This window comes from Dromaius novaehollandiae, chromosome 1, assembly GCF_036370855.1.
Source record: "Dromaius novaehollandiae isolate bDroNov1 chromosome 1, bDroNov1.hap1, whole genome shotgun sequence".
NCBI classification, from domain to species: domain Eukaryota; kingdom Metazoa; phylum Chordata; class Aves; order Casuariiformes; family Dromaiidae; genus Dromaius; species Dromaius novaehollandiae.
The window spans coordinates 90,760,058-90,821,513 of record NC_088098.1 but is presented as its reverse complement, the minus strand read 5'-3'; the positions used below and the strand labels follow the sequence as shown (position 1 = coordinate 90,821,513).

Here is a 61,456-nt window from a genome sequence, read left to right as displayed (position 1 = left end):
GAACTGCATTTAAACATAAGAAAAAACATTTTTACTGTGAGAGTGGTCAAACATTGGAACAGGTTGCCCAGGGAGGTTGTGGTGTCTCCATCCTTGGAGAGATACTCAGAAGCTGACTGGACATGGCCCTGAGCAACCTGCTCTAGTTGACCCTGCTCTGAGTGGGGAGGGTGGATTAGACGATCTCCAGAAGCCCTTCCAACCTCAACGATTGTCCTGGGATTCTGAGAGAGGTACGTTCTGGATACTCTAAAAATTAAAAAAATCTAATCTTATCTATCCAGTAGTGTTCATGAGCATAGCACTTTGCAAATTTCTAAATTACAACCCTACCATACAACTAGCTTGACTCATGCCAAACATTTCCTCTCGTCTTAGTGGTTTAAACAGATGATTGAAGATAAGCATGTAGCAGTATCTCAGACTTCCTTATCTTTCCAGCCTGCACCAGCTCTGAGGCCTTTTCTTAACGAACTGGGAGCGCGGCCTAAGGCTTCAGCAAATTTAGCTACTTATGCTAAGCAAATTCTGCCTAAGATAGAAGTTATCCAAATCTGCCTACTTCAAACATTCTTTCTGAGCTTCTCAGGGTTGTCTTGTAACATCAGCATCTGCCTCTGAGCCCATATTCACTGTGTTTCTTCTTTACCAATACTCTGTGCAACAGCTTGACCCAGTCAGGTACCAGTAGGCCCCACTGCTGGGTCTAACAGGTTTCTAAGCCACCTAGGTCTGGACAGGGCCTAGATGCTTCTTATCTCTGAGGTCTGTGTACACCCTCAGCTTAGATCTTGTAGCCATCATCTTTCTTTGGCATACTGCAAGAAGTCCCGCTGCCCTATACCATGAAACTAGTATTCAGGACTCCTCTAAATCTCCTCAGTCTTTTACTGGCCCCAATTTACACCTGCTGCTTCTGGACTCTACCTTGGCTCTGTCTACCCAGAAAATTTTCTTGAGCAGCTGCTGGGACAGCATAGTGGGAGAACAAGAAATATGAACTTAGCAGAAGAGTTTCTTGGTCACTTTGAGAGAACTCCAATTAAAGAAATTAAAGATCTAGGAAAAGAAATTAAATACCTTTGAAAAGATCCCCTTTTCCTTGCTGAAGCTCTTTTTCCTTAGTTTCCTCAGCCTTTCGGCCAAGGCAGCATCTCCTCCTTGTCCTCCTCCCACTCTGCATGGGTAAAAATCTTGCTTCTTACAGTGAGTTGCTCTCTCTCTTACAGTGAGTGGCCTGCATTAACTCCAACCTGTTACCTTTTGTCACATTTGCCCCACCTCTGAGCACCGGAGCAAGGAGGAAAAAAGTCCTGTTGTGATAATTCAGCAGTTGGGAGCCATTAGCACCCAGTGATGCTGAGAGACAGGCTTTCAGCAAGATGTCAAGCACTTTCCAGGGCAGGGCAACTGTCTGGAATGCAGCAGAGTACTCAGGCCTTGGGCAAGTTTAGACACATGTTGATGCATAATACAAGATGGAGTCTATCATTTGAAATAGGCCTTTTCCAGTCAGTCACGGGGTTGGGTAAGCATGTACACCATGCAATACAGGAGGAAATTCACCTACCAAATCAGAGGGATATGGAAACATTTCTTCTAATTCCTGATTGTGTTTCATTGTAAAGTTGTTCTACATTGTACAGAACTTGAGTAGAGGACAAGCACTACAAATAAAATCATGACATTATTTTGGAAAAGGGGAGTGAGGGGAAGTTGAAGGGGAAAAATTAAAGATGCAATCCACAGAAGCTGCAATAATACAATGCAGAAACTATGTGGTAGGAATAACTTCAGTAACTTCTGTATTTGTTCCTTTTGTAGACTGGATTGTTCTTCAGTAATTCAAAGCACAGGACTAGGAGGTAGGTGGTCTACATTTTCTTTATGCATTGTCAGCTGCTAGTTCATTGTATGACCTGAAGGCTTAACTATTTTTATAGGGTGAGACAACCCAAAGGTGAAATGGAGAAGGAGCAGCATTCAGAGACAGGAAAGGTGCCTTGCACGGCATGCAGAACTCTGCCTTTTTCCTCCCAAGCTGCCTAGAGCAAGTGGTGTAAAGAGTTAGGTGCCAAGGCAGATGGGAAGCCTGTTAGAGGCTTTGGGCAGACTAGACCATCCTCTCTGGGGGGCAAGAAGTCCTTCTTCATTGCAGACCTTTCATTGCTGGGGGGAAAGTGTGCTGCAGCTGCAGGCTACAGGTGGAGGAGGACACCAAGCAATCCCGAAGGCTAGATTTTGCTGTGCCTAGTGATACATTCACCCTTGGTGGAGAGAAACCTGGGAACATGGGCATCCTAGCTGGGAGACCTTGAAGAGACTAGTCTTCATCCTGGAGGGGAGTGTAACTGTAAGAACAGGTGAGTAGGGCAAGGCTGGGTGGAGGAAAATTGCTATGTGGGAAGGGCTCAACAGGTGGGGGGCTGGAGCAGGGAGGTGTCCAAGGGATGGGTCTCAGGAAGAGAGGCAGCAGCAGCAAGTGTGAGGGAGCCTGTCTAAAGGTTGAGACAGGGAGGCAAATTTGTAGTGAGAGGTTCAAAGGGTGAAGTCAAGTCTCTAGGGTGTGAGCAGTGGGTCCTGGCTCCCAGTCCCCATAAGAGGGTGTGAGCAGTGGGTCCTGGCTCCCAGTCCCCATAAGCCATGGCTGCAGCAAGGACTGGATGCCCACGAGGTGCGGTTCAGCCTTCGTGCAGGTGAGCTGAGCAACGGCGGGAGTGCAGGTGGGAGATGCTGGGGACCGGGTCTGGTGTGCGGATGGTTCGTGCAGGGGAGCTGAGCAACGGCGGGGGTGCAGGTGGGAGATGCTGGGGACCGGGTCTGGTGTGTGGATGGTAGGGCTGGGGTGCCAGAAGTGGCAGGTTATGGGGCCCGGGGCCCGGCCTCGCAAAGGGCAGTTGGGGTCGCAGAGGGGCTGTGCGGGGCTCTCGGGGGGGATCCCCGTGTGGGGAGCGCGGTGGCTGCTGCGGACGGCGGCTCCGCCGGGGCAGGGCGCGGGACGCCCGCCGCCGCCAGAGCCGCTGCGCGCCGGGGCTGGGGCTGGGGCTGGGGCCGGGGCGGCCGTAGCCGGGAGAGGGACGGGGGTGCGGGGCGGGGCGGTGCCGGGCACAGGAAGCGGAAAGCGGCGGCACCAGCGGCTGCGGTCGCCGCCGGGGGAAGGCGGTGGCGGCGGGTCGGTGCCGAGAGCGGCATGGGGCAGCTGCGGGAGGGAGGTAGGTCGGTCGGTCGGTCTGTCTCTCGCTCGGTGCGGGGTCCGGTCCGCAGCGGAGCGGGGGGCTGCGGCGCTGCCGTGCCTTCTGCCGCTGGGACCCGCCGCCGCCCTGCCGGGTTGGGGCTGCCGCTTCCCTGGGGAACCGTTCCCTGCCGGGGCCGCAGCGGGCTGCTCTCCCCGGCCGGCGGGAGCAGGGGAGGCTGCAGCCCGAAGTGGGGGAGGCGGCGAAGCTGCCTTCTCGGCCTTCCCGCATCGGAGGGAGGGGGTCCCCCGGGCCGACACCCATGTCCCGCCGGGCCCCTGCAGCCCCCGACCCCGGGGCGGCGGCGTGCGCGGGATGCGGCTGGGAGCCGGCCGGAGCTTCCTCTGTGGCCGCAGACTGCGAGCCGAGCGGCGCCGGGCGGGCGGAGCGGCCGCCTGCGCCCACGGCTGCCTGCTGGGAGCCCGGGGGCTGCGGCCGAAAGCCGGCGGGGCAGTGGTGCCGGCTGCGGCGAGGGCTCCCTCTGCCCGGAGTTTCCCGGAGGTGCCGGGGAGCCGATTCCCGTCCCTTGGCTGCGGCGGGAGCGGGGCAGGTCTGGGGGGCATCCGGGACGCCGCCCGCCCGGGCACTGGCGGCGGCGGGACTAGTCTCGGCCGTGGAGCCACGCGCGCCCTTCGCTGCGGGGAGCGAAGCTGCTTCGTCGTAGGGTCCTGGCTTTGATGCTTCTCGCGTTGCAACGAAGAAGAGTTAAAGTTCTTACGAACAAAGCCTTTTAATTCAGGAGAGAGCTGTAGGTTTAGTCCCTCACAGTGGGCAGCAGTTTCTTTTCCAAGCCTTGTGTTTGAAAGAAATGGTGCACAACTAACAAGCCAGCATGAGTGAAATCAGAGTGTTTTGAAGACTCTGCCAATGCATCGTTGGCCAAATCATATAAAACAAGCTGCTTTGTGTTTCAGCTCATCCATCTGGGCGGCTAGGGGCGTGATGGGGGGGATGGGGACACAACACAGAATTATGTTTCTCTGGTTAGAACCTGATTTGGTCAGTTGGAGTGACAGCCGAAATCATGGGCTTGCAGGACTGAGTGGTTGGTTCTGTTCCGCAAGTTACAGTATGTGGAACCTCACATGGCTGGAGATATGTCTGCTCCAAAAACACAGGCTGCAGCACAGTAGCTGTAAGGAGATCCTCCTTTCTGTATCTTAGAAATATTGGCCTGGGATGCACAGCTGAACATTTCTGAGTGTGCCCAATAGAGGGCAAAGCTATTGCATTAGCTGTTCAATTTCAGTAACGGCAAACTTTGGATGGCCACTGTGAAACAACATTTGTTTTCTTATTTAAAAGATTGCTGAGGGTGTAAGTTAACTTTCTTGTGCCAAAGGCTGAGTTCTTTGACTGCAGGGTCTGTGGAAGCTTAAATGACTTGATGACAGGTTTTTAGTCTATCGAGGCAGACTTAGCAGTTCTATGACTAGTTGGAGCATTGTTTCTTTGGACCCAGGTTTGTCGACAGTCTGTTGCCCACAAGGTCCTTGCAGCTATAAAGAGTTAAGAAGTTAAGTGATGCTGGCTGGAAGAGGAAATTAGGATGTTGCAGAGTGTGTTCCATGATATTGTTGCCTGTGAGCCCATCACTAGAGCATACTCACATTGAGGCAAAGAGAGAAACTCCCTTAAGTTGCTTCACCATTGCTGAAGCTGCGTAGTCTTTGAGGAACTTCATTTTGAATGTGCTTGGCTCTCTTTCCCCCTCTGGGGTTTGGCTATAAAGCTGGCTGTAACTCTGGGACTTGTATTGGCTTAGTCATCATTTTGCTTGTTAATTTTGAAAAATAAATGGTGAATAGAGTCTTACAGAAAGCCTCACTTAAAAAATGTTCCTTATGAGCTGAAATTTTGGAAGGATTTCCAGCCTGTGTCAAACCACCCAGGCGAGTAGCTAACGGCCTGTGGTCGTTGGCCAGCGGCTTTGAAAGGAAAGCGGATACTTGAGCTGTGCTTGGTGGTAGTTATTTTAATATAAAGCCCCTTGTAGCTGCTAGTGACGTGTTGCTTTTGGTTAGTATTGGCAGTATTCTTGGTAGACCTTGGTGTGTTACGAATATGTGCACCTAGGGAGGCTTTACCATAATGGAGAGAGTAGGATACTGTACTGCAGAAATGCTTCCAGCATGACTCTGCCAGTTCTAGCAAAACTGCATGTTGTGTTGTTGTGGTAACCTTCCTTTCCACCCACACCTCTGACAACCAAAGCTAAGAACAACATCAGAAATGTAGCTTTGTTGTTGCAGGGCCTGTTGCCATTGCTGTGTAGGGATAGGGACCTGAGAGACTGACCTGAGTAGAGAGCTGTGCTGTCCAGTTCTGCCAGTGGGAAACAGCATTTGTACAAGGCACAAGTAGCATCATGCTCCTCTGTATCTTGTACTATTGCTGGGGAATTTGGTGGAAGGAGAAAACAAGTATTCGTCAAAACTATTCAGTAATTTTTTTAAAACTTTCTTTTTAGTTTTTACTTCAGAAATACCATGCTGTTCAGGTCACCAAAAAAAAAAGTAGTTAGTTCCTCTGTGGTCAGCACTCCCACCCTTCCTCCTTGCAGAGTCAGAATGGCACTGGCTTTATAAAGGGTTGATCGCAAGGATGAGGTTAGAAGGAAGCTGTGTTGTGGAATCCAGCTCTGTTGTGTACTGGTGTTTGGTCAGGGCCTCTAGACCTGTGGGGGTTTTTTCTTTTGTTTTTAAAATCCAAATAGGGACTGTAGAAGACATGGAGTGCTCTAAAGGAGGGAGTACACAGTCAGTAGATAAACCCTCTGTAATTTATAGCCTTTAATGTTCTCTCAATATTTGACTGCTATGGCTACAACTAAACTTTGAAAATAAGATATGAGTACTGTTTGCTTGGACAAGCAGCGTTTGGAGGAACAGCTCCAAGACAGATCTTGCCTCAGTTTGTTTCTGTGGGGCTGCAGGGCTTTAAGTGTTGGTATTGACAGCTGTGTTAGTGTGTACTAGAGCACATGAGACTGCATCACAAAGATCAGAGGTATGCTCGAAGGTCCAACAACTCAGGAGATACACAGATGAGGAAGTACGAGTTTTCACTAGTCTACCAGATTGGTAATTAAGGTATAGTTTGCAAGACTGACGTGAATGCTGGGTAGGCTTTCCAAGATTTGGACGGTGTAGATGTGGTTCTTGGAATAGGCGAAGGACATCCACTGGGGAAGTAGTGGGTTGGTGGATCCTGTGCAGAGAACTTCCCAAGCCATGGGTCAGCTATGTAACAGAGGCAAGACGCTGGGACTTACTGCTGGGAAACACTATTCGCTTGAGTATTGATTTTGTTCAGGCCTTTTCTTTGTTGTCAAATAGCATAGCCTCACTACATTTTCAGAACAGTGTTATTGCATATTCTAATTAAGCATATGAGTGGATTGCTTCAACAAATACAGTGGCTTATCTTTTTGAAATATCCATGTCATGGACTTATGTTTTCCAGCCTGAGGGATGCAAATTCCTGGGAGTCCATGGGCTGTTTCTAAGAGACCTGTGAGAAGCAATACAGAAAAGAGAACCTCTTGCTATAGGGCTTGAATTTGCTGATTACTGAACATTTTTTTTTTTAGGATGAGGGGCTTGCAAATTAAAATCTATCATTAAAAAGTGAAAATTTTAGTTTATATATTTCAAGGCCAAAATATGCCTTATTTAATGATATGGAAAAATAAAAAGCTTTTGGAAAAAATGATTCCAAAAGCATGTTGGTAGTTGAAACTGAAGCCCTTGGCTCTGCAAGTAGATAAACATGGGTGAACTTAGGTGCCTACAGATCAGATTGTTAGATTGGGGCCTACTCAGGAAATTCAAAAGCGAAAAGTTCCTGCTGTATTGCTCATAGATCTTTCTATACAGTTGAATATAGTAGGTTATGTAACCTCTCATTTTTCTGAAGTGAATAATAGGAATATGCTACAGCTGTACCATGTAGCAGAGTTAATGCTACAGTTGAATATTTCTCAACTGCCTTACAGTTTCTCTTTCATATTATTTAGCCTTGAAGCCTAGTGCTGTCCCTTAGCATAGCTCTTGGGGTTCTGCATGTTTAATTTGCAAAGCTCTTCACCTCACTAAATGAAGAAAAATTCTTCAGCGTGATAGCTAATGGGCTTACATTATCCTATAGACAGCTGGTGCTGTTTAACAAGTGAAGCCAAGAGTGTACTGAACTAAATGTGTGCACATACTTGCAGACACTGGTGGCTGTTTGTGCTCCAGATGGCATTTTCAAATATATGTAATTTCATGAGCCAATTGGTAAATTAACTCTAATTCATTGCAAGTTCTAAATTGGGTAAGATTGAAACTATACTGATAAGGATTTCAAAGTTGAGCTGCTGTGGAGTTATTTGCCTCAACTTCACAAGGGAAAATCCATTGGGATATAGGGTGTTCTTGTTTACGTTTGCCTTCTTTGATTTAAAGATGTAACGTTCTTTCAAATTTCCCTTGGGCTAGGAGCCAAATTGTGCTCCCTTGAAGACTATCACAAAGCTGACTTCATTAGAAATGGGATTGGGCCGCAAGCATGGAAAATAGCAATTGAAAAGAACTTTTTTTTTTTTTTTTTTTTTTTTTTTTACATTTATGAATCTTTTTATGTGAAAAGAGGGAGTTGCAATGAGTTGCATAGCTGTGTAGAAACTGCAATTACTGCAATCACTACTGCACTCGGGGAGGGGCAACTACATTTTTTCACTGCCATGCAGGATGTAGCCACCCTTCTTGCCAGAACAGGGTCCCAAATCTTCCTTTTAGGCATCCTTAGCATTGTTCCCCATCTTGTAGTTCAAAGTAAGATGAAGTGTGCTTCTGTCATCTGTGAGCAAGGGAAAGGCAAAATGAGAGTCCCAGCCCTACTGGGAGCCCAGTGCTCAGTGTGTAGTTGCACAACAGGCTGGTTTGAATGGAGGAGGAATTCCTGTCTGCCCTCTAGCTGTTTGCTTGTGCTGCTATTCATCATGGCGTTGGTTGTGTTGTTTGGGGCTGTGCCGTGAACTAGGTCACGGAAAGGATCCAAGACAAAAGCACAGCAAGGGGGAGAATAGGGATTTTTTTCAGTGGTGCTGTTTGCTCTCTGAGAATTGCGTTGACACAACTGAGTGGTGAACCATGATGTGGAGGTGGAAGTTACTTACACTGGCTTTCCTGTCAAAGCCGAGGTATAGTGTAACTGTACCCTCAGGCCAGAGGAGCCGCCTTTCACAAAGGGCCAAAAGCTCTGCAAACAGACCATGTCTTCAGTGAGAGTCCTGTGAGATGTAATGATCCTTTGTGAAAGCATTTGAACTAATTAAATCAGACTCTCAATTGTTGCTTGTTTGTGAAGGGATGAGGCCCTAAATGATGGGCTGCTGCTTAGTGCAGAATAGTTGTCCTGATCCAGAGGGGGTAGAATAACGATGGTGATGACTAGTAATTCTGCAGTGGAGGGTTTAAAAATTGAACTTAGTTTGGATCTAGTTGTGCTAGGTAGGTTGCACTTGTCAACTTGCCTACTGTAGCTTTGTTCAGGCTCTAGGAGTGGGATCTACTGGGGTGGTGGCCTGTCCAAGATTGGTTTCTGTTTCTCACATCAAAAGGGCTCCAAATAAGAGACTGTCTGGGCTGTTGTTTTTCTTTTGGTCTCCTCCCTACCTCTTCCTCAGCGGTTCAGAAAAATTTTCTGGGGTAAGGCTAGTCTCCTTTCTGCCATAACATAGACAGGAGATAGTTAACCTACTTGGTTTGGCTATGAGAAGTGCATGGTTGGACCACTCTCTCTGCAGGCTGTGCTCCTCTCTCCTTGGTTTTCTCATTTCGTCTTGCTCAGGTTGAGAGTGGTGTTTAACTAGTTGCCCATGCTAAACTTTGCTGGTCAAATCTAGGAAGCCTTGAAGATCAGCCTTAGCTGAGCACCAGACAAAGCCAGTGGTCTTCTCCTTTTTCCAGTTCTTGTCAGGCAGATATATTTCTGTTCTCAGTGGGCCTGTAGCTGCCTCAGCAGGAAGCTCTGTATAACCATCAGTGTGCCCTGCAGCAGGGGCCAGGAGGTGTTGCAGAGTTTCTGTGTTCAATATATTGCTTTTTGACCACAATCCAGGAGCCTTAACGTTTTCTGGGGATTCTCTTGTTGACTTTTCAGAGCTGTGTCAAGGCTATTGATCTTGTTTACACAGAAAAGGAGAGTTGGCATGATCCAGCCTGCCCCCTGTTCTGGTGTTCGCCTTGCCATGAGCCTGACTTCTGTGCCTGGTACCCCTCACTGCCTTGCTTTACCCTGCCATAAAATGGGAACTGCTAACTTTGTGGTTCGTGTCTAGGAAGCTTGTGTATTTTCACAGCAGTTTCTACCTGCTGAAGTGTTCTCTGTCTCCAGAGAAATGTGACCCTGTGTTGCTGGAGATAGCAGGGGGCACGAGAAGCTCTTCTCCTAATCTGTGTCTCAACTCTGATTCTTCTGTCTGGGAGTTGAGAAGAAATTCTGTCCTGTAATTAAAGGAAAATGCTGGGAACTGACACTTTTCTCGTGGGTTCCCCCATAGCACTGCCATGTGATCCTGGGTGAGTAGTATGCCTCTGTGCCTTGGTTTCCCCATTCAGCCTCCCCTGGAGGTTGTGAGAATTGTGCATGAAGGCAAAGTCCTTTGAAATACTAGCTAGTGGGCCATCTATGCCAGCTTTCAGTATAAGAAGCCTAGGAAAAATTAGTAACCCTTACTGAGGTACACCAACAGCTCCCTTTGTTTTTGCTATTCCTGTAATCTGGTAGTATGTGTTTGTAAAGATAGTGTCTACCCTCAAAGAAGCAACTCTAAGAAGTTTTCAAAGAGCCAGTAGTTTAAGCCCATGACACTTGTTAACACCATTCATATAACTGAGAGTGTTCCTGGTTTGTTGTGCCTGACGTTTATGAGCTCTTGCATGGCCATGCCCAGTGTGAGTACCATAGTGCTTTATGGGAGTGGGGAGGAGAGGCTTAGCCCCATTTATCAGTGAAGGATGGGTGCAGAGGAAGGGGTTTATCCTAGGTTGCCTGGCAGGGCAGTAGCAGGGCAGAGAAAAATATCAGCTTTTCTGAGTACAAGTGTATTGCTGGAGCCATAAGCCACAGGCAGTGTGAACTTAGTGAGTTAATGAGTGTTTCATCAGGTGTACCAAGCTGGAGGATTTTTGTGCATGTTAGGTTAATGATGACATATTCCAAACTGTGCTGTGCCTTGGCTCTTTGTTTTGCTGTGCCTATACAGTTTAAATTCATCCTCACTTCCCCTTCCCCAAACCAGGCCTTATGGTTCCACCCTTGTTTGTGCTTCCCAGATTTTGCGCTGCCTTTAAGGAGCTCTTTTGAGGCATGATACGCCCTTACAGCCTTGGGATTCTTCGCCCTTACAACATGGGAATTCAGTACACAAAAGGTCCCATCCTCTACTACTTCTTTCAAAGAGCCTTGGCAAGCCCAAGTGCTGGGCAAATACCTGCAGCTCCTCATGCAAAGGGACCACTTCTCAATGTTGTTACAGATAGCACCATGAACGAGGCAATCCTGTGGTGAAGGGATATGATTCTTTGGCATGTTTTGTGTGTGGCAGAGGGCTGTACTCAACTTTCTGCTTGCTTACAGGCTTTTCTGAAGGTGTTAGAGGAGAAATCTTTGTGTTATGGCTAGAAAGAATAGTTGGCCAAGTATAAAGTCTGATTTCTCTTGTTGTTCCTTTCTGTGTTTAGGGAGGCAGAAGGCAGTGATTGACTGTTTTATTGCAAACAGCTTTGAAAGCTGCTGTGAGCAGAAAATAATGGAGGGATTTAGTTTAATTTCAAGTGGCCTTTTCCTTGCTCTAAAACTACCATCCATAGCTGCAACCCCTCTGTCTACACCCCTTTATAGTATGCGTTCATCCTCCAAGCTGGTGACTTAATCCCCTCCTCTCTGTTTCTATTATCACCTAATGCAGAATACGGGCTTGGGAGCAGTTGGTGTCTATTCTTCTCTCCCACAGGATTCGAAGTTTTTGAGATGTAACTATTAGGAATTGTTCTGATATCTCCCTGTTCCTGTCCCCAAAACTGCTTCTCTTTTGCCCTTTAAAGTTAGGACTGTAGCTGCTGTTCCAAATGGAGGCACTTTGTAAGAAATGTTGGCCCATATAAACTAGATATGTTCTCTAATCAGTGTTCCTCAGTGTTATTAGTGCATGTGTGTATATATAGATATAATTTTTAATAAAATTCAATTCTTCAAGGCCCAAATTAACTTTTGGAGGTAAAGGCTGCGAAGAAAAGGAGGTGCCTATAGTGCCATTGATTGTATAGTAACTAATGCTTGTAAAATGGGCACACCTTGCAGTTATGAAAACAAAGCAGGTTCAGGCATGGTGGTCTGATCTGTTCCTGCATTTCTTCTGGGATAGTCACATCCCTGCCACGCCTTTCCCCAAGCAGACTATAATGCTGTGATTCTGAACCTGGTGGTATTTGGGATGTGCTTTGTACAGGTGTAAAGACAGCGTGGGGAAGTCAAGGCAATACTCTTTCTGGGAGCGAATGTCTATATCTAGACTGCTGAGTCCTCTCCAAATCACTGTCTTTTCCAAGTGGCTTATGTTGTTTCTGATTTTTGGATGAATGGACTAGGTTTTGCAAAACAGAGGTATGTTATCAGCTTATTTAAAGCTGTACGACTGTGTGTGTTTCTCTGTGTATTTCTGACCCAAAAGAGATGTATCGGCCAAGAAGAACTTGTGATTTGGGCACAGACAGTGTGATGAGTGTTGATGTGTGGCTGGGGTGAAGAGGGTGAGGGAATTACCGCAGTAAGAGTGCTGTTTCACTTTGTGTAGAGTGCATTTCCATCGCTGCTTGTCTTTCCCTAGGTCAATGCTGAGGAGTACGGCACCCTCCCTCCCCTCCCCTCTCCTCTGGTTGGGTTCCTTGTAACTGAAGCTCACTCATTCCCTGAGGACCAGGCCTCACTGATGACTGGGAAGCAAAGAGTACCCAGGAAAGCACTTTTACCACGGACTCCACCTCGGGAGCACCAGCAACTCATCCTTTAAATAACATACAGTCTGTGCCCCTGCTGCGCAGTCCTGATGTCTGCTACCATGGATACAGAATCAACGTATTCAGGGTATTCCCACTACTCAGGTCACTCCAAAAAAGCCCACAGACAAGGGTAAGGAAATGTTTATTCTAAATTACTGGCTGCTCTAAGCTAGCATATGTCCTGTGGAAAAATTTCTAAGTCAGGTTGAAATCAGTGGGGCTACATGGAGGAGATACAGGTGGAGAGACTTTATGAGGAAGCCAGTGAGGAGACTGGCAGCAATTATCCTACTAATTTAGTGGTAATCAACCAGTTACGTGCACTCTGGAGTCATATTTGGCTGGAAAGAGTGGAGAAGAGTCGGTGGAAGGAAAAGATTACTTAACTGTATTGTTGAAGTGAGAGGGCTTAATAGAGTCTCTGGGGAGAAGACCTGTCAGAGTTCCTGAAGTGATATTTGTCCCTTTCTCCCTTTTGATGCAGTTTCTTTACCATGTAGCAGTAAGGCTTCCTTCCTCTCCTCACCATCCTCCTGTCTGCTCTTTATTGTTTAAATAGAATTTGAGTGGTACTTGAGTCTGCAACACGTCCTTTATCAGGATTAATTGGATTGGAAGTTGGGCTTTTCTGAACTTGAATAGCAAGTCCTTTTTCTGCATGACTGCTGCAATAGTTCAGTAGCATGAAAAAACATCTGATTACTTGGAAACATTATCTCTTCCCCCCCCCCCCCTTATTATCATTAGCTTTACATGTAAAACTTGTACTATTTATGGTCTTTGTAACTTAGAACTGAGTTGGTTCAAGGTAACTTTACATTTCAGAAGCAATTATCCTGTGTGGTTGGAAAAAGAACTCTTCTGTGAAAAGAAGTCTTTTTGCTTGCAGTCCAGTTCTTGAGTAAAGTCTCATTTGCCTTTTCTCCTTCTCCCTTAAGCCACCCCCCCCCCCCCAATATGGATTGCCCTTTGAAGTTTAGACTACAATGTGGAAAGATGCCTTCAAAGTTCCTGAAAGAACATTCAAAATCCTAGAGCCTCTGTCATTTGGTGCAAAGGCTGCTTTCCTGGTCAAGTAGGAAGGGGGAAGGAAACATAGGTGAGCAGATTAGTGGTGCCAGGAGTGGTGGGGCTTAACTTGTCCTGAGGCATCTTTGGAATAGAAGCCATAAGGTTTTAAAGGGTAAGGCAGAAGTAAGTAGCACCCTGTGTGTCCGGTACCCTTGATGCTCTCTCTCTGTAAGAGGTTGGTGGGGGGATATTAACCAGTGGAAGTAAACTTCACCAGTTGTCTTGCAGTGTTAGAGTCCTAGCTGGCAAGACTTCACCTTGCAGGAACTAGGGCTGTCTTGATTAATTCTTTGTGTTAACTATATGTGTCTCTGCGAGAAACTTTGTTGCAGGTAGTGAATTGTGTAGAATAGTTAATTTCAAATGGAGTGGCTAGCTCTTGAGAGAATGCAACCTTTTCTTTCAAGTGCAGCGCTGTCAGAAACCATTTTAAGAGAAGCTGAGGTGGTGGCAAGTTACTGCCATTCCCTTTGCAATAGCTGAGGGGTTAGACTATCCCACCCACCAGGCTGTAGTCTGCTCTGGGCAAGGTCTCTTTCTGTCTCTTCTGAAGCTTGTTTTATCACAAATTGAATCATTATTAAGAGATCGGGCAAGCATGACTATAACCTAATGTTAGAGTACTTGCCATAAATGCAGATGTTGCAGGTTCGAGGCCCTGCTCCAGAGACTGTCTTTCTGGTAACTTTCTTCTCCTCTTGCTCTGTTTGGAACAAGGAGTCGGGACAGGCACAAATCACCACGAAGCAAAGATGGCAGTCGATCGGAGAAGTCCGTCACTATCCAGACACCGCCTGCAGAACCGCTGCTTGGGAACGATGCCTCTCGGACAGAGGAGGGCCAGGTAAAGAGGGAGCAGAAACGAACATGGAGTTTGGTTTCTGGAACAGACTGCCTGATGCTACCAGCACATGAGTAGAAAATGTTGCTTGCATGGTGGTAATGAACAATCATAATTTATTGGTACCCTCCAGTGCTGTAGTTCCATTTAGAATTAGCCTGGTAAAACAAGAGTGTTTTTGCACCTCTGCTTTTGATATAAATATACTTATTCATGCATAAAGCCAAGGTCTCAGTCAGTTTTATGTCATTTCTGCGAGCATTATTTTTGACAGCACCAATGCTGGTGTGACTACCCTTGGGGCATTAATCTAGCTCTGTCTCCAAAGAGTGTCATCTGCCAAGCTCTATAGAAACATCTGTTTCCATCATCTCACTGTGCATTATTTGGGTCAGCTCATTCACCTGTATATGCACTTGCTTTTAAACAGGATTTGCTCAGGGGTAATAGTGTAAAACATTAGGAGCTGGGATCCCAATAGGGAAGAGAGGCAAGAAGTGTAAAGCAAATGTGAAATAGCTAGGAAGGAGAGCAAATGAAAAGAAAAACCTCACAGTGAAGCTGGCGTATTAACACTAGGCCAAACAAAGAATGGAAAAATACTGTTTTTAGCTTGCGTGTAGGATAGGTCCAGTACCTGCTCTGTATCTGGTGTTCCAGCAATTGATGTGAAGGTGCATATTCATTTTCAAGGAATGGCTGATGCTGCAAGACAGACTGCAGAATGCAGGATGTTTCAGCGCCTCCTGGGTTGAATTTTTGGAATTTCAATTCTTGGTTGTTGGGCTCTTGCTCTGCCCTTTCCAAAAAAAAAAAAAAAAAGCTGTACTGTTTCCACCTAAGATGTGTATGGTAGTATGTATGGTAGTACTTGTAATAGTATTTATGTGATGGTAGGTGGACTGAATTTATGTACCTCCTTTTGGTGTTTTGTAATGTGATGTTTGTTTTCATGAGTCTCAACTATTACTTTGAATAGGTGTAAAGGTGCTGGTGAATTCATAAGCCCTTCATGTTTTCATGATGACCTCCTCAATGTGAATTTAAAGTCAAAGAAAAATAAGCTGATGCATGAGCACAATTGTCTCCTAGAGAGCAGGGTGCCTTAGATTGGGTCCAATAGCTTTGTCTAAAGCTGGAGCTTTAGACTTGTGTTTCGATGTAACTGCATGAATTTTTGCTTGTGCTTCTTAAAATGGGAAGAGCTGTTACAAGAGGTAGACTAAGACTAGAGCTGCGTGGTTTCTTCTCTGGGCTTAGCCTTAAAGTGCTGTGGTATTTATGTGAATATATCTCTCTTCTGCACAGTTATTCAGTCCATAAAATTGTAGAAATTCTGCAGAATTATTTCATATGTAAGCATAAAATACTTGAAATGCTTAGATTCCTTTACTGGAGCCACCAGCAAAGAGGAAAATGTGATATAATTATGCTCCCTTTCAGGACATACTACAATGCAGATATCTCTTCTGGGGCCTCTGTTTTGATGAGAAGTGTGTGTGTGTGTGTGTGTGGTTTTTGGTTTTGTTTTGTTTTTTTTTTTTTAAGAGGAGGGGAAAAAAAAACCCTACTCAAATTAATTCAAGATGCTGACTGTTTGTGGTCTCTCTGTCTCAAAGCCCTACTGCTCTAGGCAGAGAGGTATTCATGTCTTGGAGTGCGTTAGAAGTTAAATTCCTGGAGTTGTTCAGTGTAGTCATGCTGTCTCTGTCCACTCCTCTCCCAAGGTTTCTTGAAGATGTTTTTCTGTAACTCTTTAAAAGAAGTGAATAATGGTTTAAAGGTGCTCTGATAAGCCAGAGGCTCCACAGTCATGCAGTTCTGCAGCATGCTTATTTCTGTAGGTATCATGTCTCATGTTAAAAATAATACCTGTTTCTTTAAAACAACATGCTTGCATCAGCATGTGCAGTTGCAGAATTCTGGGGGAAAATGGAAATCCTGTTAATGACATGGGCAGCAGAAGGATACACTTGGGAGGGTGGGCAAAAGAACAAAACTTGTGAATGAGCGTTTCAACTACAAAGACACAAGGTGCCAAAGAACAAAACATATGCTATCTAGAAGCATTTCTGCTGTTCAGTGTGTACTTGTGTGAAGTGTCAGGAGTCTTCACATGTGTGAGTCACTTAAACAGCAGTGGTGAGTCAAATCCGTACATGTCAACCTAAGTCCCTGGCCATGCCAGCACCAGGGAGAAGCAATTAGAGGCATAATGGGTTGGGAGTACTAGCTTGCAGATGTCCTCTGAAGTCTGCTAGGGTAGAAATCTGACTTTTGGAGAATTTACTATAATCTGAAGCTTGACTACATGGCAACTGTATTTCAGGTAGGCTTCTTTGAGGCTGAATGGCTTCTGACAATGTCCTAGACTCTAATACCAGTTACTTGGTAGTCTAGATCCCCTAAATTTAAAGCCTTATACCTGTAAACATCATCTCTGACTACCTGTGAATTGTTGGTTTAACTAAACTTTTATTAGACTGTCAGCTATTGTGTGAGCTGTTCCAATATAGGAGAGAAAAAGAAAAAAGTGGAGGAACTTGCTGAAACTATGGTTGCTTCTGTACTGATGGAAAAATAATGTGTGGACATGTTTTTGATTGTGTAATGATTATGATTGTCTTGAAACACTGCAATGAAAGTTTCCCTTCCAGGTGATTCTGTGGTGCACTTGCACCATGGAATTTGTGGGCTGGAAGAGTGCTAGCCCTTGCCCTGCACATGGGAACTGATGATTACTGCAGTTTCCAAGAGTTATGTGATATTACTTGTTAACCTCTGAGGTGCAGTGAATGGCACAGAAAGCTGAACTACCTGCTCTGCAGTTGCACCTTGTAAGCAGCACCTAAAGTTTATAGTCACTGGTTTAGGCAAGCTGCTGCTGTTTCTAAATCTTTATTAATTTTCAGGCTTGATGTTGAAGGTAGTACTTTTGCTTTGCCTTGCTTTTTTTTTTTTTTTTTTCTTTGTTTGTTTTTCTCTCCTGAGACTTAAGTCTGTTTCATTTTTCTTGGCTGGAAAGAGATTGCTACAATGTAAGACCTGGAACAAACCACTTGACTGTTTCACTTTTGTGTTTTGTTTCTCTCTTCCTCTGTCAGGATGACAACTGGGGTGAGACCACAACAGCAATCACAGGCACCTCTGAGCACAGCATATCCCAGGAGGACATTGCCAGGATCAGTAAAGATCTGGAGGACAGCGTTGGGTTGGACTGCAAACGTTACCTGGGCTTAACTGTGGCGGCTGTTCTCGGACTCCTTGTCTTCCTCACCCCCATCGCCTTCATTCTGTTACCCCAGATCCTGTGGCGGGATGATCTGGAGCCATGTGGTACTGTCTGTGAGGGACTGTTCATCTCTGTGGCATTTAAACTCCTCATTCTCCTGATTGGGACCTGGGCTCTGTTCTTCCGCCAGCCCAAGGCAGATATACCCAGGGTGTTTGTGTTTCGGGCCCTCTTGTTGGTCCTCATATTTCTGTTTGTGTTTTCCTACTGGCTCTTTTATGGTGTTCGCATTTTGGACTCAAAGGACACCAACTACCAAGGAATAGTGCAGTATGCGGTGTCTCTGGTGGATGCACTACTCTTCATTCACTACCTGGCCATTGTGCTGCTAGAACTACGGCAGCTGCAGCCCATGTTCGCTGTCAAGGTAGTTCGGTCAACGGATGGAGAATCGCGGTATTACAGCTTGGGACACTTGAGGTAGGTACAAACACTTGAAGTCCAGGGGTGTAGACAAACGTGGCTATGGTATAGCACCGAGCATCAACTGCTTTTGTTCCAGTGATACCACTGGTCTCTGAATCTTCCCCCAGAGGAATCCCAGAGTCCCTCAGAAATTACCAGATTGAACCTCTCTTCCTTTCTGTGAGCTTGGGAAGGACCATCCTTGCTTCAGAGAGCTAGTGTGCATTTCTGTAAATGAAAAGAGCTGATAGCACAACTTGAGGCTGGTCACTGGGCTAAGCCTGATGAGACTCTTGTTTTAAGTCTTCTCTGGGCCTCTTGCCCTGTCTCCTCACTGGAGGAAAGGGAAGAGGCTTCGTTATTATCTGGCGGAGGGTGTCTGTGCTCTTAGGCTATGTGGGCCAGATGCCAGTTTGAGAGCACCCCTTCAGGCCATGTGGAGCCATTTATATCACTTTTCAGAGGCTGCTGACAGCAAGCCAGTCCCTTGTGTTCATGCAGTGGGGCTGAAGGAAGTAAGCAGCCCTGTGTGAGAAAGCATTCAGCAGCTTACATGCTGTTGACAACATCTGTTTGACCTTACTGCCTTGTGCAGCCAAGAATCATGTGAGGGACTGAGTGAAGGTCCCTTGAGTCGGATCCAGCATCATTAGTTGGATCCTGTGTGAGCCATCAGTGGCTGGTTGAAACACCTCAGATGTTTGAGCTCTGAAGCCTGCTACTGTGACAAGTAGGGACTACTGTGAAGGACTCGGCCGGATAGCTACACTGTGGGATCTGAAGGCTGCTTTCAGTAACTGAGTACTCTGTCCTTCTTCTTGAGGCCAGCAGTTGACCGAGTTTTGTGTTGCCATGGAGGAAATAGCATTTGTTCTTTCTGAACAAGTTGCCTTGATGCAGCCAAAATTTCCCAGCAGTTTGGGTGCTTAGGAATACTGCTTTTAATGAATGCTGGAGCACGTGTAGATGCAGGCACCTTATTTTTCTTGATAGTGCTGTGATGCTGCTGGTTCGGTTGTGTAGCATGCTAGTATCTGCAGTTTTTATCATTGGTATAGATCAGTTTGCTGGGTTAGATGTACCTGGAAGTGATTAGACCTTTCAGAGCTGTGCATTATCTGTAAGCATATGACTCATGCATGCCAGCTTCATCCTTCCTGCTGGGGTTAATGCTTTCTTCAACAAAGGTACAAGAAAAGACAGCTTAAGCTAGACTCCTTAATTCCCGTGCCCTATGAAGCTGTCTAGAAATCTGCTTAGTTCTTGTGTGCTGTGAAGGTAGCAGTTGAAGTCTGTGGATGATTTCCCAGACTATGTGTGCACTTAAACATCTGTTCAACTCATCTTGTCCAGATCCCTGTGGCATGCATATCTATTGCAGATGGAGAGATTAGTGTCTGCTAGTTTAAGTGGATGTAGAAACAGTCTCCTGCAACCATCAGCTTAGCAGTGGAATTACTTTGAAGCAGATTTAGTGGTTGATGCTCGAGTCTGGGATTTGACTCGTGGATGTTGTCCCTGGCTTAACGAAAGAAGTCATGGTCTTTTGAATAAGGTCTGGACTCTGCTGTGTCTTCCTCCCCTGTAAAATGTGAAGGAGAGCCCCTTTTCTGTAATGGAGGGGAGTTTTATTGACTTATTGAAAGGTCACCTTCAGGGCTTAAAAAAATAACCTGATCTCTGCTGGTTTTCTTGTGAAGTGAGACCAAAAATGAGACTTCGCTCATGAATTCCTCTGTAGTAAGTGGCAGCCTTTTGGACTAGGAAGATGGGAAGAGGCCTACCAAAGAGTTCCCCTATGCTAGGGTTTTGCATCTTGAAGTGGCCAGGGCAGTTTCATGTAAGTGCACACTGCACTGAAAGTTCATTTTGTGTGTGTGTCCGTCTGTGTGTCCATACCTAAGTAATGCAGTGTGCAGGTTTGGCTTGAGAAAGTTTGATGGTACTACTTGGGACTAGATCACAGGTTTGTGTTCAGAAGAATTAAGCTTCTACTCTTGCGAATATCTACATACAGGGCTTTAACAGTGTAAGTGATCTTACCATCCGAGGCAAAGAATTTGTTTAAACCTCTGGAGAATCAAGGGCTAAGGACCTGTAGCACAAGTGTTAGGAACAGTGTTCTCTCAAATACTCTCCTTGCAGCAAGGTATTTGAAGTGCTTTGGGTGATGTGAGGGCAGCAAAGAGTTGTTAAATTTAGGATGAAATTTGAGATGTATGAAAAATTATTAATTTCTCATTTGTTGGCAAGCTGACTGCAATTTTGTTTGGTATATTGCATCCAAACCACACAGAATGTAGGAGCTTGAGTCTTGTGTTACAGGAGAGTCTCATCAAATGTGTCTAGTAGAAGTAAACTAGTGCTGCTTTTTCCTTAGTTTCTGGCAGATGAGTATAACATGTATTGACACATTTTCAAGCTCGTGGATTGCCTTTTTGTCTTTGTTAGTGTAAAGGTGAACTGTGTAGATTTGATTAGAGGCCAGATGTCTTCTAGCTAAGAGAGAGTTCATTTTCTCACTCCCTCACTTTTCCAAAAAGCAACGGAGGAGAGTTATTTGTGTGTAAATCCTAAGAGCTGCTGGTCTTAATATGAGATCTGGCCCTAGTATGGTAAACACTGTAAGAAGTTAGTGAAGGTGATGTCTCCTTCATCTCATAATCCTGAGTCTTCAGAAGTTATATAAAATGTTAGTCATGAATGTGGAACATCTTCGCAGTGTGATTTTAGCAAAGTCTCCACAAAGGCCTGACGTGCTTGTCCATGAAATGTCAGCCAGGGTCACGGAAGGCCTGCCTCTGTCTGGTTGGCCCTCTGGCTGAGGCACTGAACTGGAACAGGAGGTCTGTTGGTGAAAAGTGTTGGGCAGCAGAAATGTGGAGATGAACAAGGACGGTGTGGATTGTTCAGGAAGACAGGAAGCAGTCTTGCATCTGTGCTGCAGAGATGGTTGTAACTATGATGGGGTATATCTACTACCTGTTGCTGCCTGTGGGCTCTTTTCATTCACCACAGTGTGTGCTTGCTTCACCCCAGTACTTCTAAAGGTGTATTGGGTAGGTTACTGGCTACTGCCTCACAGGAAAAAGTGTATTTTAACAGGCATAGAAATCTCACCGCCTTCCGAAATCAATACCAAGCTTCCTTGGTCTTGCCTTTTGTCCTCTTAGAGCTCCCAAATCTCGGAAAGTTTTGGTCCCTGGCTCTCCATGGAATCCCCCTTCCTCAAAAGCCCAGTGTGTTCCAGAGGCTGGCAGCAAGAAGACTCTCAGGACATCTTGTTCAGTGTTGCCTGTCAGACCAGCTCCAGATTTTTCATAGCAAAATTGCTGACATCAGCCTTTTAATCCAACTGGAGGCTTTCAAACTTTGGTTTTTTTCTGATGGGGTGCAGAGAGCTGCTATATAAGTGTGAGGAGAAAACTCTTTTTGAGGGAGAAGGGAAGAAATCAGCCACCCTTTTGGAAAACTGCTTTTTGCCAGGCAGAGTATGGACAGGATTTTCCACCTTCCCTGGCTCCAAGTTTAGGAAAGAAGCTGAATGTGCTGAGTTAGGTATTCCACTCTGCCCCTGAGGGTTCTAGGTCCAGGAGAGTAGGCGTTTCTGGGAGTAGTTCCCCAAATTCATAATTATAATTAACCTATTAATAGACTGGCTTGGTCCAACCCCCAGCACTTTGGCTGTAACTTTTCTTTTGGGAGACTTGACTGCATAAATGAGTGTTCCCTTTGGCAGTGATTCAGGATGGGGGGGAGATAAAAATTAAATTGGAGTCCCCATGAAGATCATGCCAAATCTCAGTTTACTGACTGCATGGCTGCTCCTGGTAGAAAGACTTGCTGCACGGAGGAATACTTTATGGTGATATATATGGGTAAAGAGGAGGGAAGAGAGTAGATAGAAGACAGGGAAGCCTGACAAAATGTAAGAGAGGTAGGGTGGGGATGCTGGCAGGATTTGTGGAGGAAAGAACAAAAGGAGACAAAGTAGTGGCAGAGGCCGTAGATAACTTTTCTGTTGAGACACTGGTAGTTTGAGCTGAGGCTTGGATTTGCAAGCCCTATGGATAGGGACATTGGCAGCGTGTGTCTTCACAGTTCAGTTCCTTCTGGATGGCTCAGAAACTATGTAGGAAGAACACTGCTGGAGGAAACCCTCCTGTCCTTTCATTAGGATGTTAAATGTATTCTTTTTCTTCTCCAGTGAATTGTCTATCCATACCCTAGAGCACTGCTAGTCTAGACAGCTCAGGAAAATGAATGGCTTCAAATGCACGTGGTAATTACTGACCTGTATCCGTAGACTTGAGTGCTTGGGCCCAGTATAGTCTTGGTTTTCTGAGGTTAAGGATATCTATTAGTGGGTCTTTCTCCTACCTTTTTCTCTGAAGTGGGGATGTGAGGTGCACAATCATGACTGTTCATTTGTGTATTGGGCTGTATGAAGCACTGAGGGATCCAGTCTGTTTTTCCATTCTCCCTGGCATAGGTTTACCTTTATGAACAAGCTGGCCGGAAGCTGATCTAAATAAGAGAAGCTTTGCACTCAGAAATAGTAGCTGCATATGAAAAAAGTCTGTTAGAGCATTGCCTGTCCCTCTGTGAGATGTCTGCATTTGGATGGACATTTGCTGAATTGTGGTTTAAAAACCCAAGAAGGGAACAGGTGCTTCCTCAAAACTGGCATATGGCTCTGCAGGGCCTGTACCCTCTAGAGCAGTTGTCTGTATCTCAATGAGAATCTTGTAGCATGTACGTGCTCACAAACATGGAGAGTAGATGCACCAGTGGAGCAAATGCACAAACAGATTTACCAGAAGGGGAGCCCGTCACCCAGCCGAACTGAAACAGCTACTCTGCTGCCTCTTTATGAGGTGCTTGGCCTGCAGGTGATGGTCACACATATACCTCTCATACAGACCAGGAGTTGTAACAGAATTGTGCAGTGGAAGCTGATGTCTCTGCTGATCCAGCTCCTTAGGGTTAGCAGTCTTCTATCTATTGAACCTGTCACTTGTAAAACTGATCTCTAGGCTGTCAGTATTTACTGACCTAATTTGATAAGCTCTTCTATGTGTGTCCCTTGGTGCCACTGGAGCCATGTTACCTAGTAAGGGTGGGGAAGGTAACAGGAGTGAACACAGGGCTAAAGACTGGGAAGGAGCTTTTTCATACCATAGCTTGCATTTGTAAGCCTTTCCCAGAGTTGGGTATCTGATTTTGAAGCAGCTAGGTGTTGCTCAAATATGCCTCCCCTACTGAGGGTGACATTTTTCTAATTAGCAAGAACACATGGTGCAATATTTGAGCTGCACAGAGAACTGTTGCCTAGACTTGTGTCCACACTTCTCTCTAGATTGTGCTGTTGTAAAATCTCCGTACTCCACAAAAAGGAAAGCTTCCATGGTATGTACAGACAGCTTTGCTCCTGTTCTCTAGCATGGTGAAATATATCAGCATAACCACTGGTTTAGTAAACTGGATCTCTTGCCTGGGGTGGGAGCTGCTGTAATCATGCTACATTCTGGTGAGAGAACATGCACGATGTCCATCAGGTGGTCAGAGGTGGGACTGCAGTGGGACTGCAGAACTCTGCATGCTCCCATTCTTGAGCTTACAGAACTTCCTGTCCACAGCTGTGTGGCATGGGCAGTGGAGCATTAGGACCATTGGCATACATTGGTGCAATGCTGTACCTGGCACTCTGGGCTCGTGCACTCCTACCCTCTGCAATATGCATACAGTTTGCTTGGACTTTGCTCCCAGGGGCTAGAAGAATTGCCTTGACCCTCCTTTCTCCATGCAGTTTCTTCAACCCTCACCATCTTCCACAGTGATAAACACTGTGATGAAAGAGATTGAGCTGGTGGATTTTACCATGTTCTGTAGCAAAACATCTTATCTGTCCTACTGCCTTGATTATATGAACTTCCTAGAACAGCATGTTCCATAAACTAACTACTATGCACAGCAGTTCTGTCACTAAAGCCTCTAGTCTATGTGAAACTAGCCTTGTTCCCAAATGCATTTTTCAGTCCTGAAGCCTGTTACATTGCTTGCATGAGGCAGCGGGGAGCGCATGCATGTCCTTCCCCCTCTTCATGAAACCTGATGAGTGCCACCATTAAACATGCTTTCCTCCCAAGAAGTTTTGAATGGCCAGCTAAATCGTTGTTAAGTGCATCTGCAGTTGTGAAGCTCCTGAAGAAACTGAGCTCTCTGCTCCAGAGCAGCTTCTTAGCACTAACTCATAGGTGTCAGACTTGTGACCTCCAAGCAGATGTCTTCTCAGCGACAGCTCACACAGTTCACATCACTGGGTGTTTAGAATGACCTTTTAGCAACTGATATTATCCAAGGCTGGGCCCCTTCTCTGTGCACCTATACTTTGAGCTTGCAGAACTCGCTGTCCACAGTTGTGCGGCATGGACGGTTGAGCATTAGACCATTCAAACACCACATACCATGGAGTAGTGAGCTGAGGGAAGCTCTGGCTTGGAGCTGAACTATTAATGATTTCATGGGGAAAAAACTTCCAGCCTCGTTCTTAGTCCTTCTTAGTCATGAGCTGTGCCTTTCCCCTTCCCCCTTTGTCTGCTGCCTTACCTCCAGGAGATTGGTGCCACAGAGGAGAGCAGTTTGCCTGGTTGCTCTTGCCATGACGATACCAGTGGAATCACATATGTGAATTTTCCAGCAATTTCTGAAAAACCTTGTACTATTTCTTGCAGAGCAGGGAACAGGCTCCTTCAAGATGAGTTATGGGAACAGTGCCTGAATGAGGGTCTGTTTGATGGTGCATGGGATATGTCATCAGTAAAAGACTAACAAGGGTTTCTTGCTTGGGCCAGAGCAACACCTCCTTAAAATGGTGCTTGGTGGTGACAGTAGTGAAGAGCAGAGTCCAGGAGTGCCAGATGTCTCTCATTACAGGGGGGAGGTGAAAGAGTCTAGGATGGACCATCAGTATGTGGCTGCATGTGGTGTGGTGAAGTCTGTCTCTAAAGCCTGGGAGGGCTCTGTCCTTCTGAAAGGAGCATGCTTTCCTAGCCTTTTTCTTTTCTGTGTGCACACTTCAGAAAGTTTTATACATGGCTTTACACTTAGAGCTTCTCTTCATTTTGCTAGGGGTGACAGAGCTCAGGGACTTAGTCTCCAAGGTCCTTTTCCTGCCTCTTTCCCCTCTGTTTGATCTTGGTTATGTTGCTTGCTCTTACATGTATCTCCCCACTATGGGTAGGGAACCTTCTGTGAGGTTCAATAAAACCAGATGTGTCAATAAAATAATATAAACCTGAACTGATAGAGGCTCATAGACTTTGCTTTCCAGAGGACCAGGGTGCATTTACAATCCCTCCTGCCAGTCACCGCACATCACCCCCCACAACCTTTGCTGTCTTTTTCTACAAGAGGAGCATGGAGCTGAGCACGCTAGATCACAGCCCAGCTAACAGTTGCATTCTGCTCCAGTAGCTGTACCAAGCAGCAATGACTGGTAGCACAGGGTGATTGTTTTACCCTGAAGCAGTCTCACATTTTTGGAATACTTAATACTTTAAAAGTTTACAAGTGTACTTGTAAGTGAAGGGCCTGCAGTCAATTATTAATCCCCCTGGCTAGCACAGTGTTACTTGTTCTCTGACAGGGAGCTGCTAAGCTTTGTCATGAAAGAGATGGTGTGGAGGAAATGCCATTGGTTTTGTCTGTAAAGGTTTTCCTTCTTTTTGGTTTGCTCTTGCAAAATCAGCAGTGCCCAGAAATACAAGAAAAGCATGCACTCCAGCCTATTCTGTACTGAAGGGGTTTGTCATGTCATTTTTTTCCCCCCTGCTGTCTGTACCCTCCAAATTGCTGATGTGTACCACCCACAAAGACAGATGGTCTCTCTAAGCTGCTGAACGAATTTTGTAGCCATTAAGATAAAATGCTGCAAAAAAATCCACCTCCTCAGCCTTCAACATCCATTTCTTGTGGTGAATGATGAAATAAAAATATTCTGCAAAGGAGTGAACTGTGTGCCATTTGTGGAATGGAGGGGTCTTAGTTTAAGTGTGCAAGAAATTGTAAACTCACAGTTATCATAGAGCACAACCCAAATCATATGTCTAAGAAGACTGGAAGCTAATTCTTGACCTTACCCTGAAGGAAAAGGAAAAAGTTAAGAGGGAGTTAGATGGCAGTAAAGAAAATTCTTTGCTACAAAACTGAGGGCAATATTTCAAGTTATAACTTGATCCCCCTTCAAAAATTCACCCCTTTAAATAGACTGCTGTTCTTAACTTCACCTTATGCAGTTTAGCTCGAGGGGAGACATAGGCTGAAACTTTGAGGAGAACTGTTCTGGCTGACAGCACAATAGGTCTTTGTCACAAAGGACCCTAGTTGCTGTGTGAAGGCTGCTGACTCTGATTTGTATTCCCTAAGTCTCTGTGAAGAGTCAGTGGCAGCCTTTTGGGGGATGGATTTGAGGATGCTTAGTTTGGAGAACTGTAGACTGTGTTTGTAAGGTCACCAAGCATTGGCTTTAAAATGAAGCTGCTTTTCCTTGGGCAAAGCTAACCGGGGTGGAACAGGGGGTGTTGGCTCTGCTGTGAAGGGGGGCCATGCAGAGGAGGGCTGAACTCTAGTTTCTGTGAGCTGATGTTCCTCCCTGAGTAAAGGGCCTGCTGTTGGGTAGTATCGATGCGGCCTTTTCAGGTCCACGCATGCAGACTGGCACTGAAATAATACCAAGCTGCAGTGGGACAAGTATCCGGGTAGGTGTTCAGTACATGGACAAAAGCAGTGAAATCTTGCTATGACAGCTTCCTCTGTCAAACTGACCAGAACTAGTTATTTCAGCAAACAGGTTAACTAAACCTGTTCAAATTTGTGTTTAGGCCAGGCTTAAAACATGGCTCAGATCTTGATTGCATCATCCTGCTTGAGAGCCCCATTCAGCCAGCAATAGTTTCTTGGAATGGCTCTGAGATCTTGTGAGAGAAATCCTAGAAGAAGTTAAAAGCTGCTGTATTGACTCAGATGACAACCTTCATCCAAAGTCTGGCCACATTAATCCTGTCCCCTGCTGGGAGTCAAGTATGAGGTGATCCTCTTTCCTGGGAGAGCGCTTTGTCAGCTGCCATTGGAACAAGAGCTGAGTATTTGTTTTTCATTGCAGCAAACAGACATCTTCTAAATGCAGAGACCCCTTACTGCACCAAGGTTTTGCTGTCAGTAGAAGATTTGGACACTTTCTGTTGTTAATTCTTTGGAATTAAAGTTGCATTTCTTAGCTTTCATTAAAAAAAAAAAAACTTAGTTATTTCATAACTATTAATAGAATTCAGGGAGAATTCCTCAGGAGTATTTGTAAGCTGTCTGAAGACTTTGGCTTTTTATGATGCATAGTCAAGTGGACGTTTATTCACTTCTTTTTTTGTTACACTTGAGAGTTTGTGCATCTGTGGGGGTTTTTTTTATTTGTTTGTTTGGGAGGAGCAGGGGGTGGGGGGCTTAGATTGTTTGTAGGCATAGTGTATGTCACTGCTGCAGATGCACCAGTCCCAGGGACTGAAGGTGGTAATCCAGGATATTGTGTGTGCTGGCTGCTGTAAAATCTGTAGATGCTTTAGGAGCAGGGCACAAGCTAGAGGAGTCTTTGGAGGCCAGTGGGTGCCTTGTAGTCCAGGGCTGTGGGAGCCTGGTCTTTCAGCCCTTCTTGGTGTGTGCTAAGTGCCTGTTTCACTTACATTTTTAAAAATGTTCATATTAAAAAAAGAAAAAAACACGTACAAAACCTCTGCATCCCTCCAGCCCCGCCAGAGTTGTTCAAAACTCCTTAAATTCTAAATATAACTTAAAGTGTGTGGAAACTTGTAGAGGAGGCCAAGGATCCCTCATTAATACTTTTTTCTCTATTCTGCAAAGAACAACTGCTAACTCAAGAGCTAATGTTACCTGTTATCTAACATATCCCAGTGAGTGCAAGGGGAGAAAGAGAGGAGAGGAGCAAAACTGAATTTTGTCTTGTGCTGTAATTCCTTTTTGAGATGAAATGCTGGTGTAAGAGTTCTCTTTGCTTTGGTTTGGTTTTTGGTTTTGTTGCTTGAGGTTTTTTTTTTTTTATCAACGCTTGCTAAGTGTTTTCTGAGACAACAGCACAACAGAGAAGCTTATGCAAATAGACTTAGGTGCGGGCAGCTCTGCTGGATTACTTACGAACCTCAAAATACGTGTAATCCACGCCTCAGTTACATAAATGTTTGATTATAGTTTCACATCACTTCTTCAACTGATGCTGCTGCAAAAAAGTATTCTGCCAACCATTTGGTTCTCCCCAGCCCTCCCAAAGAAACCTTATCTGGTTGCATGGGATCTAAATGAGGGAACTGATACTGTATTGTGTGTGTGTGTGTATCTACCTCCTGCCTCACCCCACTTATGCAATTTCTACAATTTTGTTAACTATCCTTCTGGTGCCTAAGGCTTACAGATGCTTGTGGTGGTAGAAGAAAGTCGTGACGTAGGCAGAGGGGAATGGGCAGGATCACATCCTCTGGCGGCAGGGCAGTTACAGTGAACACAGTCAAAATGCTGTTGCCTCGGGGTAGCTGGGTTGTGGGCATGGGTTGGTGCAGTCTGCCTGCAGAACCAGAGCAGCATTTGGCAGCCTGTGCTCTGCCTGCCAGTAGTGTGCTTCTCAGCTGAGCCACAGGGAAAGAAGAGTCCCATGTCCGTGTTTCTCCTCCCCTACCTGGCAGGCCTTCAGGGCACTAGTTGTGGCCCAGACATGAAGGACAGGACTCATGCCCCAAGCCATGTCCCTTAAGGTGCAGAGCTGAAAACTGTGTACCACATGACAGCTTATTTTTGCTGCAGGTTTTTTGTAAAGTCAGACTGCCTGCTGTGAGGTGGGACTCTGTAAACTATTACCTTGAGCCATGCAGGTGTCCTGCCACAGGGCTCTCTGGCATCAACCGTCTGCTCAGCTGTGGCCATCTTCGCTGCAAGACTGACTTGGGCAGTGTCCCCAGGTTTCTCAAATCAGTCACGAGAGTCATGAGTCAGTGGAGCGTTGGGTCCTGGCAAGTGGCACATGTTTTGGCTGCTGGCAGCCAGGTGCAGCACCCTGAGGTGTCTGGGGCAGCCAGCTTGTCCATGCTCCGTCTGGTGCACCTGTACCTGGGTCTGCGATGCTGTGCAGGCTCTTAGGGACAACTCAGCAGCATCCTCCTGCAATTGTCTCTTTGCTTAGGTCGTCCCCTCTGTTCTCTTCTCTCTGCCCTCCTCCCCAACTTGCCAATTTGCTCAATAGATAAAGGAAGCCTTTCACAGCTTTGGTGTGCTTCAGTGTGAGCAGTTGGTAGCTGGGATTTTTTTCATAAATAAGCAACTTAGTATTCTCACAAACTCCCTTGGGGGCACCTGGCCACTTTGCAAAACTGTGGCGTGGAGACAGTCTGCTTGGTATGCTGGTAGCGTGCTTGGAATAAAACAGTTCTGGGTTGGTGTTTTGATCCAGCTGCTGCTGCTCTCGGGGTTTGATTCAGCTGCTGTTGGCTTCTGAGGGCATTGGGTAGGGCTTGTGATGTGGGTGTCTGGTCAGGCATTGGATTGCTTCGCTGTGGGTGTCTGGGATGTGGTAGATATGTGGCTGGGCACAGGCAGCTGCTTTGCTCTCCTTTCTGTGCGCTGTGGCAGACCTTGGGGCCATGATGTGTCAGTAGCAAAGGCTCTCTGCTTAATGAGAAAGTAATGCCTTTGTTTATTTTAATGTGTTAGATCTGATCAAAAGGGAAATGGATGTTTTTAGTATGAGGGCTGTTGGGGCATCTGCGCAAGGCTATTGGTGTCTAAGGAACTAGTTGAAATCCAGGCTGAGCTGGTAGTGTCTGAAAGCTGCTGATGTCCACTGGCTAATCAATGAACTACATCACCTGGATTTAGTGGCTTTGCTTGGTATCTGCATGATGAATAAGTGCTTCAAAACAACCCCCCCCCACCCCGCACATACCGCTCCTCCTGCAGGGGAGGTCTTGGTGTGGGAGGCTGTGAGCGGTTTGCGTTGGAGCCTGCTTTCTAGGGCAGCTGGCTTCCCCAGGTGTCTGGGGAGAAGTGTGCCACGCCGTGTGCCCAGCGTTTCACAAACTGCCCTTTCAAACGCAGTCCCTCAAGCTGCTCTCGATGTGCACTCATGTACTGTTCTCAGCGGATGGGCTGAGGTAATCAGTGTAATGTACCTTTGCCACATACAAGTAAAGGGGAATTTGTTATTCTGAGAGGGGGCTGGAAGACAGCCTTTCTGGTTACCTAAGCTGACCCCTTGCAATATGGCATCCTGGCATTACATGCAGTGAACCTGGGAATTAGTTTAGGCTCAGCAAGGATTTACATCTTGTGAAAGAGTCCACCAGATCAGCCTCCTATGAGATGCAGTGCTCTGATACCTCCATTGCTTCTAAAACTCATGGTACCATTTTGTATTTTATATCTTATTTCATGTTCTATTCATTGAATATGATGCCAGGGTAACAGGTACCCTCTTTGCCTCCCTTGGCAATTTATAGTGTGAAATGAGATGTTTACTGTGTTACTGGGGAAAGGGAGGCATGCGATGCTGTCACAGCATATGACCTCAATGCAGTGACCTGCTTTCCCTGATAAATCATCTTATTAGACCTTTTGGACCTTTCTTGGAACAAAAGGATTGTTCTCTCCTCCTCCCTGCTGTCTATCACCACTAGTATCTTGGGGTTTTGTCCTAATTTTACTAGCTGCCTTCTTCAACTGTCAGAATGGAAAGCTAAGGCAATGTGACAGTTGCAAAACATTAATCTAAATTGGAAGTTCTGCCAATAAAAGTGGCAAAAATGTCCAGCAGGCACACAGGTACTCTAAAGAGCAGGTAACTTCTTCATATGCCAGGCTGGAAAGTCTCTCAGAAGGAGTATTGCAATGGGAGTGTGCCCGTGGGTTTACTGGGTGTATATAGCTGCTCGCTAAAGCTTAGCGCTTTGTACTTCTGTACAGCATCTTCTTAGTACTGACCTGGGAATATTTTTATAGGAGTCTTTACAGAGGTATTAAATAGTTTGTTTGGGTCATATCATTTAAAGGAGTGGATTTAAAAAAGAAAAAAAAAAAGTCATGCCATCCTGTAAAACTGTCTATTGTAAAAACTTAATTTCCCTACTCATGCTCTAATATTTTTATTTGGAAGGGAAGCTAACAGCAGCATTTGTGGTAGACTTGGAGTGGTCCTTCTCTTTTTAGTTCATATTGGAGGGTTGTGGTTAGGCTACTATTCAAAAAACAAAACAAAACAAAACAAACTCTACTTTCCACCCCACCCCCCATCAGAAAACCTTGATGTTGAAGTCTCTTCTGCATTAGCAACGAACTACTGTATTGCTCAGATCATGTGTTGATTCTGGTTTGTCTCATGAAACGTGACTTTAGTGTATAGCGGTTTGTAGTGGACATGACAAAATCTTGGAACATACACTGCAGAAAAAGGGGGACCTGCTGTTGTGCTTTTCCCTCTAGCACATTACTGTACCTTAAACTTGCAGCATTAATGTGGCAATTGTGCAGATGTCTAGTGTTGTAGGGGAAAGCTTAAATCCCTTTAAGAAAAGGGTGGGAGAGAGAATGGATGGATGAAGAGTAGCTGCTGGAAAACTATGGGGCAGATCCTTTCAGTGCTGTGTTTGTGCTTGCGTGGGCTCCATATGAATTGCACTATTAATGGATGTTCACTTCCTTGGGATACGATGGAAGTGTTACCAAGAGGAGCCATGCTGCTGCCACAGGATAGCCCATTACTACACTAAGGATTAAAGAATTGACCTTGCAAATCTCTTCCCTGCCTGACGAGTGCCAAAAGTTAGGTATCTAAAACAAACTTGCTGTGTCCTGGTAGTCTGGTGTCTGTTCTGGGCAGGCGTTAGGGAGGGCAAGATTTCTGTTTGCCTCCTTCAGCTGAGCGGAGACTTCAGTTGTGGTTGTCTAACAAGAAAATGTGGTTTTCCTGTTCCTAGAGGCTGTGGTCTTGTTCTCTTCTCTATACCAAACTGAAATGCTGTTGTAGCTACGACAATCAGAAGGCATTTTTCTGCTCTGCTTGTTTGGCCACAGCTTTTGAAGGAGTTTCTTGTCTTGGCATCTCTGCTGAGTTCTGACTCCTGCTCAGTCTCTGTTTACTTGAGAGGACAAAATTATAAACTAAAACATTGCTACTACTGCCGCTGTCACAACGCATTTCTGCGCAACCTCGATTCTCTTTAGAACCTTGTATCAAGAAGCTGCTTGGGAAGGACAGCAAATGCCAAATTGCTTGTGCTCCATTGGCTGGTAGGAAACAGCCTGTGGTTTGGCAATGTTGCTGAGAAAGGATGTGTTTGGACAGCCTGTGTTGGCATAGCTTGTAGTTATGGTAGGAAAAGGGGTGCAGCAAAGTCTATTTAGAGGATGGTATAGGTGGTGCAAATAGCTTCTGTTGCTATTTTCAACAGGGGTGGTGTTTGTGCAGGAAGCATTTTAATTCTGCATTTCCAGTTTTATTTTTGAGCCTTTAATCCTGGTGACTTTGAGTGCTCTGGAAGAGCAGCTGAGTAGCGAGGGACCAAGTACCTTTAAAAGCCAACTCTGTGCCTTTCAAAAGAGTGTGTGGATGAAAGGGTTCTTTTGGAAAGGAGATGTGATTTCAGAGTAGGGCTGGGAAGCTGTAGAAGCTTTCTGAGCCTCTAAGCCTGTTGGGTATGAGCTGACAGCACTACTAGAGTGTAAGAAGTGCTGTGGATGAATAGCTCACTGTTCCAGGACACATGAGATGAGCTTGATGCAGTTGCAGACTGGAGACGTCCTGGAAGTTCAAAGCTGGCTCTGCAAGAAAGAGTACTTACTTTGAGATATTCTTGCTCAGCTCCTCTTTGAGGTACCGAAGCTTCCCAACTGGTTGTGGCATGCCTTTAGCATGCCCAGAGACCTCAGTTTGTTTTGATGCTGTGTCCGTTTTGGAGACACTTGGAAAATGTTGTTTGGAGGAGATGACTGTGTGTTGGGAACTATTTGATTAAGTGACCCTAGGCTCACTCTGCCCTCAGCCCTCATTTAGCACAGCAGTGATCAGGCCTCTCTGACTAGCCTTGTGCATTTTAGATGCTTGGCTCACCCAAAACTCTGCTGCTGTAGGGCTTGCCTCCATAGCACAGTTAGGAAGTGGGTACTTCAGTAGCAAACAGCTTAGCTGTTTCTGGATGTGTATTTAGATCTGTATCTGTTGCAAATGTGTGAGACATTCCTTTGCTTTCAGTAGGTAGCTGTGTCTGGCTGATGGTATAGTGCCATGACAGGCTATGTTTTTAGCTCAGCGGCAAAACATGAAACTGCTAAAATGATGTGAGTGACAGCTGCTGGGGCCTGCTGAATTTGATGTTAGTGTGTTAAATGGCCACTTCAGCCACACAAGCGTGACTTCGATCTTCTATTCTTCTTCCTTTCTGTCTCTCTTCTCTCCTCCTCCCACTCAACACTTCAGAAAACCCCAAACCATTTTTCCTACAAACCTGCAGGTCCTAATGCCAATACGTTGATGATGTAAACCAGGCTGCTTTTTTTTGTGCTTTGCTTTGGTATAGCAATGGCTCGTTTTCCTGGAAATCCTCTAACAAGCCAGTTTCAGTAATGGTGTAGCTATGTCCTAGGCTGCAAATGGAAAGCCAGAAGGGCACCTGAGCCTCAGAGTGTCACAAGACCTTAAAACCCCAAATCCCATGGAGCAACAACTGTTGAGCAGAACTGTTCCGGACTTATCTTTTGATAGGGAGGAAAAAAGAAAAGCAGTAGTTGCTGCCTTTGTGTCGCTTAGTCCCCTCCTCCACTTCTTTGGAAACCCTGTAAAAGTTAATTCATTACTGTTTGTAAAGGACTTTGCGTTTCTCTGCTGCCAAATGCCACTGAAGTACACTGCTTCTGTTGGATCTGCTTGTTTGCTTTCCCTGCTGGCAGCATGCTGTGACATGGCTGCCTTAAGAATAAAAAGAAAGGGTGGGGAAAACCTGAAATGACACAAAATACAAACTAACAAAATGTAGGCCCTTACCAATACTTTGTACAAGGAAAATTCAGATTCCATTGGGCCACTGGCCCAGACAAGTGTTTTTTTCTCATGTTATAGATTTACAGGTTTTTGGAGTCTGAACTGCTCTGGCATTTGTGTTACTGTGACCCAAATATTTTGGACTGGCAGTTGTCTTTTGTGGGACTTATGGAATATCCTTGCTTTGACTGTTTCTGAACAGACAATAAGGCATTGAAACTTTCTGTTCCTTTTTCCTCCTGCCCCTCCCCATTCTTTGAAATTGCAAATACAAGGAAAGCCTTAATTTGCTGGAGTGCAAAGTGAACAAATGTAGTGAACGACGTGATGCTGAACTCCTCCTGAGACTTCTGCAAGGAAAAAGCCTCCGAATGTGGGCTCCGGGAATTCTGCCAGTTTCCATTCTAGCTGGTGTTGGTGCGTGGGTGGAGGAAAGGCTTGCTGCAGCCACTTTGCTTTCAGTTTGCAAAAGCAGCCGTGGGGCTGGTCTGCAGTGGAAAGTCCTGAAGAAGCTCGAGCCCGAGCTGAGCTTCTGTCAGGAGCTAGCAGGCTTCCTTGTTGTTTTGCTTCTCTCACTCGCTCCCCAGGGCTGCTTTGGATGTTTATTTGCTTCCACGTAGCATCGTCGGTGCCCATTCTGTTGCACAAATGCATTGGGTCTCTGGCGGGGCCCCTTTCAGCCGGGCTGGGGACAGCTGCATCTGGTCAGGGCGGGGGACTCTTTCTGCTTTGCAGTTCCGGCATGGAGCAGGACTGCCTGTTGTGTGCTTTACAGGGTGAGGCTTCCCCTTGATGTGGGTGAAAAGGTTGAGCAACACAGCTCAGAGGCTCTGATTCAGCCTTCCCTCGCTCTGCTAATTACTGTGACCCTTCTAATTTTCTCATCTGTGGCGTCTTGTCTTAAATACTTATTTTTTTAAAGAGAATTTGAAGAGGCTTAGCCCAGCTGTCTTCCTAACTCAACATGAGTGTGGTGGACTACATGGGAGCCAAACATGGGCTGACAGAAGTTTAGGAAAGAGTGTTGTTTTATTAGAATTACATCTCTAGAGAGCAGGCCCTCTGTGCGGGTGGTGTGTCATGAATATGTGGGACTGAGCCTGTACTGGATTTACATCAGTATAAAATAACTGGGCTTTCACTTTCAGGGAAATGATGGCCACTTATTGCAAGGTAAAGGTTTAATTGTGTGTGTGTGTGTATGTGTGTGTGTGTGTACGCATGCACGCACCTGGGCCAATGAAGCTGGTAGGGGTAGGCTCGTAGGTTAGTGAGGGGATGGAGTGGGTAGGAGGTGGGGACCACTGTCATCCTGATGATAACATTCTCTGTGGGGCCTGAGGAAAGTACCTATGTTTTAAAATGCGCTGTTCTCCCCTGGGATGTATTGTGCTTTGTCCTAATGGAGCTGGTCAGTCAATGGAGCACCTCCCAAACATTTTCTGCTGCTGCAATTTAAGTCCTAACACTGTATGAACTGAGTGCAGTGCAACCAAAGTGTCACTCTTTATCTTTTTTTCTCAATTGTGCCTAGTTTTCCAAGCCTGTTGTCTTTTGAGATGAAATTCCATGAAGTTTCACTTTTCTTCCTGGAAAGCTGACGTGGAAAAACTTGAGTCATGTTTGAACACAGTCAGGAGGGGAGAATGTATGCTGCTGCCACATGACTTCTTTTATGAAACTTTGTTTTTAAACCACAGTAATTCACAGTAGAAATCAAAAGTTTAGCAGGCAGAAATAAGCGAGTATTCACTTGTTCTCTGTTAGTGTGTATGTGTGGGTCAGTCTGTACGTCAAAGGAACATAATTGTCTTGATTAAGTAGTAACTTTTTATTGCATATCAGTTGCTGAGTGCTCAAATGGAATTGCTTTTAAGGAACCTGATAGGAGGAAATATTAAGCACAGGCCCCGAAAGGTGAAGCTCCTTTGAGATGCTCTGGTTGGATGCAAAAGACCTCGTCAAACTGTCCTAAAGATAAAATTTGCTTTAAAAGCTAAAGTCATCATCGTAAAGGTATGCAGCTAATGATAGAAATGGAGGGGTACCATAATACTAAATAAAGATACACCATGAACAAGTCTTGGCCTGTTCCTTCCCAGGAGCTAGTAGATGGGCTAGGATCTAGACTTAATTCACAGATCAGCAGGCGAGGGGCATATGGAGAGTTAGGATGGTGCAGGTTATGTGTGTGTATGCGTTTTTTAAATTACTGGGGTGTGATACAGAAGTTAATATTAGCACAAGGCACAGGAAAATTAAATTGCTCCCCTGGGAGAACACATTGAATTGGTGGCAATGCTGAGAATTGAATTTAGGTTTTAATTTGTTCATATCTTTTTTCCCATGTTACCATCCTTCTAACGTTTTTTTCCTATAACATGTGCAAGAATACTTGGTTGCTTTTCTTATGAGAGGCTTTGTTGATAAGTGTGAACTTTGCAATGAACTGGCAACAAATGTGCTGGCAGTTCCCCTATGTTTTGTGGGGTTCAAAGCGAAATTAACTGTGGGTTCTTGGCAAACTCCAGATCACTGAATTGGTGACTTGATGTCTTAAGACCACTGCTGCCAGCTGAACACCGTTTTGGGGCACGGAGCCAGGGCAGTGTGAAGAGAGCTATATTCTAAATCAGGTGGTGTTTTCTGGTTGGTTTTTTTTTTCCATAGTTTTATCTCGTTTTGAAATATTCTGCTACCATTTGTTGGTAGCAGCGCCTATAGGCGTATCTCTCAGTCTCTCTTAGTTGTGAAAATGATTGTAAAGGACCTCTGGATTGAGCCTTTCTTGCTCATGGTGCAGGTTCTGTTTTGCTCCCATGTGTCATTGTTTTATGTAGAGGCATCCCTTCAAAGGGAAGGAGGAAGTGGCACTATCCTTTATTTGGTCCCTCACCTGGGATTTAACAAGAAATCCTGAGGTGATTCATTCTCAGGCAGCTGTACTCCTGAGGCAGTGATCTTATCTTGCTGTGAAAGCTGAAAAGATTGGGCTCTTCTCAGTGCTTGGATGGAGGAGATCTGAGGAACTGCAAGGTGAGGCTGGAAATGACTCAAAGGGAAAAGCATCCATACTGAGCTGGTCCTTCTGCCCGGGCTGGCCAGCCACAGCAAAACTAGTGCGGTGCTCTGCTTTTCAGCCTAGGCAAGGCCTTTGTATCACGGTTACCATACTGCTGAGATGGGCTGAGCTCTTGTTCTATTTTTCCCATGCTGCAGGCAGCCTAAAACTTACATTTATGGTCTGCTCTTGTTTCATCTTCAAACTGAGGTGAAGGGAGAAACATTTCTCTTACATCTCCAAAATGAAACTTTAGGTCCTAGAGAGCCTCCATAGTTAGCAATGGATCCTGGGTATTGCACAATTTCATGGGAGTTACAGCCACATTCCAAATAATATGGCTATTTCTTCTTCCATACAACTTCTTTTTAAAAAGGAAACAAAAGACCTCTTTGCATTTTTGGGGCTTTAGTCTTGTTTGTTTGTTTGTTTGTTTTTCCCCCCCCTGCCTAGCATCCAGCGGGCTGCACTGGTCGTTCTGGAAAATTACTACAAAGATTTCACAGTCTACAATCCAACCTTGTTAACAGCCTCCAAATCCCGTGCAGCCAAGCACATGGCTGGCCTGAAAGTCTACAATGTTGATGGTAGGTGAGGTGAAATGCAGTCTCTGAGGCTGGGTGGGATGGGGAAGGGCTGGGTCAGTGTTAAGCTTTGTTATGCACATGTTCTCACCTTCTTGCTTTGCCAAATCCTTGTCTCTTGCTGGAAATCTTCTTGACAGTGATGAGTTTGCTGGTTCCAAATGACTTTACAGATGTGTTTAGCCCACAATAAGGCCTTTGTCTTAACCAGGAGAAATGGCCAAATTTTAGGTCAGGCGTAATTATTTTATGTCTTGGCAAACACTTCTTTCAGCCACTGGAGAGTTTTAAGCAGCCACTGTTTTGTCACCCTCCAGTTGTCCTCTTGGTTGTGTTGGTATGTTAAACGTAACTCTTCACCCAGATCAGTTCCCCAGCCCAGTTCACTGCCCTGCTTCCGTAGGCAGCCTTCAGGAAAATCAAGGCAATTGGTAACAGTTTAGGAACAAGCAAGTGCTGTTGCCAATATAAAATGTTCATCATCCTGTAGCCTTAGTGGTAAATTAGTTAAGCCTGGCTTATGCTTGGCTGTGCTTCCAAGTCTCATGATTCTAAGCACTTCATGGGCAAATGCAAAGACAGATATCCATTCCCATGGAGCTTTTAACATTCTGCAAACCTGTTTCAAGCTTTTGGGCTTTAAAGAGGTGTGTGGGAAGATGGCTGGGTGGCTCCTTGTGGATTATCAAAGCAAGGAAAACCAGACTTAATTGTTTGACACTCGTGAACTCTATCAGTAAAAGCTAGGCTTGATAAGCAGGATGTGCCCAGCCATCTCAGCCTTTATAAAAGTGGGCATTCCTTTGATGGGCGGGCTTAAGTTACACAGAGAAGCTTTTTGAGTTCGGCATGGCTGAAATCTTGTGATGAGATGTGGTAAGCACATCTTGTATGGCAGTCCTGCACATGGATGAGTTAGTTTTGACAGACCTTGAGAGCAGGAAGGAAGAAGTCCCATTAGGAGGGCAGCGTGGCTCTGTGTGCAGGATGTGGAGACTAAAATATGAAGAATAGCTGTCATGCAGAATCAGATGTCTCAGGGTTTTTTTCTTTGTCTTCAACAAGGTTTCAGTGGCTTGTGCTTTTCTACATTTTTAGGGGCTTTAGATGTTTCAAAGGCCTTATTCTAAATGTTTCTTCAGATTTCAAGCAGCACTCGAGTCTATAAAATTTACATGCAGGCTTAGATCCTTACAGTGAGAATGCCAATTTCTGAGAGTGGAAGGGTGAAAGGAAGCAGGGGAATGGGAGAGGGGCAGGCAGACTTTCTCACCTTGGTTCCCCTTTTGCCTGGAGTGAAGAAACTCACAGGTGAGAAAGAATGAGTTGAGTTGGAGAGGGGATGTAAACTGACTTGTCAGCCCCTTTCTAGAGCAAAGTTTATTAGAGAGAAATGGAGTTGCTTTAACAGGAATGGAAATTTTCCATTCCAGTTGCTCATTCTCAGCTAGACCTGGTGTATGGAAAGTGAGGACTTGCAAATCCCAAAGATGTCCACGTGCCATTCAAACCAAATAGCCTGCCAAGCTTGCTGCAGAACATGCCATTCTGTTTATTGTCTTTCTTCTCTTCTCCCGCAACTCAGCATCTCCTTAAGAGGTGGCAAGGTGTCTGTTCCTGCAGCAGCTACTGGTACCCACTGAAAAGTTGGGACTTCCAAGCGTTGAGGAAAAACTGCCAATCCACTAGCATTAGTAGTTTAGGAGCAGCTAGTTCACAAAGTTTTGTTGGAATTGAAGAAGCCAGAAGCAAGCTTAGAGATCTGGCAGGTAGCCCTTTTAAGCATCAAACTCATGAGCCTGCCAGGGCCTGAAAACTAGTGTCTTCCAATCTGGGGTAGTACAGGTTTCCTGGGCTGCTCCTTGTGCAATGCTTTTGCCTTTGTGGTCATGGAAATCCCAGGCTTAGAGGCATATCCTTTAAAAGGATTCCAGTGCATTTTACGAAGCAGAGCAAAGTAGTTCTGGCTGGGACTCACCCTGGCATCCTGACAGTCTTTTACACCCTCCGTGTGAAAAGACTGTAATACTATTAAGGCAGTCTAATTTGTTGGCAGCTTTTGTATTTGATGTTGCAGCAGCCAGGAAGGAAAAAAACATTTTGCTGAAATCTCTATTCTATAGAGCGGGTAGTCTCACCTTCAAACTCCAGATTTTCGTCACCAGGCATAGTCAGTGAGGCATATAATAATTCTAACCCAGATGTGGGAGCTAGTATCTCCTTGAGCCATGTCCTCCATTGCAGGGCTGTCAAATGGCATCTAAAATGTTTAGACTCTAAAGAACCTGTCTGTTTGAATGCTACTGCATCCCTCCATAAAGTCTCAAGCTTCTATCTTGGCATCTGGTTTGTGCTTTTTAGGAAAAAATAAAAAGTTGCTCTTGCAAGAGCAGAATAATTTTGAGCATGTCTATGCAATTGATTTGCCTTAATCACTGCCATTTAAGATTGTGGGATCTCAGAGCAGTTAGTCAGACAAGTAGCTCTTGAAAAATGTAGTTTGGAGGGTGTCTTAGATTTCCCTTTTTTGCATCTGGATTTGGTAGATTCTTCAGCGACAACATTATTTTTCCCCTCTACCCCCTGCTCCTCCCCAAACAGTCGGTGTTGTGAGCTTCATGGGGGAATTGCAGAAGCTTTTCTGTGTTTTAGCGTCACTAGGCAAGATCCTGTAGTAGACAACTCTGTCGATTGTCTCTGTATTACAGAGTAGATTACAGCTTCCATCTTCCTGCAGCTATGTGGGGTCTGTTAACAGCAATACAACCTCTAGGGGCAGATGCTGCTCTGAGTGCCATGGGGAGCTACTATGTACGTAGACCCCAGCCTGACCTATTGCAGAACTGCTGCTCTGACAGCGTGTGCTCTTCTGAAAAAATGTCTGTACTTTGGCTAAATGTGATGCCACTGCCTTTGCATCCTGGTACAGCATCGTATTTCCTCCCTGTGTGTGACTGTCTGGAGTTTGGTTTTTATTCATTCATCTCCATGTTTCTTGTTGTTCTTGTTTTTCTGTCTGTCTCTTTCTCCCCTTTCCAACTCCCCACTTCTTGTGCTCTCACACTGTCTCGTTGCTGCAATGTGGTGTGTTCCAGTTGCCCTTGCTGCCAAACTGAAAACATACATAATGGACAGTAAGTTGCATCCCTGGCATGTGCATCTTGCCTCTTCTGTTGTCTACTTTGTGTGAGATCCTTCATCCCAACTAACTTCCCTCTTCTGCTGCCATGCTTGGAGCAGGGAGAAAAGCCTCCTCTCTGAGCCTGTGCTGTCCAATGGGGTTTCTGCCAGAGCTCATGAAGACTGGAGTAGGGTTTATAGCCCTTCCTGGTAGGGCACAGCCTGGCCTGCGACCACAGGGCACTTGTGCAAATGCTGCTGGGTGCTAGTCCTTGTCAGGTCCAGTTCTGTGATAGTAAGGCCACCTTCTTGTGTCTTCTTTTGCGTCTTTTTGTTTGTCCTCCCTTCCTGAAGGCCCAGGTAACAATGCCTCTGGGCAGTCCCGTGCCATGATTGCAGCTGCTGCCCGTCGCAGGGACTCCAGTCACAACGAGCTGTACTACGAAGAGGCCGACCATGAGCGCCGAGTTAAAAAACGTCGTGCAAGGTAAAGCTGTCCCTTCCCAGATATTGTTCCTAGGTGCTGCTCAGCTGAACTGTTAGAGGCTCAGCCATACTGGACTTGCTGAGCCTGATAAGAGGGAAGAATTTTTGATTAAGGGCTGGGGGCTGGCTGTAAATATGTCACAGAAAAGAAGCATATGAAACCTAGATGCGCAAGGGATAGTGACAGCTTGCAACTGGAATTATCTGAAGAAAATACTTAAGTAGAGCTTATGTATATTATGCCCAATAAGCTAATGCAATGTCACGGATTAGGGAACAGTCCAGTGCTTGACAAATCTGTAGTTACTTGGTGTAGGAAATCCCATTACTTCCCCCATGTTCAGGCTTGTCAGTTCAGCTCAAGTGATCCAGAGACAGAATCATGGAGCACTCATTATTGCCAGCTCATGGAGGGGGGAGTAAAGAATTCTTGCGTTCGCAAGCAACTAGCCTAGAAGGGGCAGTTTGACTATCCTTTTAATTGGGTTGGGAAGATGGTGAGAAAGGAAAGATATAACCAAGCCTGGTTGCATTTTCTTTTGGAAAATAGGTATGTTTTTTCCCCAGCCACTCTTAGGCTGTAGATTTAATGCTTTGTTGAAGCGACCCCAGATAGTTAGTGCCTCTGTTTGCTCTGGAGTCTAACTATAGTTTGTAGTTAACATGCCGGCAACACCTAGTTAACATGTTTGAGGCAAGTTGCTTACAGATAGGCACCCCTAAACTGGGCTATGTTTGGAAGGAATGTGCTGTAACTGGAAGGAGCTGGCTTGTTTTGTGTTTTCTTTTGGCAGTTTATATTTTACTGGGAAAATGCTGGCACAGAGCGTCCCTATAGAACTGATTCAATCTGACCCATGCTCTGTAACTGTTTTTTTTTTTTTTTTTTTTTTTTTTCAGGCTGTCTTCCAGCCTCGGAACAATAGGAAGTTGTATTTTTCCCTTCCATGAAGTTTAGCCTCTTGACTAACTCGGGCACATATCCCGTGCTTGTTAAGTTTGGTCAGAGCTGTCACTTAGTCAGAGGAAAACCATCAGTCACTAAAAGACCAGGCCAGACATTTCAAAGCAGGGAGGTCACAGCTGCAGCAAAAACACAAGGAGATCAGAAACTGATTTTATGTGCATTAACTCCCCCCCCCCCCAAAATTAACCAAAAAGGGCAAGGATCAGAGTTTCATATGCTGCTCCTTGCATAGTCTGAGTGCAGTATCTTGTACCTCTGCTTGTCATGAGGCAGTGTCTCCTGGCTTTAAGATCAACTCAGTATTGAGGGCAATGTAGAAGATAGCTGGTGACTTGAATGGAAATGCAATGTGAAACAAGCCCCGTCTAGAGGGGCAAAAGAATTTTGTCAGGTGGTTCTTCCATTGCTGTTGCTTTTTCCCACTAACTGCAGTGTAGCCCCTCACTTGTTAAATTCGACGGGGCTAACTTGCAAGTGTCATCTGGCATCTGTTTGCCTTTTTATGGTGTGGTCTTGGTGTTTGCTCACCTGCACCAACTCAGGAATGGTTTGCAGAGGATGTCTTTAGCTGCAGTGTTAGGAGGGAAGACAGGGGAATCCAATCACTGTTCAGTGGAGGAATACAGGACAGCCATCCAGGAGCACGAGGTCTGTACTGAGTTGGTGTAAATCAGAGCAGACTGCAGCTTGTGAGCACAGAGAGTCTGTAGAGCACTCTGTGTGCTGGGTCACACTTATCTATAGCCAGCCTCTTCCTGCCTGCCCTGACGGTTCAAGCTGCAGCACTGTAGGCTGGAACTGTTTTCCTAGATATGCATTAAACATGAGGGCAGCTGTGTCTTGTTCAAGTCATGTAGCTGATGTTTATGCTGCACTGGCAGAACCATGTACAGGCTTGGGGCTTTTAAAGTCTTAATCCTGGTTTATGACCCTCAGTTGCTGGATGGCTTGCAAAGGAAAGGAAAGTTTCTGTCTACCTCTCTGATAGAAAGGATTAAGTAACTCGTCTGATGGTAGACAGTGAGTCAATGGCAGAGATGGGAATAGGAGCTTGTAAATCCTGACTCCTAGGCTCTGCGTTAACCACAGACCCATCCTAACTCTCTTGTGACTCTTGCTGCCCTGATATTTTTTTTTCTGTAGGCTTGTGGTTGCAGTAGAGGAGGCTTTCACTCATATCAAACGTCTCCAGGCAGAGGAACAGCAGAAAGCTCCAGGAGAGACCATGGATCCCAGAGAAGCAGCTCAGGCAATCTTCCCCTCTATGGCAAGAGCTCTGCAGAAGTACCTCCGCACCACCCGTCAGCAGCAGTACCACAGCATGGAGAGCATCTTGCAACATTTGTCCTTCTGCATCACCAATAACATGACACCAAAGGTAATGATTTCTCTAATGGTGCAGGAGGGAGGGAGGAAGGGATAGCACATCTATGCATGCACACAGAGCAGAGAGAATCATGGGGGGCAGCAAGTGGAAGTTTTTGTAGTTGTCTGTGAAATGATCAGCGCGCCGTAGATGGCTTCAGTTCTTAAAGGAAAGTGATGTTTCCTCTAAAGCACTTTCTGCCTTTTTTTAGCTGAAATTACCTCTAAGGTAACTAGCTATGTGTTCTCACATCCAGTTCAGCACAGGAGTATCAAAGAAGTGTCCAAGGTAGTGGTCTTGAGTCGCAGGGAATTCTCCAGACCTAGTTCATAGCAGCAGTGTGGTGTAGAGGGCAGCTTGCAAAGGACCACTTTTTTTTCCCCTCTGCAGTGCTGCCTTTTGGACTGCTGCTAATTATAGAACTAGTATCTGTATCCTAGCCTAAACTCCTGTCTGTTTGACTGTTTCTGACTTGTGGGTGGCTTAGTCAAGTATCTGTTCCTTGCTTCATGCTCTGACTGTGACTGTTGAACTGCAGACACTGGGAGGGACTGAATGATGAAGGAAATGAGCCTTATAAACAGCCTAGGTTTAAAAAAAAACCCAAAAAACAAACAAACAAACAAAAACCCAACAACCAACCCCCCAAAACCCCCCCACAATACCAAAACCACCATCCTGGAGAATGCAACCCAAATGTAGAAACGCAGGCATTTACTCTTGTACCTAGGACTTCCTATAATAAGAGCAGAGATGCTGTGACAAGACATGGATTAGCACTCCTTTCCTGGAATTTATCCAGCAATCTGCCCTGGTTTGCAAGGGCCAGTTCTGCAAACTGTAAAACACAAGAGACCTCAAACAACGTTTCCTATTCTGTTCTTGTCAAGACTGGTCAGGCTGCAAAGAAGGAAAGCCTACACTTTCCACCTTCGTTTGGACTGAGGGAGGGAAGGCCAACTGTGCTGTCTGCCTGTGTTGGACTGCAGGGTTGGGGTGAGGGTGGGAATTAAAGAGGTGTCTGCTCTGCAAAACTGCTGCTGTTTGCAAAGTCCTGCTCAGAGGGCAGTGTTGAAAGTGAAAGTCAGGTCTGTGACTTCGCAAATTTGTCTGGGATGGAACAAAAGAGGATCTCTAGCTATTGTGCTGTTGGATTTTGGGTTCTGAAATGTTAGGAAGGAAAGGGGGAAAGGATGTCTCCTGAGGCACAGGAGCTGAAATAATTTCCAGCGTGGCATGTCAGTGCTCACATCGCTGTAGCTAGAAATTGAAAGAGAGCATCGAAGCAGTCAGAGTCATGGGACTGTTGTTCCCCAGGCGTTAATGTGTTCGTTCTCTCACTAGGCATTCCTGGAGCGTTACCTCAGTCCAGGCCCAACCCTCCAATACAACAGGGATCGCTGGTTTTCCAAGCAGTGGACGCTCGTTAGCGAGGAAGCGGTCACAAGTGGGTTACAAGACGGAATTGTTTTTGTCCTCAAGTGCTTGGACTTCAGCCTTGTTGTTAATGTGAAGAAAATCCCCTTCATCAAACTCTCAGAAGAGTTCATAGATCCTAAATCTCATAAATTCGTCCTTCGCTTACAATCCGAGACTTCAGTTTAAGGGGTTTTGAGGGTGGGTTGTTTGGGGATTTTTTTTCAATGTTGTGCTTTTGGGTTTAATTTCCCCAGTGCTAACTGAAACTGGCAGATGATGGACCAGTAATATTTGACCATCTGCACTTTATTTGGAAGGGTGGGGGGTGGGGGGGGATTCCGGATATCTTGTCTAGAAAGGAATATCTTAAGAGGTGACAGGGTGACTTGGCTCAGTTAGCTCAGCTTTGGAGACAGAACAGCTTCCCCTCCGGTATATTATAAATCTCATGTTCTCTCTTTCTCTGCAAAATTGCAATGTCTGTATTTTTGTTGGAACGCTACCTTACACTGTGTGTGCGCATGCACTTTTGTGGCCCTGCTTTTGCTACCTGTAGCTATTTCTGAGAACACATTGCTCACCTCTCCAGTATAGAAGTCTGCATGGTACCAGGGGAATGTGCAGTCCTTTTTCACTTAGAAAGGAGAGGGAGTTTGAAGGGTGTGTGTGGGGGGGTTTCCTCTGCGAACCACATAACCTTGAGACTGAAGGGGGCTTTTTAGTTTGTTTGTTTTTCCTCTTCCCCTTGTCCCCTGTTGTATTAGCACTGGACCTGTATGAACATAGTGGGGTGGTTGTGCTGCCTGTTGTCTCTGTGAAGTTGTTTGTCTTGCACTGGATCAGCCCATCTTGCAATTGTTCAGTTTTTTACCAGTGCTTGTTAAGTGAAACGTCTTTATTTTGCATGAACAAATCCCTTGTTCTCTCCACTGTTTCATCTCTAACGCTTGCCCCTTTCTTTGTCAGACACTCCCAAAGCTCCCCGTTTCTGTTCCTTCTGTCTGGCTTTCCAAACGTGTTTCTCTAGCCCCTGTCCCCTCGGGGTCTGCTTTACCACTTCTTCCTTTCACACCTGCAGGGGCTGCGTATTTGCACTGGGACAGAGTAGATAAGTAGCTAGCTCCTTCTTAGATATATCACAGACCCTCCCTGTGTCTGACAGCCTCTTTGAGAGGAAGGGGAATGCACGCAGGAATGCCCACCTCATTCTCTACAGGGCTTCAAGTGTGTCTGGAGAAAAGAGGGGCAAAAGCACTTCCCTTCCTCAGGAGAAGAGCCGGGGAAGGGCTGACCTCTGCTGTGTGCACTTGCTTTAAAGAACACCTGTGTGCTGAAAACACCACAGTATGTCCTTCCCTGCCATACACCTTTGGCTGTAGCTAAGAGATACCAAACTATCTGAATGTTGAAAATCTGCCTGCTTTTCTTGGCTTTTCTCTCCTGTGGGAGTCTCTCCTCAGTGCTCAGTGACAGTAGCCTGCTATTTCTCTGCTCTTGTGAGAGAGATGCTTAGCTCTTAAAACTGCAATTTTGTTTTTAAGGCCTTCTTTGCCCTTTAGTGCAGCTTTTGCATCTGACACTTTTGTTTGTCTTGGGGTTTTGAAAGGCTTGCTTTTAAAGGTGAGCTAAATCAATGTACTGAATTCTGAATGCTGGCGTGGGGCATTGTATGACTCCTGAGCCAACTCTGGGCCCAGCTGTGACCTGATCTTCTGCTAGAGCTCTCCTGGAGCCCCCCAGCTCTGTGGTGATAGAGCCACATGCATGAATGGAAAAGCTCAATTTGTTCTTTTACCATAAAAATACCTATATTTAGCGGGAGATGGCCTGCCTTCCATGCAGATGAGTCTTATCACAGAAGGCCCAGGTTCATGAGGTATATAAATGTGTGCCTTTCATTATGAGGGTGCGTTTTCTTTTGAGGGGGCGGCTGCAACAGCTCCTATTGTCCTCTTTGGCCTCCCCCGGCCCAGCCTTGGCTTCTTCATCAGCCTGCTGGGCTGCTTCCTGCCAGCATGAGGCAGCCCCGCTAAGAGTGGAGAGCAGGGATCTGCGAGTCCTGCATGCTGTAGCCGAGCCGGGCTGGCCAGTGCCTGCTACAAGCAGGTGGGAGGGAGCAGTTACCGCAGGCTGGGGTGCTGGGAAAAGGTCAAGGGAGTTCCGCTTCTTTTGGTTGCGACAGCAATGGCTGAGAAGGAGGTGTATGTCCAACAACACCTGCAGATAGTCCTGCCAGGATCAAGGGAGCTACCTGCTGTCTGAGCACCCTGGTGAGTAAAGGTCCAAAGCAGTGGTTCCCCAGCCGCGTGTCATCTACAGCATCCTGAACTCTTCCTGCTGATGGGCGCTTTCTTCCAAATGCATAATATTTACCAGGATACAATTCTCTCAGTGCAATGTGCAAGAAATGGTTGTCAAGAAACTAGATGGTCTGGTACGCAACAGGATCCAGGATCAGACCTGTGCCCCTTGCAGGGCAAGAAGTAGGTAGAGTTTCATTGCTGTAAACTTACTATTTGGAGTTTTTTCTAGGTCAGACTTCCTGGTAGTCTGCTTGGGGATTTTTTTATTGATTTGTGGCCTTTGCAGTATTTTAATTTAAAAAATACCAGATCATTTTATATCCTCTCCTTAAAAAGCGGAGGGGGCTTATAGTATCTCTCACCTAGATCTCATAAAGATGTATGTATTTGGCTTTTATGATGTGCATAACCAGCAAGGATGGGAGAGCCTAGTAGTAGCTTGGGAGACTCTGGAGCACTTACGCCTGTGTTCAGGCTGCTGGCTGTGGCTGAACTGTCTCATCTGTGAGAAGCCAGAACAAGAACCACCTTGCCGGGGGCTTGGGTGTGCTGTGTGTGTGAGAGAGCACCTTGTTTCAGGCACCTTGGCAAAACCTTCTTTCCCAGGATTTCCTTCCCCTTTCCTTTCCCCTCCCCCCCCCCCCAAGGGAGGGGGGGGTTGTCTGACAATATCTGCTCAGGAAACTCATGTCTTAGTCTTTAATTGCATTAAATCCTTAAACACATGGACAACCAGACGGAAGCAGTGTGTGCTCGTTCTCGATCTGCTTCCTAATCGCTGTGCTGCGAGTCAGAGTGCTGTTTCTGCCTGTCACTAAAAAGGACACTGTCAACAGGGACCAGTTCTTACATTAAATGCTCTTCCCCACATTAGAGCGAGTGCTTTGCCTGGTAAAATCTGAAGGACAGAACTTCACCTTTCAAACAGTCTGTTTACTTTCTTTGCACTTTCCTGAGACTGGAGAGAGAAGCAACCTGTTTAGTGGTGAGAACAGAATAAAATGGGAATCAGGACTCGGATATTTCTTCTCATGTCATTTTATTTCTCTGGGTCTCCATTTGTTTTGGGGCTTGTTTCATGTCCCAATGCAAGATCAGGGGACCATGATGATACCTACCTCATTGGGGTGTTGTGAGGCTAAACTCAACTTTTGTAAAGTGCTTTGAGATTCAAAGAAGGAAGGTGCTACAGCAATTCAGACTCTTCATAAAAAGTATTGAACGGCAAGAGCAGACTGGCTTGTTTAACTTTGTTTATAGCCAGCTAGTGAGGAAGAATCAAGTCACAGGGAATGAAGCTCTGATCTAAATCCTGCAGAGCTTGCCAAGAGCTGAGTGTAAATAAGGCTTGTAAGATTTGCCAGCCAAGCACAGGCTGTTTCCCTCCAAATACCTCTCCTATCCTGCCCTGTCTCCTTGCACATACTTCTGCCCCCTGGCTCCCTGCCTGTATGCTTGCACCTGACTGGGAATTTATTTTTAGAAACAGAGTTGTTTATAAGAAAACACTGTTTGTAGTGAAGCTGACAGTGTCTCTCTTGGAGGAGAGCCTTGACCAGTGGTAGCCGGGCATCTTTTGCTACAGGCTGGACTGTGTGATAGGGTGTGGGTGCCTTGTGGCCTAGGCAGGGGTGGTATTGCCCCACTCTTGTCTTCCACATTGCTGTTTTTCCTGTGGCTCTGAAGTGTGCTGCACAGACTGTTTAAAGACTTTGCTCTCAGATTTGTTACAGCATAAATCCAAGACCATGCTAAAGCCAGAAGCAACAAAGATTTTCAGCTGTTCAGGGCAGATGGAAATGGCTGTGGGCTTCCACAAAGGCTGGCTTTTTCTTTCATTGCTAAAGAGTGGAAAATGAGGATTTCTTGCAGCTTCCAGGAGCGTAGGGGTAGATATTAGACCCTTAATACGTTGCCAGTCCCACAACCAGGGCTGGGAAAAGGTTAACACAACTGCTAGGCAGCCCCTCATTGTCAGGTGGTTGCAGCCATCCCTGCATAGGCTCGGGTGGCTGCCCTGCTCTCGGGCTCTGTTCCTGCTTGTGGGAGCAGAGCAGGCAGCAGCCAAATAAGTGTAAGCACTTCAGCACTGCCCCCGTGGCATAGCAGTCCCTGACCAAGCCACTCTGGGGAGAGTGGGTCTGCTTGCAGCTACCTGCCTACAGTCTGCAGAGGGAAGACTTTGCCACCCCTGCTGAGTAGCTACAGGGGGATTTACAGGCTGTGACAGGGTGGTATGATGCAATTTGCTTGCAGAGTACGGTCAGGTCCAGCATACATCCTGCTTCTGTGGCTGTCCTTGGTGCCTTAAAAGCAGCAAAGGAAGCGGATGCCCCTGGAGAGGGATCTTGGAGAGGAAGGTAGATCTGATTTCAGCCTCTGCCGGCTGTTCCTCTGATATTCTGTTGCCTCTCAAACCTTCCTGCCAACAACTTCAGTCACTGCACCTCCTGCTTCCATCCTCCCCTTGCTGTGTTTTTAAGTTCCCTCGTGAGAAAAACAAGTAGCAGGTGGGATGACAGGTGCTGAGGCTGCTGGTTGGAGCTGGAGGACAGTTCTTGATAAGGCACAATTTTGGGAGGCTCTGAAGAACTCTTCCATTTTTTTTTTTTAGATGGAGATCTTGACATAAAGCCTAGGGAATCAGCTGTTTCCAGGTATGCCAAAAGCTGAGGAGAAGTAGTTTCTAAAAAGTGGCTGCCCATAAGTAGCTTTTAAAGTTGTTTGAGATGAGCTTGTTACAACATCTCTTACTGAAGAAACTTGAAAGACTTGTACCATGCTAAACACAGAAACCTATTTAAGCCAATTCCATCTTGCTTACAAAAGCTTGCAAATCTGCCCTTTTTAAAGATAAAACAAAAAATGTTCCTTTCTTTCAGAAAAACGCTGTAGTCTGGTCCCAGGCTCTACTATTCAGTTGTATTTAGTAGCTCTACCCTGCCATATGAGAGCTGTTCAGGCGATGTGTGCACAGACGTCTGTTTTCTCATACTCAGTTTGTGTGTGTATGTGCTTTTCCCTTATACGTGTTTGCATTATACATGTTTAAGGCCTGAAGCCAGGCTTGGTGATTTGGTGTTTAAATGGTGTTAAGAAAGAAGCACTCTTGGGATTGAGCTCTTTTCAAAACAAAACAAAATTCTGCTCTCCTAAGAGAGAGGGCTTTGTGGCTGGAAATGTCTGACAGGAACATGCATCCTTTTGTGTTCAGGCTGCTGCCTCAGATTATGACCAAAAGTTGCTGTTTCTGACAGTTGCCATTACTGGTGTGGATCTCTTTGGATTACTCTTGAGCCAGGTCCTCACGGCACCATTGGCACGGTTGGTATTATTTGCCTCTCTGCTTCCCTTTAAAAGACTGTGTTTTTATACCTGTAAGTATCCCACTGTAGCAAAGCCCTCTGGGTGGTAGGCAGCCAGCCCTGCTGCATGTGAGCCCTGCTATGGAGGGAATCCTTCCCTATGGCTGCGTGCTGGGCACCTTCCACCAGCGCTGAAATCACTTGGGAGTATCTTGTGCGCGCACACGTGGATGCTGTGGTTTGCAACGTGCACGGATTTAACTGTGAAGGAATCTTACACTCTTCTGTGCCTGTTTCTTTGATTCAGCATTATTGTGTCTTGGGGAAGGGGATAGGAGTGAACTCCCCTCCCAAACCCTTTTCTGATCACTGTGTAATACTCTTTTTTCTACACGAAGTGTGTATAGTAAGATGAGTTTTGCCAAGGTTTTCTAATTACTGGACACAACCAGCATTTCTTTTTCTGTCTCTGCACATGTGACTTTAACTGCAATGGTACATGATCTTTCTGTTCTTTTGTAATCATGAACTTAAATAAGCAAATTCCTGGTGTCTGTGACATTAATGCACTGTGGGTCTAGCCTAGTAAATTGTTCTGTTCCAAGCCGGGTTCTCTTAAGTTATAGCTGGATGGGTTTTCGTTGTTTTTAAATTGAAACATAAAACCATTTTACACTTTGCATATTTTGTACAGTAAAATTCTGGAAATAAACTGAAACCAGAAATTCTATTGTCCCACTCCTTCCTCTTATCCTTTCAGACAAAAAAAAGTGTTTTTCTGGCCTCTTAGCATTCCTTAGCTGTGGCTGGGAGGGGCCCTGCAAACATGCGGTTTAACCTTTTTGAGGCCAACTTTGGCACCCTCATTCTAGACCTTTCTAATCTGCCCTGCCACAATAAAATGAAAGCTCATTTATTACTCTTAAAGTAAGACTGGTAGGTGACTGCTTTAAACACCTGAAGTATCGAGTGATGGGGAGCAAATACAGCTGGTGAGGGTGTGGGGAGATGGGACCGGAGTTGGAACAGGTTTTTCTACCTACTGTATTCCTTCATAGTTTGCACACAAATTATGAAGTGCAGGATTCATTGCTGAATTCCTTATTTGGAACTGTTTCGGGGGGAGGGTAGGAGGAGTGGTGAGATGAGGAAGCGCCCCTTGTTGCTGTGGATTTGGGCCTGTGTTCTGTTGAAACAACTTACAGCGTTCATGCCTTGAAAGTATTTGTGGGTGCTCCTTTCCCCCTCCCCAGCTTCCATAACTAGAAAACGGAGAGCTTTGAAAGACTGTGGTGCCTCACAGCAGCCATTCCTGCCTGCTCCGCATCTGCCACCAGGCTGAGGAAAGAGCCACCTGAGGAAGTCTTGGGAGCAGCCTTCCCTGGACAGTCTCTGGTACCCACTCTTCAGGACCGCTGCAGGGCCTCATGCCCTTTTGATGGGGGTACCTCATCTCACAGCTCTGTCCTGCAAAGCAAATCTCCTCCCTTGGTCAGCCCTAGCCTCTGTGTCCTGGACTGCTGGAAAAATCCACAGGATGCTGCTGTGCAGTGAAAAATACAGCGCAACAGTTGGTGAGATAAGCAGTGCGTGCATAAACACTGATGGAGAGAAACATCCAAATGGCTAACTCTCAGCTTGGGAGATGAATGCATTTAGGTTACAAAGCACTGAACTGAAGCACAGTAGGAAGCAGGAAGGGTGGATTGGGGGTGTGTTCAGTCCTGCCTCCTGCCCTCCCTTGATCTCTCTCCTTTTGATCTGTGTCCCTTATCCTGCTGTTCCTCTGGCAGCGCCCAGCGCTGCTGTCCTGCCCAGGGCTACTTGCAGCACAGCTCCTGGAGATGTGGAGGGAAAGGAAACAACACTGCTACCACTCTCCAGTGCATGTGGTGGGTATGTATCCATTGCTAGTCCCCTCCTGCCCCACAGAGGACCTGACTTGCCAGACTGGAGCCCTGTAGGCAGACACTGTTGGAGCTAATGGCAGGTATGTCACAGGAAGGTGTAAGAACCAGGAATTTGGCACAAACAAGGCAACCAGCTCACCAGCCTCAGTTTCATCCTAGGCTCTTAGCCTCGAGAATTTTGTCTTTCCATTCAAGTTTGGCATGCTTCGTTTAATTTGTGGCTTAGCGCTGATGCCACATCAATACCTAATCCCCGCTGCTGCTGCTGTTGATTGTGCTTTCTCTTCTGCTGTGGGTTGTGGGAGCTGATGGAAGGAACAGGCTTTGCTAGAGGGACCAGTTCCCTTGGCCTTTGCCCAGAGCTCAGGTATCTGCATCACAAGGGCACTGTGGCATGTAGCTCAGCAGAAATAAAAGCTGAAGGTGCTGTTTTGTTTTGGCCAAATCTTTCACTGAAGTTGCAAGGGTCTTTGGGGTGTGAGGGAGCCTCAGGTACAATGTTGGAGCATGATTAAACTTTACTGACCCAGGCCTCTGACAAAATGGGAAAGGAGGCTTTGAGTGGTAACTAACACTTGGAGGAACTCAAGTGTCCAGAAGCAAGAAGTCTTCCTTTGAGGGAGATAACAGACCAAGGTCACTGGGGAAGAAGGATCCTTTTCTGCAATGCCTTCCCTGGTTCTCAAGGCATAAGACTTTGGGGCTGCCCTGATGCAGGATGGAAACAACAGCTGAGGGAGAGTGTTTGATGCTGAGCAGGGTTGACAGCTGAAGTGTGGCTTAATACATAAGATCTATTGACCACAGTTATGGAGGGTGAGAAAACATCAGCTTAGGAGAATTTGGTGGGGAGGTATGGGGCGAAGGGGCTGCATGCTGTCAAGGTGCAGCAAATGAGAAATGGGTTTGTCACTTGGACAACTAGCACCAGAGCCTTGCAGGGGGAAGTAGCAATGCCTCACCACATAATAATGTTAGCTAAGCTAATAGTTTGATGAAACATTTAGCTGTGGAGGTGAGCAACCTTTCAGCTTCTACTGGTGCTGTGTATTGGCTCTGCTCTCCCAGCCCCAGATCTGGATGTGCAGATGTGGGGAGTGATTGGACTGAAGGTCTCCAAGGAAATGGCACACAGCAAGCTGGGGGGCCCTGGCGCCCAGGCAGGTGGGGTGGGTGCAAGGGGAATTGGATCTCTCAGCAGGATGTGGCGCATCACAACAACATGCGGGAAGGGAAGACACATTGGGAGCTGGCCAAACTGAGCACTTTGATTTTTCTTTCAACACCACTTCTGAGTTTATCTTGGACTGGGAAGGTGATGGGCTTAGGTTACAGTCCTTTCCTGTACTGACAGATAATCCACTGGTGCAGGAACATCCGTTCCCTTTTTACAGGTGCATCCATGTGCCACCAAGTCAGTAAGTGCTGAAAGAAGAGGGAGTAGTGAACGTAGCATGTTTGCAGAAGTTTGTAGGGATAGTTTGGTGTGGTGACTGCTTATGCATAACTAGAGTAATCTTGTTGATAATGATTTGCTTTGAAATGCTGTAATTGGTTCTACAGCCCTGCTCTGAGCACATGGGTTGGTTTACACTGGCACGTTGCTAGTGAAACAGAGAGGGAAAGAGAGCAGTTTTCCAGGTTTTCCTCATCCCCCGCCTGCTTCCGCAGTGCACTTGAAGTGGGGATTGTCTCTGGACACTGTTAATACAGTGACGCATAATCAGCTTGGGGCCTGCTGCAGATGGCCAGCTAACTCTAAAGCCCTAAGCTAATATTCCTTCTCCCCAAATTTGGGAGATGATGAATCTGGTGGAGAAGCTCACTTTTCTGCTTGACTTGGGGTTTGCTCTAGTTTGAGCTTTGCTAATGTAAATAACCTGGGAAGCCAAGAACTGTCACATGATGGTTCTACTGCCAGCCTGCCTCTGAGAGCAAGCGTGTGGGTTTTGCCCATGGGTGGAGCAGAACAGTTGCTTGCTGGCAGGGCCACAGCCAAGACAAAGGGAGCAATCATTCTTTGGCTTTGTCTGAGTGACATTAAATATAATTTAGAGGAGGAAGAAGGGAAGGTATTTTTAACTTTTGGGTGTGTATTTGGGTAGGTCAGTGCAGCCACCTTACTCGCGTATCAAAATACGGAGAAAGCAGCAAAACTAAGAGACAATGATGATCACCAACGACTTTGCTTTCAGAAATGCCGTGGTTGGTTTAGATGAAGAGCTAGGTGTAAAACTGTTCTCCGGCTTATTAGGTTTATTCTTTGCAAGGATCAGATGAGAGTTTTATGTAGAGAGAGATGATGAGAAAAGAAGGAGGCAATGTGAGTCAGTGAAAGAGACCTGGGAAGACGGAGTGCTTTTTTTTTTTTTCGTAGAATCACTGAGGCTTGTTTGGTCCAACCCCCTGCTCAAGCAGGGTCAGCTAAAGCAGGTTGCCCAGAACCATGTCCAGTTGGGTTTGGAACATCTCCAAGGATGGAGACCACAGCCTCTCTGGGCAACCTGTTCCCCTGTTTGAACACCCGCACGGTAAAAGTTTTTTCTGATGTTTAAACTTAGTTTTTTCTATTTCAGTTTGTGCCCATTTCCCTCATCCTGTCCCTGAGCACCACTGAAAAGAGTCTGGCCCTGTCCTCTTTACACCCTCCTTTCAGATACTCATTGATAAGATCCCCCCCCTCAGCCACCTCTTCTCCAGGCTAAACAGTCCCAGCTCTCTCAGCCTCTCCTTATATGAGAGATGCTTCAGTCTCTTTATCATCCCTGTGGCCCTTTTCTGGACTTGCTCAGTATGTCCATATCTGTCTTGTACTGAGGAATCCAGAATTGGACACAGTGCTCCAGGTGTGGCCTCACCAAGGTTGAGTAGAGGGGAAGGATCGCCTCCCTTAACCTGCTGGCAATGCTCTCTCTGATGCTGTCCAGGATAACATTGGCCTTCTCTGCCACAAGGACACATTGCTGGCCCATGTTCAACTTGTTGTCCACCAGGGCTCCCAGGTCATTCTCTGCAGAGCTGCTTTCTAGCAGGTCAGCCCCCCAGCCTGTACTGGTGCATGGGGTTATTCCTCCCTAGGCGCAGGACTTTGTGCCTTCATGTTTCCAAGGATGCTCCAGCCTTGACAGGCTGGAGAAACAGGCAGAGAGGAACCTCATGAAGTTCAATAAAGGGAAAAGCAAAGATTTTTTAAAAAGTAAAGACATCATAGATTGCTCTAGGCATGAAGCTACTCTCTAAATCGCAATATTTTAAATCTCTTTTCTAAAGGCAAAGATCAGACTTCCAAATGCTTAGACTCCTACAGTCTTAGTTTTCAGTTTTTTTCTACTTGAAAAGATAGCATGAAAGAAAAATGGGCTCATGGAGAAAGGAAGCAGAGTACTTGGTAAAATCACTTGCTTCAGCTTCTCTAGAAGTTTTAAGAGAAAGTCAAAACTATTTAGCTGCTTGGAACTGTCTTCATTGCAAGTCAGATGTTGTGGGCACACTTTAAAAGAGGTAGTGAGAAGTGGGTTATATCTGGCTACAGATGTGAAGCAGATCTGTAAATCTTCTAGCTCCTATTTTGTTAAACTCATTCTTGAGCACTCATAATACCAGGATCCTACAGTTTATTATGATTTAGCTTTGTAAGTGGTTGGGAGAAACTGGTTTAGTAATTCAGTAACTAGATTGTGGGAATCTTTCAAAATTCTTTCAGTGATCTCATTTTGCAGACTAAAATATTCTTCAAACATTTAGGGTTTTTTTGTCATTCAATAATTTCTTGTTCTTTGTTACTAAGTGGGACTGGATTTTGACAGGTCGGATTCAATTTTAAAACAAAAATCTAACAGGCAAATTTCAGGGCCACTCTGTGGTTGAACACTTTTATTTCTAACTTTGTTACTGAGGGAGGGACCTGATTCAAAAACGCAAGCAGAGGATGAGGTGTTACCAAAGCAGGCAGCCCATGGCGATTTAAGTCACTTGCCAGCCACGGCTGAAGAAGGGCTCAGTTAGGACAACAGCCAGTCTTTCCTGGCAGATAGTTGGCTTTCCTACTGCTGTTCAAGTATGGCATAACCCCTTCAGCAAAGTTCAGTTCGTTTAACCCTCTGGACTTATTTCTTGTGCGTGAAGTTATGCTGCTTGTCTTGTCCTAGGCAGTGTAATGTAATTGCTGGGGACACTGGGAATTACTGTTCTCTTTCTGCAGCAGTGACCTAAATAACTGAACCCAGCCTTTCCCCGTTCAGACAGGGCTTGGTGGAAAGGCGGTATTCCTCATCTGGATTCTGGGACAACTGGAAAAGATGCCCACTCAAAAATCCCATTTTTTCCACTGAGCCCAGCCTGTAGTGGAGGCAGCCCTCCTGGAAGTTTACATGGGAGAGGCACAATAAAGGCCGCCTACCTCTAGCCCTTACTGTACAGCCCATCTTGGGCTTGATTTGTGCTGCATTTCCCCTGATTTGAATGGGATTTCACAACGTGGGGCAAACTGAGCTGTGCCTTCCTCTAGCAAGGAAATATTGCTCCTTCTCAGGGGCAGTGAGAAGGAGCCGTGGGTCCCAGCGCTGGCACGGGATGGCTGCAGCAGGTCCCTGGGTGGAGGCGTAGAGGAGGCTGCAGTCTTTTCTGGGCAACGTCCTGGGTGATGGCTGGGTGTTCACCCTGGGGGATGAGCTCAAGGAACTGGGGCAGGGGAGGGCCTCGTCTTTAAGTGAGATTCGGCACCATATGCTGGGTGGCAGGTTGAGGAGAAGAGGAAGATGGGCAAGATAAAAACAAAGCGAGCAAAAAATTAGGGGAGCTGGTAAAGAACAGGATGGTAATAGGTCAGGGGTGAGAGAAAGAAGAAGAAAAGAAGGCGAAAAAGCTATGTTTTCTTCTTGTTCTCTGTGGCATGGGGGACCAAACCAGAAGTCTGTTAACTGCTTCGGTGGTGTCCTTCTACAGAGGCTTAGGTGAGGGAGGGCATGAGGGGGGAGCAGAAAAGGGTAGTGGGTACCGGAAGGATCTTTGCTTCCATCCCAAAAGCTGCTTGCAATCTGACTCAACATGAGTCTTCAAGCTGCAAAGAAGCTCTGTAGCTTTTTTTAGCACTTATCACCTTTTAAACCTGGCAGGGAGCATTCTGCTGGAACAGAGCTGGGCCAAAAGGGCTGGCTCTACCCCTGCCCACTGCTCTGCATTGCTGCTAGACCTCTTCTGCCAAATGGGTGTAAGAGCAATCCCATTTCCTGCACTGGGTAGCGCTTTTCAAGGCCTGCTTTGACCGGATGGTGGTGGTACAAGATGTGGGGAAAGGGGGGAAGTGGGCAAAGGCAGGGCATGCTGTGGCACAGTGAAGCACTGCACAGAGATACCCACTTGGGTCTTGGATATGGCACAGCCCTATTGGCACAGCTTTGTAACGTAGGTTAATTAACCTTGCTCAACTCTGTTGCATCCAGCTTCTAGAGGATTAATGTTGTACTGCACAGTGTAGACATACCTGGGATATAAAAGTAGACAAGCACCATGCCAGGAAGCAGTTTGCTTTGCCTCTGGAGGACCTTGGTGCTTGTTGCCTGCTGATGCGTTCTCCCCCTTCACGCCCCCGAGATCTGAGGTGTCCATGTGCAAATGCCGCATATTGGGCTTGCAGAAACAGCCAAAGCTTTGCAGGGGGACAGAGGAATCCAAAGGCAATTCTGGCCTGTTTTCACAGGACTGCAAGGGGATTCATTGGTGGTAGGGAAGTGATACATTCCTGTCTAATTAATGATTTCCCTCAGAGTAAAAGGCAGCACTTTATGTTCTGTCTTGGTGATGAATCAGTGAATCATTTCTTAGGTATGGTGTGCAGACAGACACAGACAAGCAGGTGGTATCCTTGGCTTTGTGTGTTTGTTGGCATCTGGCTGAGCAGCTCTGGTCTAGGTTGGGCAATTGTTGAGATGTCTAGTGTCGCTAAGTGGCCGTTTCTCTCCCTACTGTGCCTGAGGACACCACAGCAGAGTCTCACCACCCCCATTCTCATAAACATCAGGAAAACTGCTGAGCCTTAAAATAGGAAGTAATCTGTGATTTACAGTGTGGCTCCTTTGAGAAACAGTTCCAGAATGAGAGAGAAAGGGTTGATGCTAGCTCAGAGCAGCTTCTCTCTAGTTCACAGAGCCTCTCCAACAATGTCCTCAGGTCAGCTGCAAAGGCAGAAGCTTTCTCCTTCTTGCTTCTGTACAATAGCTATAAAACCAGCCCGAAAGTATATGTTTCTTGGTAGGGTACCCTTCCCCGTGCTTGCTGGGTTAATAGTTCATGTCTAGTTTAGCAGAGGAGTAATGAAAGGATAAAATTTGAGCAACTGAGGAGTGGAGAGACAGCTTAAAACTGTTTGACACTAATGATTGTCTCACTGCAGCTGGAATAACTCAGGGAGAAGGGAGAGTGGGAGCAGCCTCTTTTATGACTGCTGTTACCTGGAAGGGTCAGGAAGGCTCTGGAGGTTTAACTGAGGATCACCCCGGTCTCCTCTGAATAGCGTGGGATGGCAATGATCTTGGGGAATGGATGCAGTCAACCTGTGGTACAGCATGCCAAAGATCTCCTCTTTCTTGGCTCCCTGGCTGATGTCTGGAGACTGGGAGGAGGTGGCATATGAAATCATGTTCTAGCAATGTGCCACTTAGGAGAGGGGTCCTCACAGTCTTTGTGGGGCTGATAACACTAGATTTTTGGCTACTTCATACTGAGCTTGAAGCAGTCTTAGTTGGATAAGGGCAAAACAAGATTTCTTGTTTTTATTTATTTAAGACCCATTTAATATGAATGCCTAATTAACACTTTGGAGAAAAGAATTATTTATTAAGACCGGGAAAGTAATAACAGACTTGCTTACAGAAACATTCAGCACTCCCCATGCATGTGCACTTTTTAAAATAAAAAGTTATTTAGCCGGTTCTTCATACAAATGTACTGACCTTTCACTCTTTGAGTGAATTATGGGCAGGCTGACTTTGCTCTTCAGGGCAGTCAGTGCCTTTCACTGCAGTTTGAAACTCTGGAGCCATTGCTGTTCCCTTTTGTGCCTGGTTCTGACAGAGGAACCCAAGAGTGCTCGTGCCCAGGATCCTCCCAGCCCCTACCTTGGCCCCCAAGGCCGACAGCAAAAGAGCCCTTTCTCTGGGAATAGGCAGGAGGGAATCTTACTTCATGTGACTGATGTGTGATTCTACACTTTGTAGATCCAACTAAGGACAGACTCAGACTGTAAGTGGAAAAGCACCACGTCCTACCAGTAGCTCCCAGAGCAGTAGATATAGCAATGCTAAGACCAAAGAGGCTAAGGCCTACTAGTGCCTGTACAGATCAATACAGTGTTTTTATCAGTCACAACTCTGGATCCCTCTGATATCTGACTGGTCACATATTGAGAGATTATAATGTAAAAGAAGAAAGTCAAGAAGACTGGGCATTTTTAGCTCTATAACTAGAAGGTTTTAACTTCATAGCTAAAGATAAAAAGACCTCATCCATGGACAAAGAGAACTAGAGGAAATTGTAATAGGGAAATGAGGGAAGGGAGAAAGGTGGACTCTTTAAAGGGTTGCACTGGCACCATGGAGGAGTGGCAGCCATGTGATTAGCCCTTTCTCTTATAACTCAAGAGAAACTTTCTACAAATCACTGACACCAGCCCATCAGCCACAGCAGGAGTTCAGACTCACTGAGCCTCTGTATTAGCCTAAGCATCACTGCCTTCATTCCACCCCCCACCCCGATCTCTGTCGCTTGGTGCACTGAGATACATTTGTGCTCATGAAACACCAGTGCACTTGCACAGAGCTGTCATGCCAGTTACAGGGTTTGTCTGTTCTGCTTGTGAGTGGGGCTAGCAAATTATGTCTCTCAGAGCACCCAGAGAGGGGTATATCAGGGCAGATAGGCATCCAGAGCAGAAGGGGAGCTATGAGGAAAGTACCCAGGCATTTGAGATGTCCAGAGATCCTGCTGGGAAAGGCAGTAGAGCTTTATTCATTTATTCTTCATGTTTATAGAAATTCATGGGACTTGGAAATGACTAATCTTGGCCTGCAGGGCCTATGCAGGATGCCAAGGAAGTTATCTTATACAGGGTGAAATCTTGCATGTTTTACACCTGGGAATAGCCCCAAGGTAAAGTTAAACAAGTATTCTTCTCAGGTGAGTAAAACAAGCAGTATTTGTTCCTCCACCATGGGCTGAGAGACTACAAAACTGCTAGTTTTACCAGTTCTCACTTCTTACCCATATGCATAGATGAGGCCTTGAGTTTCCTACTTGCTCTCCACAAGGCCTCCCGAGTCCCCTCTCTCCCAGAGCCAGCAAGGAGGAAATGGCTGCAAGGAAAGGGCAAAAGGTCCTGTGCACCCCTCCAACCAGGAGAGAGGGCTGTGTGAAGGAAAAGAGGACTGCCAAGCTGAGAGCATGCTGCATCTTGAGCCTTCTAAAGATCTCCATGGGGTTCTCTAAGATGGGGGCTGAGTTGTTCATAATCCCAGTGTGAATACCCAGACAGTCTCCCCAAACACACTTCATTCAAGTCTTCCACCCAGTGTTTATGCATCATAAAGAAGCAAGAAAGGGCAAATATATAAAAGATAGTAGTTGGCCTAGGGGCTTTGATGTCCTGGTACAATTAAGAGCATGTGCCTGAAAAGCGCTTGTTAAGCGTTCAGTTTTCAAAGAGAAGCTACTGTGGTCTATTGTCATATACCATATACCAGCCCTTTATGAGCACAGTACTCATTTGTGTACATACAGGTGCATGGATATCTGCCCATGTGCTGTTTGTACTGGCACTGTCCACCAAGGGGACATAGCACAAGCAGAAGTATATCAGTACTTCAGCCTTTTTATATGAGTAGTCTTAAATTTCTGTTTCAGCTATTGTGTGTATAGAGAGACAAAGAGATTGACTGATAGACAGAAAAAAGATCTATAAAACTTTGCT

At 45.9% G+C, this 61,456-nt stretch overlaps 1 protein-coding gene across 2 annotated transcripts; it reads left to right on the top strand.

Annotated features, from left to right (window-relative positions):
• The first annotated feature begins 2,475 nt into the window (after positions 1-2,475).
• VANGL1 (VANGL planar cell polarity protein 1) lies at positions 2,476-51,312 on the top strand. 2 transcript variants are annotated; one of them, XM_026110550.2, is made up of 8 exons: positions 2,476-2,696; positions 12,109-12,410; positions 14,069-14,195; positions 17,297-17,904; positions 37,488-37,621; positions 41,093-41,225; positions 43,335-43,569; positions 44,902-51,312. In XM_026110550.2, exons 2-8 carry the CDS (start codon positions 12,328-12,330, stop codon positions 45,160-45,162), a joined length of 1,581 nt encoding a protein of 526 aa, XP_025966335.1. In that variant the 5' UTR covers positions 2,476-2,696; positions 12,109-12,327; the 3' UTR covers positions 45,163-51,312. The 2 variants fall into 2 exon arrangements, with proteins under 2 accessions (XP_025966335.1, XP_025966336.1); XM_026110551.2 differs by lacking the exon at positions 2,476-2,696 and adding an exon at positions 3,096-3,212.
• Positions 51,313-61,456: the final 10,144 nt, after the last annotated feature.

Coding starts and splice junctions, on each gene's coding strand:
- VANGL1 (XM_026110550.2), top strand. CDS start 12,328: ATGTCTGCTACCATGGATACAGAATCAACGTATTCAGGGTATTCCCAC. Junction 17,905..37,487: donor TACAGCTTGGGACACTTGAG/GTAGGTACAAAC, acceptor CCCCCTGCCTAG/CATCCAGCGGGCTGCACTGG. Junction 43,570..44,901: donor CCAATAACATGACACCAAAG/GTAATGATTTCT, acceptor TTCTCTCACTAG/GCATTCCTGGAGCGTTACCT.